The 72,089-nt window shown below is 39.0% G+C and overlaps 2 pseudogenes; one reads left to right on the top strand and one right to left on the bottom strand.

The window, feature by feature from the left end:
* Positions 1-2,154: 2,154 nt before the first annotated feature.
* Positions 2,155-25,763, top strand: LOC131422963 (acyl-coenzyme A synthetase ACSM3, mitochondrial-like; annotated as a pseudogene).
* Positions 25,764-26,715: 952 nt separating this feature from the next.
* LOC131422017 (ERI1 exoribonuclease 2-like) lies at positions 26,716-39,340 on the bottom strand (annotated as a pseudogene).
* Between the last annotated feature and the right edge of the window lie 32,749 nt (positions 39,341-72,089).

Consider the following 72,089-nt stretch of genomic DNA (forward strand, 5'->3'; position numbering starts at 1 on the left):
CATTCAAATAGGAATACAAAGTCAGGAGTTCTAGTCCTGACTCTGATACAACACGTTGAAGCAAGTTGCTTCCCCTCTCTGGGGCTCCATTTTCTTTGCAGGTGAAAAGTGGGGAATTGACCTCAGAGGGCTCAATCTCACTGACTGGTCAGGTCCTCACACAACAGCTGGGAGAGTCAGAAGAAGTATCCACGCCTTTCTATGTGTTGGGTGGTACAACACGATGTCCAAACACCAGGTCCATTTAGGGTAAAACTTGTGGCTGACATCCATTATTAATTATTGTTTGGCAATTGATCAATACAGAAATGCTTCCACATAGCCACACTGCCTTACACACCACACAGCTAGAATTGCAGTTAAAAATGGTGATTTAATGATTGTGAGGGTAGTGTTTTATTGTAGGAAATTGGGAAGATTATGGAAAGTCTAAAGAAGAGAACCCTATAATGCCTAGAACTGTGTTTCTAACAGCCTCCTTTATGAGACCTCAGCCAAGTCAATGACGTTGTGATCAAAGATTTCCCACAGGAGCAGGGAGGGCTGAGTGGCCCAGAGGGGCCTCCCCACAAAACTCCTCGAGGTTAAAGCCCTATTATTACATCTCCGGTAAATGCAGCTCCAGGCCTGGACTCCAAGATAGCATGGGCTCCTCTGGGGAGCGTGGGAACTGCAACCTATAAGCTGGAGGATCCCTGACAGCGCTTTCATGCCCGATTGGTACCGGGTTCCTCTCAATTTCTTCATCTATGAATTATCCACCATGGAAAATTCTCCTAAACATTCCTGCACTACTTTTGAAATCTGCAGGTGAAAGCTATTAAATAAAAAGGCTTAGCCCTTTGCTTTCACTGAGAGTAACTAGTGACAGCTTTTCTTTAGAAATGCATATGGGAGGCAACAGCACGTAGTAGTCAGGAGAAGAGGCTGGGACCAGACAGTTCTGGGTTCAAATTCAACCAGTGCCTCTGTTACAGACTGGATGTTTGGGTCCCCCCGAATTCATATGTTGAAGCCCTAACCCCCCAAATGTGATGGTATTTGGAGGCGGGGTCTTTGGGAGGTAATTAGGTTTAGATGAGGCCATGATGGTGAGGCCCCCATGATGGGACTAGTATCCTTATAAGAAGAGGAAGAGAGACCGGAGCTCTCTCTTTCTCTCTACCATGTGAGGACACAGAGAGAAGGCGACTATCTGCAAGCCAGGGACAGGCCCTCACCAGGGGACCTGAATCAGCCAGCACCTTGATCGTGGACTTCTCAGCCTCCAGAACTGTAAGAAACAAATACCTGTGTTTAAGCACCAGGTCAAGGGTATTTTTGTCATGGCAGCCAGAGCTGACTACGACAGCCTCTTACTAGTTGTATTCTCCACCTATAAACAGAGATGATAATAGTATCCACTTCACAGGGTTACTCTGAAGATTTAATGATAAATTGTATATAAGTAAACCACCGAGCACAGTGTTTGGAACATAGTGAGTGCTCAGAAAATGGTACTGATACCGAGCAATGGGCTCTCTCTGCTTGCCACATTCTGAGCCAATTAATCACAGTGAGTTAGGGATCTAGAAAGGAAGTTTTAATTCCCAGCATAACTAGGAAGATGGCAGACTAATGTCTCAAAAAAAACAATCTTCAAGAATTACAGAATCTTGAGGTAGTTATACAGGGAAAATGGGCAGTAAGGAGGGGATTTAGAAATGTCAGGCTTCAGGCATGATGGACTCCTGGATCTTTCATTGTTCCTTTCTTCTGTCAATGATGTTGAATAGCAAGTAGGTGTGTTTTCCGCCTGTGGTCAGCCTGTTCCTGGAGAGAAACTCCTAGAACAAAGTTTTAATTTGTCAAGCTGTAGGGCAGTACACACATAAGCAGAAGCTATAAATCAGGAGAGCATGTGAATTTTTTTAGAGTATGTGCAGAGTAGCAAGTAGTCACATAGAGGAGGGGCTGGGACCATTTAGTAGAACAAGATGGCCTCACTTATGTTCTCTTACAGTACTATTATGCTGATTAATAATAAAACTTAGCTGCTTTGGGGTATGGCTACCTTTAGGACAGAAACAAATTCTTGTCCTTGTGCTTGTCTTTTAGATGGATTGGTCTCTGTGGAAATCCTGAGTGCTAAAACATCCAACAAGACTGATTCTGGTTCTCGTCACCATGGAGATATTACTTCTTGCCAAGCATTTTCAGCGCCTACAATTCCTGGTTCTGTGAGACCATTGCCTAAAGATTACAGACTAGTGACCCCTCAGAATTTCTCCAACTATGAATCCATAAAACAGGACTTCAAACTGGAGATTCCTGAGTATTTCAACTTTGCTAAAGACGTCCTGGACCAATGGACCAATACGGAAAACGTATGGAGCAAGGGCCGCTCAGACTACAGTTTCTCAAGTGGGAGTGACTTTGCCCCCAGGGGACATTTGCAATGTCTGGAGACAACTTTGAGCCATGACTTGGGGGAGAGTGGGTGCTAATGGGTAGAGGCCAGAGATGCTGCTAAGTATCCTATAATGCACAGCACAGTCCCCCACAGCAAAGAATTATGTGACTCAACATGTTAACAGTTCCCTAGTTAAGAAAGCCTGGGTTACCAAAATGTACGATTACAGCTTAATTTTTTTAAAAACAAAAAGGGGTAGAGTGAAAAGTGATTCCAAGAGTCAGAAATGGTAGGAAATGAGGTTTAGATACAGCATTAAGAGAAATATCAAGGGATGCAAGAATTCTAGCCTTTTTGGAAAGAAAAATGATCAGGGTCAATGAGAAATGACATGTGTCAGAAGAAATGACATAGCTCTCAACATCTAGAAATAAGGACCTAGAGTTATTTCCAAATATTCTATGTATGTCCTAATGACCTGTGAATTTTCTTCAGAGGAAATATTTCATTAAGTCACTTGAAATAGAATTTAGCTGCATAACCACCTTTAAATCCATGACTGGTTCGTCTTTCCTCAGGCTGGAAAAGCTTTCTGGTGGATAAGTGGAAATGGAAAAGAATTGAGATGGAGTTTTGAGGAACTGGGATCTTTGTCCAGGAAATTCGCCAACATATTTACAGAAGCCTCTGCTCTGCAAAGGGGAGAACAAGTAATTGTAATTCTGCCCAGCATCCCAGAATGGTGGCTCTCAAATGTAGCCTGTCTGCGAACAGGTTAGTTTGCAATCTGATTCTATTTAAACTAGGATGGGTGGGAGATTTTCCAAAACACCTAAGTAATCGGGAAACATTTATTTGGGTAAATTATTTGAGGAACTGTACACAATATAGTATTATTCTCAGGAACCTTATAAATGTGTTGGAAACATGCCGTATCTTTGGACCTAAACTAGGCGTTGTGTTTCTCAAAATGAAATGGCATTAAGTGAATGCCGATCAACAGTTGCATATCCTCATATCTACTGCTCTTCTCCTCCTATAGGACCCATGGTCATCTGAAACTCAAAGCAGCCACAAACTCAAAGAACCCATCCCAGTTCTTGTTTCATGCCTTCATTCCTCTCATGGTTAATTACCATTTGTCTGGTGCCCTAAGCAAGACTTCTGGACTCCTCCATCCTAATCATCTTGTAAATTTGACCTCCTACATGCCTCCAGAGTCCCTCTTCTCCAATTCCATTGCCATTGCCTGACTTTACCATCTACATCTTTACCTTCTGCATCTTTACATTTCCCCAAAAGTATGTTTAATTCAGGTCTTGCGTATGCCCACACCCCACTCCAATCCACTTCATCCTCCATAGCCAATGTTCTTTCTAGAACACACATTTTATCCTGTCATTTTGCTACCTCACATTATTTAATAACTCCCCGTTGCCTACCAGATAAAGTCTGAGCTTACTTATGTGTGTCATGGAAGGCTCTAGCTATCTTCCCTTCATTGTTCTCATTTCCCCACCCTCTTACTCTGTGCTCCAGCCATATCCAATGGTTTCTTATAAGATTTGTGATCTCTCTCATCTCCTGCCTTTTGTGCACACAGTTTCCTATGCTTGGAAAGTCTTTCCTTCACACCAACCACCTGGACAACTCCTATTAGACTTTCAAGTCTCAGCTCTAACGTCACTTCTCAGGCAACCCCACCCTGATGTCCCAATCCAGGTGCTTTCTATTTGGGCTCCCCAAAGAAACATGTATGTATTTCTGTTTTAACCTGTACTATATTGTCTGGGTGTACTGTTTGCTCATACATCTGTCATTCCCATATGACTATGTAAGCTCCTAAATGGCAATGACAGGTCATTTCTGCACCTCCAATGACTGGCATGTAGTAAATGCTCAGTGAAATATTTGTTGAATAAATTGGTATCCCTGTTGTCATAATAAATCATTATATTAAGTAACATTCTTAATTTATTATAATCATTACTTTCATTTGAGGAGAGTTATATGCTCCAATCTCATGTGTACATATAAATTATATACTAGAGTTGCACAGTCAACTTTTATACAGTTTTTTTTTTTTTAACAAAATGATTGCTTTCTTGAATGCTACTTAAGCTCACTGTCTTAGTAAGAGACTGATTGATTGCCAGGACCAGAAATCCATTCATATTAGTTCAATAAGGAAGGAGAATTATTGAACATCTACTGGAGAATCTCAGAGGAAAAAAAAAAGTACAGAAAGAACAACAGGCCTCTGCAGGGGCACAGGGTCTTCAGCAGGCAGCTTCTATCTTTATTTCTTTTGCTCTGAGGCCACAAGGAACAGGTATATCAGGGTACAGTTTAATCTTGCTACTCTGTGAGTCCTTGTGTCTGGTTATACTGACTTTGCATATCTCTGTTCTGATCTATTTTATGTTGACTTTATAGTTTAGCTCTTGGAAGGCAATCTATTACCCTTATTTCCAAGCTCTCAGAGGGATCTTCCCTCTAGCCCCCAGTGCCAACAACAAACTCTTATATCACATTTTCATTTTCAAACTCTTTTGTGTGTATTATTGGCCAAATCCTATTACAACAGAAATCTCAGTATATAATTATTAAAAAATATTAATTTCCAATGAGTTGGTCCCTTACTTTAAGTAATATCTACCACAAAACACTAGTATAACATCCAATCTCAGTCCACATGTCTTTAGGAAGTTTCTAGGTGGATGTAGTCCCTTTAGTACTATAATAAACATTTGCACATTTTGTCTTTGCAACAGCCTTATGATTATGAAGGGAAAGCCTTGTTTTATAAACAGGGAAGCCAAAACTTTCATAGATAAGGGAAAAAGGAACATTGACTCACCTGCCCAAAGTCACTCAGCAAGTCAGTACTAGAGCCCAATGCACTCGCCAGCATTTCCTAGAATTTTCATAAGATTTCAGAATAGAAACAGTTCTTAAAATCATCTAGTTCATTCTTCTCGTATGAATCACTTGGGGATCTTGGTAAATGCAGATTCTGATCCAATAAGCCTGGGTGGGACCTGAGGGCCTGCATTTCTAACAAGCTCCAGGTGACGTCGATGCTGCTGGCCCATGAGCCACCCTTTGAGTGACAGGGAACTAGTCCTTCCATAAATTTACAGGTGAGGAAAGCAAGGTCCAAACCCAGCAACTTGGCCAAGGTCACACCTTGATTAGAGGAACAGGGAAAACAAGGACCTTGGATCCCAGATGTCCAGCCCAGAGCTCTTTCTAATACTGCACGGGGCTTTCTTTACACGTTTCCCTATCCAGTGTCAGTAGCGTGGATCAATCCCTATGCCCTTATGCAAAACAACAACTGTGAAGCAGAAATGGACATTTTATTTCTGGAAGTTTTTATCTTTTTTTTTTTTATGAAACAAATTTAAATAGAAATCTTCCTCAGAGAGGTCAACCCTGGCCACCCTATCTGAAACAGTGCCCCCCCCCGCCAAAAGTGGTCATTTTCTATCCTTTTAAATAGCACTTATCATCACCTGATATTGTATACGTGCTTAATGTCTGTCTAGAACGTAAGATCCATGAAGGCAGCGACCTCTGTCCATCGCATTCTCTGCAGTATCCTTAGCACTTAGAAGAGTGTCTGCCACATGGTAGGCTCTCAATATATATTTTTAAATGAATGAGTGAATAAACAAATCCATTGTGTTTTTTATATTCAACTAGGACATCAGTCCAGAGCAATACTGGAAGATTTTATTTTTGTATTTAAAGTAACAGTTTTCTCCCTGGCAAGAAACTATGTAATGCTTCCCAGAATGATTAATCTCGACAGGAAATAGTTTTAATAGGTAAGAGTGATCACTGTTAATAGATTATTTTAAAGATATGACATGAATTATCTATTGGCAGAAATTAATTTTCTAAGGGTAATGTCTTTAAATAAAGTGCTTCTTCTGGGCATGAAATACTGGCAGTGGGCTTATTGCTAGAGAGTGCCTTTAAATTATGGAAAAGTGTTACGCCATGGTAGGTTAATTACTTATCCCTTGGTGGAACAATAAGGAGTATCCATGGAGTTAAAGTCTCATACAAATTGCTACATTGCCCTGTTTAGAAAAGGAAGATATTCCAAAGAATTGTATTTTCTCCCTGGTTTTCTGTTTCCTGAAGAACTCCACTGAAGGGGCTTGACCTTTCCAAAATAAAGATGAGTCAGTGCCAAGAGTCTAGGAATGACCAGGCAGAACCTGAGACTCACGGAGGTGAAGTGACTTGTCCAAGGCCAAGCTGTAAGAGTATCTGGCTCCAGGACACACTCTTAACCATTCTACTACACCCTACGGTGGGAATTTACAGCAGGTCGGAGTAGCAGCACAGAAAAGATGAATGCCTCAATCCTTCCCTTTGGAGAGAAACCATAAGACAGTCATGGCCATTATAAGAGACACTGGATGGAAGTGGTTAAGTGTGCAGTTCTAGAGTCAGGTTGCAGGGTTCAGTCCCTACACTGCCACTTCCTGGTGGTGATCTTGGGCAAGTTATTCATACCTTTTGTGTTTGGGGCTTTTGGGTGGGGGTTAAATGAGTTAAAATATGCAGAACACTTAGAATAGGGCCTGGCACTCAAGTACTCAATAAACATTGGTAATATTACTTTTCAATCAAAACCCTCTTCAAGCTGAACACCACGAATGGTCTTCAGATAGAAGGTAATCATCCAGCATTTAACACCCTTTCATGTTAGGTCAAAAGGGTCGTAAATTTGAGATCCCAAGAAAGGCAAACGCAGAATAATGGGAGGAAGACAAGTAGATCCCTTGCCTGGTACATTGACTAACTCATTCTGAGAAATGCAGAATGTACATGAGCTATCTACACTACCCTAACTAACATGATGAAAGAAATCCTTCCTTCTAAACATTGTTTCTTTTCTGCTCCTTTAGGGACAGTTTTAATTCCAGGAACAACTCAGCTGACCCAGAAAGACATCCTCTACAGACTACAATCTTCAAAAGCAAAGTGCATTATTACCAATGAAGTTTTAGCCCCGGCAGTAGATGCTGTTGCATCTAAATGTGAAAATCTGCACTCCAGGCTAATTGTGTCTCAGAACCCCAGAGAAGAGTGGGGGAACCTCAAGGAGATGACGAAGTGAGTAGCCATAGTTGTTGTAGAAGAGCTTCCTCAAAACAATGCAAGTTGAAAAGTCATTCAACCCACAAGTGATCAGAAAAATGAAAATTAAAACAATAGGCAAAGGGAACAATTGATGATTATTGCTGCACTAACAGTGCAAAGCTCTGAGGCATGAAGGAGCTTGGAGTGTTTTCGTAGGTTGGGATTTCCAGGAAGCAGTTGCTGAGAGAGATTAGCTGTGCAAGAAGTGTGTTAAGGAGTTCTCTTGGGATCAACACCTGTGAAGGAGGGGGAAAGATGTGGAATTGGGAAGAAGAAGAAATTTATCTGCCATGTACTCCCCCCAAAACCCTCAGCCAACCCACTGGGACCTGTGGAGTTTGGATAGCCCCTCAAAGTTGTTCCCAGCTAAAGTAAGAGGTCCTGGCGTTTATATGCCCATACTGACCAGTAATTGTTGTGGGCTGTCCCTAGAAGCAGGTGTGACCTTGAACAAGGCAGCTCTCTCCAGCCAAGGCAATCTTTAAAGAGGGCTCTCAGGGGCCGGCCCCATGGCTTAGCGGTTAACTGCGTGTGCTCCGCTACTGGCGGCCTGGGTTCGCATCCCGGGCGCGCACCGACGCACCGCTTCTCCAGCCATGCTGAGGCCGTGTCCCACATACAGCAACTAGCAGTATGTGCAACTATGACATACAACTATCTACTGGGGCTTTGGGAAAAAAAAAATGAGGAGGATTGGCAACAGATGTTAGCTCAGAGCCGGTCTCCCTCAGTAAAAAAAAATGAGGAGGATTAGCACGGATGTTAGCTCAGGGCTGATCTTCCTCACAAAAAAAATAAATTAAAAAAAAAATAAAAAAAGAGAGAGCTCTCAGCACTTGTGGGGATAAGTCCTTCATTCCTGCAGCGGGATCTAGGGGGTGCCTCACAGCATCAACCACAAAGCTGTTATCATTTCCCAGGGAAATTGACTGCTATCAATCCTTCTGTGTAGGCTATATAATTCCCTTGCTGGCAGCAACACTTCTATCAGGTTAAACTAAGAGGAACACTTAATGTTAATGGATGCAAGTACAGAACTGATGTGTACTGATGTTCACACTCTGCTATGGGGTGCTTCCAGGGTCACTTGGAACTCTTGCCAGGCATTGGTTATATCTTAGCTTAAGGTTGACAGCAAATTCGCTCTCTAGAATGAGCATGCTTTGCTCAAGGATTTAGGAGCATGCTTGGAACTCTGAACTTATTCCCACCTTCTCTGAAATAGCTGACATTTATCAAGTTCTTATCAAAGGCCAGGTACTGTTCTAATACAAGCAATGCTATAATTGCAAGAGGAGCTAACATTTACATGGCACTGGTTGTGTGCCAAAAACTGTTCCAAGCACTTCAGATATATTAACTCATTTAAATCTTAGGTATTATAATTATACAGATGAATAAGGTCAAATGCTAGGATCTGGCAGTGTTGGGTTCCAAACCCAGGCAGTCTGGCTTCTGAGCTCGCACTCCTACCTGCTATGTTACTGCTTCCAGTAGTGAAATGTTAGTATAATAACCCTGTCTTAGGTTTCCAAAGCAACCATACCTATGATAGAAGTCATAGGTACAGAGCTATAGGTACTGACTATTTTTAAGGAAGATAATTGAGGAATCATAGACTAAACACTTGGTCTAGCTTTGTTAGTCTTTGAAAACAGCTTTTCTATATTTCTCATGGCCTGGATGTTTCTGATTCATCCAGTCTCAGCCCAGTACTTCCAGATAAACTCTGTGTGCCTCTTAGACACTGGATGTGCAGAGTTGACGCCCTCTCAGCTGTCCTAATGTATGACTGATACAGCAGCCCAGTTATCCTTTGGATCTAAACGTTCTCTTTCTCTTTCACTGCGGCCCTTCCTTCCCTGATGGATGCTGAGATCCTCTTCAGTCTTACTGTTCACTGTATTCAGAACCACGTAGACTCTCTTGTGGGAAATAGAAAAACCATCCTTTCAGGAGTCAGGAAACATTTTCTATAAAAGGGGTCCATAGCAAGTATTTTAGGCTTTGCAGTCTCTGTCACAACTACTCACCACTGCTGTTGTAGCATGAAAACAGCCATAGACAGTATGCAAATGAGTGGGCATGGCTGTGTTCCTTTATTTAGGAAAACAGGAGGCAGGCCAGATTTGGCCCGTGGACTGTAGTTTGCCGACTCCTGCTTTATACCATTACCCAGGACTTCGGTTAACAGACCCATTTAAAAAAAATCACATTTTACGGCATCTACAGTGAAGGGGAAGGGCAGTTCTTCACATATCCATGATTACAAGATCAGAGAATCCTCATTCTGCTGGCAGTATGATAAAATTCTTGAGTTTTTAAAATGCTTCAACCCTTCTTTATCATACAGTAAAAAGCTATGAAACAGCTGTTATAAATGGGCTGTTGATGGCACAGTTTAGTTTGATTCCAGAAAGCACCTAAAAAGATGGAGAGAGAGATGGCTTTTTCCTTGGAATTCAACCTGAGTCACTGGGGCCTGATCCATGAGATGAAGAGGTCCGAGTAGATGGTTTCTCGAATACTTTTCTGTGGTAACGGTCTATGATGCTGTGTTTAACGTGCAGAATCATTGTAGTTTTCCTTCGTAGACATGCCAGTGATAACTACACCTGTGTGAAGACAACACATGATGAGATGATGGCCATTTACTTCACCAGTGGAACAAGTGGACCTCCTAAAATGACCGGACACACCCATAGCAGGTTTGGCTTAGGATTATCTGTAAACGGAAGGTACTTTCACAGAACAGCAGCTTGAAGTGTCAAAACTGCCAAGGTGATGATCCATTTATGGGTCTTTTAAATTTGTTTTCCTGTATATTTCAGGGCTATTCTTTGTTTCCCCAGGTTCTGGCTGGATTTGACACATTCAGATGTGATGTGGAATATCTCAGACACAGGTTGCGCAAAGTCTGCATGGAGTAGTGTTTTTTTCTCCATGGATCCAGGGAGCATGTGTATTTGCACATTATCTGCTGGGTTTTGAGCCAACTTCCATCTTGGAAGTAAGGCAGAGCACAAGAGATCAACATTTAGAAATGCATTAGCAGTGTCACTGACAGGACTGGTGAATAAAGTAACTTGCACAAGTCAGCATAGACAACATGATTTAAGATATGTCACATCCAGAAAGTCAATTATCCTGAAAAGATACACAGAGGAAAGGTGTGAGTGCATTTATGTTAGAATAAACAGGGTTGAAGTGATGTTGTGCCTACCATAGACGTTTAGGTACTTGTTAAAGTTGTCATAAGACTGAGAGTTTACCTCTAAATTGCAGACACTTTCTAAGTTTCCCATCACAGTCTTCTGTTCATCGCCAACTGCATACCCAATGCTTGTACAGAGTGATATGAACAGGTAAGAAAGCTTGGTAAATAGGCACCTAGTGGGGGAGGGGAGAGGAAGAGGAAGCTATAAAGTAAAAGGTCTTTCTGCCTAAAACATAGCTCCAAACTGGTAGGTATGGGATTAAACAATCTCTCCTCCTCTTTCTCCTTCTTGCTTACATTCTGTAAATGATAACCACTACATCCAGGGCAGGCTCCCCCAAGCAAAGAGAGGAAAGGGAGGGTTCAGCCCTGTGTATACCTCTGAGCCCAGTGGTTTTGGGTAAGAAAGTGTTTAATCTTTTGGATGATGACTATTACCTGAGCTGAGAAAGTAGAGAAATTGCCCCTATTTGGAACCTATCCCAGCAACTAGGAAAAAGGATGAATGTCTTTTGTTCTATTACTGGTTCCATTTGAAAGGGTGGATTGGTAAATATTTTTAAATTGATTTTTTAAAATTTTTGAATAGGAAGTAGTTCATATGATATAAATTTCAATAGCTATATAAGAATATATAGTGAAAAGTCTTCCTCCAAACCTTTCCTCAGTCTCTATTCTCCCTCTCCCTGAAATCTACGCACACAAAAGCCAATATGCTTATATTCTCCCCTGCTCTCTTATAAACATAAATGGAAATACTATATGCTGTGTTTCCTTCATCCACAGATGAAGAACTGTGTGTTCTTCATCTTCCTTTTTTTGCCTAAATATACACCCTGGAACTGTGCTGTCCCATATGGTAATAACTAGCCACATGCAGTTATTTAAATTTAAGTTTTAATTAAAGTTAAAATTCAGTTCCTCAGTGGCAGTAGCCATGTTTCAAGTGCTCAATAGCCACACAGGACTATAAGATATTGTAGTGGATAGTGCAGATTATAGAACACTTCTGTTGTTGCAGAAAGTTCTGTTGGACAGCAGGGTCCAGGAGCTTCCTCATTCTTTTTTATAGCTGTATAGTATTCCACTGCATGAATATTCCATAGTTTATCCAGACAATTGGTAAACTTTTAATTGCTGATTTAAAATGTTATTATGTGATAACTTCCCTAAGGATGGCATGGCTGTTTTTTGCAACAAGTCATGCTCCCCACCCCTCCAAGAAAACTAAAGTCAGAAAAGAAAAAGAAAAACTGGTGTTTGGGGAGTCATTTTATGATGTTAGAATGATTCATTTGGGCCGGCCCTGTGGCTTAGTGGTTAGGTGCACGCGCTCCGCTGCTGGCGGCCTGGGTTCGGATCCTGGGTGCGCACCGACGCACCGCTTCTCCGGCCGTGCTGAGGCCGCGTCCCACGTACAGCAACTAGAAGGATGTGCAGCTATGACCTACAACTATCTACTGGAGCTTTGGGGGGGAAAAATAAATAAAATAAAATCTAAAAAAAAAAAAAAGAATGATTCATTTATTTTGTGTTGGAGAGGGGAGTAAGGAAGAAACTACAACACATTTTATATTGAAATTTCATTAGCAATCATCCTAACTTCCATTTCTCTCCATTTTTCCTCCTAAATTTAACTTGTTATCTGTTTCTGAGACGCTATAAGTTCATAAGCTTAAAGCACTGTGTGAGTGGCGGGGAACCAATCAACTCTAAGTGACTGAACAATGGAGAAACAGGACAGGTCTGGATATCTACGAAGGATATGGACAGACTGAAACGGTACATGGACCTCACTGAACAGACAGGGCTGGCCTTGATTTAGTTGGATGAATAAAACCAAAGTGTTTATTATGACCTTATGATTGTTTGAGGGATAGGGAGGAAGTGGAGTGGTTAGAAGAATAATTTAAAAAAAAAGATGGAGGGAAGCTGATTACAAAAAAGCTCTGTAACAGTTGTTTAAAGTTGTTTAAATACCCATTCATTGAGGAAAACCACTATATAACTGATTGGGATGAGGGCACTAAAATATATTTTAAGTGAAAACATGCTAGATCTACAGAAAGAGTGATTTCCCCTTCTGTAATAGGGAACTTTCTTAGTCAGGGCTGCCTCAAAAATGGAAAATGTTGAATTCTTTGTTACTTGAAATATTATGAATTTGCTGGACAACTCTTTGGTAAGCATACTCTTAAAAGAGTTATTTAAAGAGCTCATAGAAATGAGAAGAATTTCTAGAGGTAATGAATGAAATAATAACAAAAGTGGTTATTTTGTAAGGAAAGAGAGGGGTGAGATGGAGCAGATAAGGGAAAAATGAAAGAAATTTTTCGCGGTGTGTCTTTTTGTAATGCTTCAATTTATAAACCATGAGAATGTAGCACCTGGTCAAAAATTAAAATATGAAAAATAAAATAAAACCAAAAATTGACATACGTATTAAGTAGAAATTGCATATCATGCCAATATGAATAAAAATGTTTTCATAAATATGGTATTTTAGTAATTATAAATTTACTAAGTATTATAAGTTTATTATATATATTTGCTTAGTGTCTATCTCTACACTCCATGAGAGCAGAGAATTTGTTTTACTTTGAGCCTGGTTCATAGTAAGTTCTCAGTAAATATTTGTTGAATGAATGCAGAGTGATGAATGAATGAATTTTAAGTTACTTGTAATGTTACTCCACTCTTTCTTCTTCTTAACTAGGTGCTAATCTGTGGAAATTTTAAGGGAATGAAAATGAAGCCTGGTTCAATGGGAAAGCCTTCTCCTGCTTTTGATGTTAAGCTTTGCACATTCCCTTCCAGGAGAATATTTAACAACCCAATCTGTTTACCTACCCCACTTCTACCCTCCCCATACTCTTAGTTTTGGTGATGATTTCATGTTACTTCCATGGTATCTTAACTTCCATGTAAAGATGGAAATATGTTAGAAACGTTAGTTTATTGGTCTCCATTTTTTTGCAAAGCAGTTGCTTGTGCAAAGCAGTTCTAGGCATTTTGCAAATATTAATCCATTTAATTCCCAGATGGAACCTATGAGATACATAGTAATATAAGAACCATTTCACAGATGAGGCACAGAGAGGTAAGGACTTCACCAGAGGTCACACAGCTAGTAGCTTCTAGCATTAGGATTCAATTCCAAGCAATCTGGTTCCAGTATCCCCACTCTTAACCACAACACCACCCTGCCACTTCTGTTGAGGGAGGTCAAGACCTCCTGAAGTGGTCAAGTAGGCCAAAAGAGGCTAAACGTGCAGTGGCTGCAGCATTCTCCCTCTCTTTCCTCAGCCTCACCTGGCCATTTCCTGGCTCTCCATAACCACTGCCATTACCACCACCTGATCCCTAGGGGGCATCCTATCATCCCATCCGCAAGCTTTGTACAGGGTTAGAATTGTTCTCAGATCAACCCAGCCAGAGCTAGGTATAAACAAAGGAACTTGCACTAACAGTGAGAGAAAACCATAGCAACAAAAACACAAAATGGATGAGTTTACGGAATGAAGAGCTCAGAACCAAACTTAAATGCGAATTAGTTGTAGATTAGATCAATGTTTCCCAAGCTTATCTGATCATAAAAATCACATGGCCTCTTGTTAAAAATACTGACTCGCAGCCCGTTCTCTAGAGAGTCTGATTCAACAGATTTGGGGTGGGACCCTGAAATCTATGTTTTAGACAAGCACTTTAGGTAATTCTTATGATTAGATAAGTTTGAGAAAGTTTAGATGAGAATGACTGCTGATGTCACTGTTTATTGAATAAACCAGATCTGGGCTCTTGTCCTAACTTTAACTTTGCTATGAGAACCTGTCTAAAGAGAGGATTGCCGAGTGGTTCAGGCCTGGCTCTGCTCTTCACTAGCTGAGTGTCTTTGGGTAAGTTGTTGAAGCCTCAGTTTCCTGATTTGTAAAATGGGGGCTAGGGTGACCAACTTTCCCCAGTTTGCCTGGGACTTACCTGGTTTTAGCACTGAAAGTCACACATCCCAGAGGCACTCTCCTGCCTCAGTCCTGGACAAACTGAGAAGGTTGGTAATCCTAACAACAGAACTGATTTTATAGGTTTCTTGTGAGGATTAAATGAGGTAACATCTCTAAAGAGCATAGCAAAGTGCTTGGTGTACAATAAAAGTCTGAAAGATAGGTGCCGTTATTATTATTCACCTCTCCCTCTCACTCCCTGCCTTTGAAAACCTCTTCTAAGAAGAGATGGTAGGGAAGCCCTGGTTACAGTCTGTTAATAGACTTAACAATAGTTCACTGGTTTACAGGCTGCCTTAGGTTGGAGACAGATATATTGATAATTAAGCATTATCATGTCTGCATTACAAGCAATCAAGTTGGCCTTTCACACAGCTGTGTTCCTTTCTTCCCTCTTAGTGACAGCTCCCAACATGCATTGCTGTGACGGTCTCACAGGTGCAGCTGTACTCACAGTGATCCCAACCGCGATGTACCACCGGTTCCCTGCTAATTCGAGCCCAGTGGTTTTCCAGAGCAATTATAATTCAATGCGAAGGGGTGTGGCCAAGAGGAAAACAGTGCTCTGCCATACATCCCCAATCAGCATCACTACCTTCATTTCTTTTCCCAATTTTTTTATTGTGGTAAAATACACATAACATAAAATTTACCATCTTGACCACTTTCTTTTTGCCGAGGAAGATTTGCCCTGAGCTAACATCTGTTGCCAATCTTCCTCTTTTTTGCTTGAGGAAGATTCGCCCTGAGCTAAGATCTGTGTCAATCTTCCTCTATTTTGTATTTTGTGGGTCACCACCACAGCATGGCTGCCAATGAGTGTTGTAGGTTCTGCGTCTGGGAACCAAACCCTGGCCACTGAAGTGGAGCACGCTGAACTTAACCACTAGGCCGTGGGGCCGGCCCCCCATCTTGACCATTTTTAAGTGCACAAATAAGTGGTATTAAATACATTCATAATGTTGTGCAACCATCTCCAGTATCTATATCCATAACTCTTATCATTTTGAAAAATTGAAACTCTGTATCCCTTAAACAATAACTCCCAATTCCCCAATCCTCCCAGCCCTGGCAACCACCATTCTACTTTCTGTCTCTGTGATTTTGACTGTTCTAAATACCTACTATAAGTGGAATCATACAGTATTTGTCTTTTTGTGACTGGCTTATTACACTTAGCATAACGTCCTCATGGTTCATCCATGTTGTTGCATGTGTCAGAATTTCTCTCCTTTTTAAGGCTGAATAATATTCCATTGTATGGATATAACACATTTTGCTTATCCACTCATCTGTTGATGGAGGCTTGGGTTTCTTCCACAGTTTAGCTATTGTGAATGATGCTGTGATGAACTTGGGTGTACAAATATCTCTTGGAGACCATACTTTTAATTCTTTGGGGTATATACCCAAAAGTGGAATTGCTGGATCATATGGTAATTCTATTTTTAATCTTCTGAGGAACTGCCAAACTGTTTTCCACAGTGGCTAGACCATTTTACATTCCCACCAACAGTGCACAAGGGTTCCAGTTTCTTCACGTCCCCGCCAATACTTATTTTCTATTTTTTTCATGGTAGCCATCCTCATGGGTGTGAGGTGGTATCTCACTGTAGTTTTGATTTGCATTTCCCTAATGCAGCTACCTTCATTTTTAACTCTTCCCCAAGGGCTCTTGTTACTGGGCCTCTTGTTACCTGGCTAACAGCATCTGCAATGATATTCTGGCATCTGGGAATGTGCTCCTACCAGCTCGATTTCAGATTTTGCAACTTCAAAGCCCAAAGCTCATAATTTTCATGTTTAAACGTTTTAAGATCCCTTGAACAATGAGGAACATGATTCTCTCCAAAGATAGGACATTTTATCTTTTTCCCATCTATTGAAGAATAGTCTGTGATAAGTATTTGGAGCTCTTAAAATAGCTCCTTTCCATCAATAATTCCTTGATACTGGAGCCACATATTTCTTTAGATGACTGGGCAGGTATTTATATTTTTTATTTGCAAGAATTGAAAATTAAGGTTTTACATTTAGAATTCCTTTGCCTTTCAAGTTTATCATTAAGGACATAAGCCCTTTTACCTCTGGAAAGTGGCCGATAAGTATTATACCCTTATTTTCCACAGAAGTCACGTCTCAGGTTTGAAGGTTCTTGGTGGATGTATATAAAAGCAGAGTAGAGTGTTCATATTTAGAAAGAGCTAAGAGTTATTTAGAGTAAAATATGGTATGTAACATAAACAATCAACCTGAGAAATGTAATTTGGATTTTTAAAAATTGAATTGAACTCCTGGAGAGATTCCAGAGAGAAGTGTAATGATGAAAAGTATAGGATCTGGAGTATGACTGCTGAGACTTGAATTCCTGCTCAATCATGTACTGTCTCACTTAAACTCTCTGCACCTCAGTTTCCTCATATGGAAAATGAGCCTAATAATAGTTCTAACCAGATAGCACTGTTGTAAGGACTAAAGAAGGTGTGAAGTACTTAGAGCTGTAGCATTTATTACTTGGAATGCAGTAAGTGTCTAATAAATGCTAGCTACTATTAGGCACTTCAGGGAACCATGAGGATTGGGAGAGGGTGAGAGAGCAAGGCTTTGGCTTACCCACCACTGTCTCAGCAAGAGAACATTCCCCTTTTCCTGCTGACTTCTGTTTGGCTTCCCAAGTGAGGTTTTGTTTGTTCCACAGTAAAAGTTAGAAAAATACTAATGAAATATTGATTTGAGAGGAAAAGACAATCAAGATATATTGCTAAATGATAAAAGCAGGATGTAAAACAGTATGTTATAAAGTGATCCCATTTTTTCCTATTGTCTCAAAAGATGTCACCAAAATGTGATTATTGCTAAATGGTAGAATTACAGAAAATTTTTATTTTCTTTCACATTTTGCTAACCTGCATTTTATATTTTACAGTAAGAATTTAAATAAATACATTTGTCTTAGGAATTTAAAGTATACTAAAAATTTTTTGACGTCTGCATTCCTGAAGGGCAACAGAACAAAATAAAACATGCAAAGTAAAGATTTAAGATTTGGCATTACATAAAAATTCTCTTAAATAAATTGTTCTGTTTTATCCTAGATTTTAGATGTAAATGGCAATGTTCTACCTCCTGGACAAGAAGGAGATATTGGCATTCAATTCTACCTACCCGACCATTTGGCCTTTTTACTCATTATGTAGTAAGAGACTTATGAAACAACCTCTTACCTTCTATTTCTCTCTCAAAAGTGCTTGGTAACTATCCCTACTTGCCACAAAACACACCTGGGTACTTGGCCTTTTCTGAGAGATTCATTGTCCTGCCTAGTAATCCCTCAGACAGGGAATTGAAGAAACCCCCAAATGCTTACTAGAGAAGGGCACGCTGGTCCCCGAGGCTAGATCACAGCTCCAGGCCCAAGAAGGCAAGAGGAAAGGAGCCCTAGAAAGAAGACAGCCCTCTTAATATCCATTGATCCTCTCCACTATAAAACAGGATCCAATCATTTTCCTGAAATCTGATTAGGAGTCTCCCTTCTTGGGAGGAGTGAGAGGGAGAGAGAATGGGGCAGTGAGATGAAGTACATTTCTTTCTCTAGAGGCCTTCCAAGCTCTTTACTGTTTGCAAACATATTTTCATCTCTAACCATAGCATAGAAATCAGAGCAAATTTTACATCAATATAATCAATAGTCCAGGTTTTACTTGCCAGCGAATTTTACATAATGTAACAATGCTTCATTTTTCTCCCTGCCAAAGTGACAGGACCAATTCTCTGTATTTGTGTAAAACAAAGCAAAATACAAAAAGAAAAAAAGCTATTCATTGAATGATTAAGTGTTGGTGCTTTCTTTTGACTCTGAGTATTGACTTCTCTCTTTTCCTACCAGTGTTAGATATTGACCAATTAGCAAAAGACTTATTTAGCCTACTCCTCTGAGCTGTGAGCTCCAGCAATATTTATTTTGTGATCCATCTAAGAAAATCCTCAGGATGGAAGCATGCCTAGTCTTTGGAACTGTAGTTTACCTTTCTTATATTGGGCTGGCTCAGTGCTGGAATTTCATCCTCATTTCACACACTGGCTCCCCTTCAGTCTACGGCTTCTCAAAGGAACCAAACTTTTCTTTTTCCTTGAACATTTAAAAATCCAACAGAAGAGTCACATTCACAGTAATCTTAACAAAATGCTATTTGTTTCACAGGATAATCCTACAAAAACAGCTTCAACTCTACGAGGCAATTTCTATATCACTGGGGACAGGGGCTATATGGATGAAGATGGGTATTTCTGGTTTGTGGCAAGATCGGATGATATCATATTATCCTCTGGGTAATTTTCTTTTTCGTCTGTGCATATGTCTATGTTAACTGATCATCATTTTCCTGGAGTGAACCTGCTGCTCCTGTTTATAAATTCCTGCCATATGTTTCATTTCCCAGCTACCGAATTGGACCATTTGAAGTAGAAAGTGCCCTGGCTGAGCATCCTGCGGTAGCAGAGTCAGCTGTTGTCAGCAGCCCAGACCCCATCAGAGGAGAGGTAAAAAGAATGGATTCACCTCCGCTTTATAACTTGTTGGCATTCTAACACACACTTCTAAGCAATAGTTCATTGAAACAGAATTACCCAAATGATTCATTCACTAACTATGCAAGTCAGATAGAGAGTTATTAATAAATATGCAAGTCAGATAGAAATATGCTAGTCAGAAAGAAGTGCTATAGAATAAGTCTAAAAAATGTAGCTATAAAGAATTTGAGGGGCCAGCCCTGTGGCCTAGTAGTTAAGTTCCGCGTGCTCTGCTTCGGCAGCCTGGGTTCAGTTCCTGGGTGCAGACCTACACCACTTGTCGGCAGCCATGCTGTGGCGCCGACCCACATACAAAATAGAGGAAGGTTGGCACAGATGTTAGCTCTAGGAGAATGTTCCTCAGCGAAAAATAAGGAAACTAAAGAATGAATGAATTTGCATCCTTTCCGTGGAGAGCTGGGGGAAAGATGGTGTGAATGCCAACAACCCAGGCTCACACCAGGAGAGGGTGCCAGAGATTAGCTAGATAGGATCAAGTTCTTACCCAGAAAGTCTGGAAACCCACATGGTCCTGGTGTAGCTGAGGAGGATAGGCTGGCATCAGAAAACAGGGGTGTGAGCCCGGGCAGAGACAGGAACTGAGGCAACCAGAAGCAGGATGGGTGGGTAGATAAGTAGAGGATTAAGGAAATAAAATTAGCCATGAATAAGACAGGAGTCCTGAAATCTCCTCCTGTTGTGGCTGCTCACATGGTAGTTTGGGTTTAAAGTTTCCATGCCACTGTTTAGGCCCCCTTTGCCAGGCAGGGCCTCCAATATTCCAGGTAGACGAGAGCAGGGAACAGATTCAGTGATTATTGAAGTTTGTCCCTTCACTCTGAACTCCACTAGTAGGGTTTCATGAGTCTCAGCTCCTCCTGCACCTCTCCCCTAGCATCAGGCATCCTTAGATTTATCCACCTAGACAGGTGCTTACTTGCTGGCTGAGCTTTTATGACCAGGGTTGGCTTGGCAGTCACCTGATACCCAGAGTATAATACATAATGGGTTATGGTCCCCCAACAGCTCTGGGGTCTTGGTGTAGGGCTTGGATTAGCCAAGTGAGGCGAAAAGTTTGACCAGTTCAGTTCCCCAACTTTAGTGAGCTGCAACATTTCCTGGCAGATGTGGGTGGGTGTCCCCAGTGAGGTATCCATGCACAAAGTGGCCATGTGCTCCACACCACAGGCAGCTCCTCTCTTTCTGGGAGCAGGCCTATCCCAGCTGGGTTGGGTCTTTCTTCAGGCTAGGTCCTGCCAGGCCTATGATTGAGCAGCAAGTTCCAGGAGAATTGATCAAAAACAGATAAAATGAAGACTTTAGGACAATATCCAAAACAGGGGTCATTTTTATCTACTTACCATTGTTTTGCAACTTATTTCATGCATTTTCACACTATTGCCTGTTTTGCAATGTTTTAGCTTTAAAACTTCCTAACACTATTAGCTAATCATAACTACTTTGAGATTTTTCATGAATATTTATTTTTTTTCTCAGGTAAACTGTTCAAAACTAAGGGGTTTAAAATGAGTATTTCCCTAATTCAATTTCTGTATTGATCATTTTTGTGTCCCCTCACTTGGTTTTTACATTTTAATATTTTTTAGGAATTTCACATAGCTACTTTCCTTTAAAAACTTATTTTCAGCCAATGACTAAATATACCTAGTTAGCTATATTTTCACAATTTTTAAAAATATGTGCTTGCTACAAGCCTTCTTTAAAAGACAAAACTTCCAATAAGGATAAAGGAATGGATGACTTTTGTTGTTGTTGTTGTTACTTCTGACAAGAACATTTAGATTTTAAATACTATTTTAACACTGGAATGTGAAATAAAGGGCTGAGAATATTTGTCTAGGTCACTGGGTTCCTAAATTTTTTGGATCACACAGTTCTTTGGAATTTGAAGGCCATCAGGCACTACTGGACTTATGCAATGATGGAAATGTTCTGTATTTGCGTTGTCCAATACAGCAGCCACAGTGTCTATCAAGCGCTTGAGATGTGGCTAGTGCAACTGAGGAAATCTTATTTTATTTCATTTTAGTTCATTTAAATTTAAATAGCCACATGTGACTTGTGACTACTATATTGACTAGCACAACCATAGACTCTTCTCATAAAAATGCAAAATTTTGCATAGAATTTCAGAGAAACTTTGAAGCCCACTTGGGGATTTTAGGTTAAAAAAATCTTGTGCTTACACTACTACTACAATAATACCTAAAGTTTTTGATGGCTTAGTATGTTCCAGGTGTTGGTGTAAGCTCTATGCCTCCCTTAACTTATTTCATCCCTACAACCTCTTTTTACAGAGAAGGAAACTGAGGCACAGAGAGGTGTCCTAATTTACTCAAGATTATACAATGAAGTGTGACTCGAACCCAGGTTGTCTGACTTCAGAGTTCATGCTCTTAATCATGTTCGCTTATTCCTTGTTAATTTATCACTTTCTGTAATGGTTTATAAAGACCTTCATAACAATAAAGTAGACTTTATCCAAGGTGTAGAAATCATACCTCAATATGCAAACCAGTAATTACAAACATTAGTTCTTAAAATAATTCGCCTTTGAATGATTCATTATATCAAGGATAAAATTTTTAAAAATTCACAAAAATGTTGATAAAACAGTAGAGCAGGTGAAAATGCAAATAAATTTTATAAAATGTCAAAAAATGGATAGGATTAAATCTGTATATGCATATAAATACACACACACACACACACACACACACCAGGTTGCACAACTGCCCTATGGTACATGTAAATTAGAAAGGTTCAAGGGGATTGGTAAAGACAAAAATTAACAATTGCTCATAAAATGTTATAAAACTGCTCACTGGCAAACAATGATCAATATGTGAAAAATTTATCACTGTAAGTCTTCATTTCTCACTGACTGGTTGTTCTGAGTGATTTATTGTTTCAAACAATTCATTTTCAATCAAATATTTATTCCCAGACCAAGGTGGATAAGTAATGTCGCCAGCTTATCTTCATGCTGAATACATGAATCCATGAATTCAATAAGATCTCAGCCTCTTAAGTGCAGAGTATTTCATCATAAAAGTTGCAGGAGATGTCCCGGAACTGCCTACAAGGAAGCATCATTCCATGGCAAACCCTGGGCTCGTAATCTGGATTTGGTGGTGAATACTAGTTGACTCACCTAGAGTGCTGCCTCTAGAAGAGGCAATGAATGGCAGTGTTGGCAGTGCCCCAGGAGAGAACATTCATAATTCCAATATACTCCTGAAGGGGGCGACACGTGAGGGATGTCCTTCTGTTTTCTCCATTAAAGGTCCAAAAACTCTAGCAGGATTTTCCAAAACATTTCAAGGAAGGGTAAACTTGGGGGAAGAGGATTTGTGAGCATAAAGTGATAAAGTGATGGCTGTCTCCTGCCAGTTAGAGAGCAAGAGCTGCCACCACCTCTGCTCTTGTTCCTCAGAGCCAGGTAAGTGGGTCAGAGCAATAGCAAAGTGGCTGTTGGAATCTTCACAGCCTTGCATCAACAGAAGTGTCTCTGGAATAGAGCACAGAGCCTCAATGAACGGTTCTCATCAACAAGGATATGGCAAACCCAGTATAAATACTGTTTATAAGGGCCACACTGACAGTAGGACCTACAAGCTAGGCTGGATCAGCCTGGGTTGTTACACAAGAGACTGTGCTTAGTGTACTGCCAAGTTTCCAAAAGGACACTTTTTTGAAGGAGATAAAAGATGAGGCAAGAAGTCAAGAACAGAGATATTCAGACATAGGTCAGAAAGTAGAGCTCAAGATGTAGTTAGATGAGAAGGTTCAAGTGTAGATCATAAACGAAGCAGTGGTCAGAAGCTCTCTTGTATTAGACACAGAACAGGAGGTATGTGAGTTAACTGGCTGGTTCAAGAGCACAGAGGCGGGATCAAACCCTATTAAACCTTCTGGCCCACCTACCAGGCACTTAGATTCCCAGTTAAAGAAATCAAACAAGACACGGTAAAACATAAAAATACACAACTCATCTTTCTGGTGTTTCAAATATTTATTTTAGATAGTAAAGGCTTTTATTGTTCTGAACGCCGACTACAAGTCACGCGATCAAGAACAACTGCAAAAAGAGATTCAGGAGCATGTAAAAAAAAACTACAGCACCCTACAAATATCCCCGAAAGGTAGGTATTCTAATTCTGCTGAACATTTGCTTAGTGTTCTGAAAATTCCAGCTGGTTATTTTTTCCATTTTAATGAACATTCTTCTCAAACATGCTACACCAAATGTTCCAAACTGAACTAAGCACATGGATAAGAATCAGAATCTTTGGGGCCGGCCCTGTGGCATAGCGGTTAAGTGCGTGCGCTCCGCTGCTGGTGGCCCGGGTTCGGATCCCAGGCGTGAACCGACGCACCACTTGTCAGGCCATGCTGTGGCGGCGTCCCACATAAAGAGGAGAAAGATCGGCGGGATGTTAGCTCAGGGCTAGTCTTCCTCAGCAAAAAGAGGAGGATTAGCATGGATGTTAGCTCAGAGCTGATCTTCCTCAAAAAAACAAAAAAAAAAGGATTCAGAATTTTTGAGATTAAAATGAAACTCTTAATCTGTCGGGTCATTGGCTCACCAGGCTTGTCGTAAATACTAAATATCAAGAAAAGTCTCCTCAACAATACCCCTCTGCCTTTTTGGTTGTTACTAAAAACCCATTCCAATGGGTGTCCTCATCTTTCATCTAGAGTTCATAATGGAACTGCTATATAATTGACTTTATCGACCCCGAATAGCTAAAGGAATCCTGAGAAAAAAAGAACAAAGCTGGAGGTATCACACTCCCTGATTTCAAAATATACTACAAAGCTATAGTAACCAAAACAGCATGGTACTGGCACAAAAACAGACACACAGATCAATGGAATAGAATCGAAAGCCCAGAAATAAACCCACACATCTATGGACAGCTAATCTTTGACAAAGGAGCCAACATACAATGAGGAAAAGAAAGTCTCTTCAACAAATGGTGTTGGGAAAACTGGATAGCCACATGCAAAAAAATGAAAGTAGACCCTTACCTTACACCATGCACAAAAATTAACTCCAAATGGATTAAAGACTTGAATGTAAGACCTGAAACTATGAAACTTCTAGAAGAAAACATAGGCAGTTCGCTCTTCGACATCGGTCTTAGCAACATCTTTTCAAACACCATGTCTGACCGGGCAAGAGAAACAATAGAAAAAATAAACAAATGGGACTACATGAAACTAAAAAGCTTCTGCACAGCAAAGGAAACCGTCAACAAAACGAAAAGACAACCTAACAATTGGGAGAAGATATTTGCAAACCATACATCTGATAAGGGCTTAATCTCCAAAATATATAAAGAACTCATGCATCTCAACAACAAAAAAACTACCAACCCAATTAAAAAATGGGCAAAAGACCTGAACAGACATTTCTCCAAAGAAGATATACAGATGGCCAACAGACACATGAAAAGATGTTCAAAATCACTAACTATCAGGGAAATGCAAATCAAAACTACAATGAGATATCACCTCACGCCCGTCAGAATGGCTATAATTAACAAGACAGGAAACAATATGTGTTGGAGAGGATGTGGAGAAAAGGGAACTCTCATACACTGCTGGTGGGAGTGCAAACTGGTGCAGCCACTATGGAAAACAGTATGGAGACTCCTCAAAAAATCAAGGATAGGTCTACCATATGATCCAGCTATTCCACTGCTGGGTATTTATCCAAAGAACTTGAAAACACCAATTTGCAAAGGTACATGCACCCCTGTGTTCATTGCAGCATTATTCACAATAGCCAAGACTTGGAAGCAACCTAAGTGCCCATCACGGGACGAATGGATAAAGAAGCTGTGGTATATATACACAATGGAATACTACTCAGCCATAAGAAACGATGAAATCCAGCCATTTGTGACAACATGGATGGACATTGAGGGTATAATGCAAAGTGAAATAAGTCAGAGGGAGAAGGTCAAATACCGTATGATTTCCTTCATTAAGTAGTAGATAATAACAACAATAAACAAACACATAGAGACAGAGATTGGATTGGTGGTTACCAGAGGGGAAGGGGGGAGGGAGGAGGGTGAAAGGGATAATTCGACACATGTGTGTGGTGATGGGTTGTAATTAGTATTTTGGTGGTGAACATGATGTAGTCCATGCAGAAATAGAAGTACAATGATGTACACCTGAAATTTTTACAATGTTATAAACCAATGTTACTGCAATAAACAAAAAATTAAAAAAAAAATAATTGACTTTATCTAAAGATAAAAACTTCTGGGCTAATTTTCTTCCCTTGATCCCAACAGGTAGAATTTATTCAATTCTGCCAAAGACTATCAGTGGGAAGATAAAAAGAAATGAACTGAGAAAGCAAGAATGGGAAACAATTTAAATCCATTCCATTAATTATCACATCTATAAAACAAACTCTGTAGAAACCACAAGATAATGGAATTGTGATAAAAAATGTGATAGTATGCTTATAAACTATTGATTTAAAATATCTTCTGGTTATAATGTCAGAGGCTGAATTTTGAAAGAAAATATTTAATCAGTTCCTCTGCTTTAGCGTCAATTTTCCTATAATTTGGTAATATAAAAAGAATATCATCAACTGCTGAGGAATTTTTAAACATATAGTATAGAAGCAATTTATGAACCAAATCTATTGGTTTTCAAATCTTAGTTGAATAATTCTTCTGATATGTTGGTATAGAAATCAGAACCAATCTTCAAGCATTGAAATAAAACTAAACAAGTGATAAAATATTTTAGAAAAATAAAAGATGTCAGAAGATTATCCTAATTCTCAAATTACAAGTATCTACTTGAAAATAGGCTAGGGATTTTTGTTAATCACATTTCTATTCAAATAACTTAAAAATAGTTTAAAATTTGTTTCAAAGTCTAATTGTAAAAGAAGCGTATCATATACTATTGTTGGTTATTATATTTAATCTAATATAGTTTACAGAATATTTCATTTATGGTTCTTCAAAAAAGTACAATAAATTTGGCAAATGGTAATATATGAAATATAAATAAAATAGTCTCAGACATGATCAGAATACTCATAATGTTTGGGAATTCAAGGAACAATCAGGAATCAGACATGAACAGAAGACAAATGTTAGATAACTGGTGAATGAAATTGGAAGCCTGTGAAATTTGTTTTTTCTCTGTTTTCAGTGAGTGTGTGTGTGTGTGTATGTGTTTAATAGCCTCAGTGTCATCTACAGACTATGCTAAATCCTCATAACTTGTAGCCCTATACGCTTTTTTCTCTTTACTGCACTGAAAGTCACATTAAAGTAAAAATATAGTTTAGATGTAAAGAAAATTTTTCAGTTCCTCATTGAAGGTCTGAGTCTCAACGAATTTTCCGTACAAAAATTTACATTTCTGTCACAAATAGGGCTTGTTTCTGGAAAACCAAAACTGAGTCCCTCTGGGGAATGAGAGAGAACTATGCTATTGGCTCTTTCCTTTTGAAGTGTTTGCCCTCATTTGGAATAACCAGAGCATTTTCTGTTTTCTTGATATTTCCCACTAGGGCAACAGGAGAAGACTTTTCCGTGTTTTGGTCCATTATTAGAAACAACAAGTCTCTTAGATCTTCGGCCACATTTGCATAAAGGAGGTGTCATTCTCCCACTCTTCCAAGGCCTTTGCAGGTTAACTGTAGAAGTTAAGATAGAGTGGAGAACCTTCTGGGAAGAACTTCTCCCTGGGGAGTCAGCAGATGATGTAGGCTTTTCTTCACGAGTAGTGAAGGTCTGTTTTTTTTGCTGGTGGGAAAGCTAGGGGAATAGATGGACTCCTTTTAGTACCACGTGAAAGAAGAGGATGTTTCCCGAAAACTGAAGGATGAAACATATTGGCATTAACACTGCTGAAGTTGCTTGATTTGCATTCAGGTACTTTAAAGTCAAAAAAATCTGAACCCGGATCTTTGGCTTCTTTTACATTATAAATAGTAGTATGTGGACTCATACACAATAGACTCAGAGGTCTCAGAATTTTGAGGAGTTTCTTCTGTGCTTCCAAAGTTTTCATGACTTAGCATTTCAGATTCTTTTAAAACCATTATTCTTTCTCCAGAATTAAATGAAGTATCTAAGTTTGAGTCACTGATGGCAGATATGAAATCTATATTTTGCTCAGGCTGAGATGCTGGCAGTAAAGCTACATCCTCCCAATCGGCCAAAATAGGTAAACAGTCAAGAGCAGAACTCATTTCTGTATCAGAAACACAATTAACAGATGAAATGGTAGTTGAAACAATTGTTGAATACTTAGATTTGGTATTAAATGCAAGATGTTGCTTTTTATTTGCTTCTGCATAGGTGTATTCAAGCTGGGAGACTGCAACTGCCCCAGAGAAGTGGCGGACTTAGTATTAAAAAGAGGTAAACCCCTTTTGACACTGTGAAGACCCACTTTTGTACTGCTCTTTAGCTGTAACTGATCTTGCTGTACCTTTTTAGGAGAATTCACACCAATTGACGTCATTTTAACTTTTTCGTGAGAAGTTTTTGTATTTTTACGACCACTATCAAATATGCTGGAACGCTGAATGCTACTGTTGCAGGCCGATGTTTCTTCAACTTATTTGTATTCAAATTTCTGGCCAAAATGTTGGGATTCTTCTTAGTGGGAACCTATGATTCCACAGACAAATCCAACAGCTTTAGAAACTGTGCATTCATAATTTCTTTAATGTACATTATATGATATGAAAAGAAAGAAAAATATCATCATTGATTTATAAATCATTGCACACGTGCTATCTAAAATTCGATGAACCTATGATTAAATCTGGAGTTTGAGATGACAGAATAAAGAGGCAAGACACCACTAACCTTGTTCAAGGACCTTTTAATTTTCATTAAGCAACCATTCCTGATCATTTTCCAAGCAAGAAGGGCAGTACTGAGAATCATCCAACCCTAAGGAAATAGATATCAAACACTGAATTTAGTGGTACCAGTGTAAAGAAATATAGCAAACAAACAAACAAACAAAAAAACACACCACTACTTAAATAGAAATTGGAAAATACTGTTAGTTTTATGATCATCTACTAATTTTCATCATGATAAATTGGTCTCATGGAAAGCTGTGGCAACCGGACCAAAGAAAGACAAGATCTCCCCAATTCACAGAGGAGGAAGTGAAAATTTGTTAGATAGTTCACAAAAATGTAGGGAACATTCTGTAGGGACCATGTTTCATGAGTAATCTAATAGTCTTGTTAGTTTTTTCACTAGTCCACTGTATTATTTGAGTATTTGTTTAATCTTCATTTGATTTAGCTAATACTTTTCATTCTTTTTAGCAACTGGAAAGCCACTAGATGGCAGTCTTTACAATACTTTATGAAAGTTATAATTTGAAAGTCTTAGAAACAATTTGAATTGTGTAGATCAGGAGCTTTTTTTTTTTAATTTTTTGTTTATTGCAGTAACATTGGTTTATAACATTGTATAAATTTCAAGTGTACATCATTATACTTCTATTTCTGCATAGATGACATCATGTTCACCACCAAAATACTAAATACAACCCATCACCACACACATGTGCTGAATTATCCCTTTCGCCCTCCTCCCTCCCCCCTTCCCCTCTGGTAACCACCAATCCAATCTCTGTCTCTATGTGTTTGTTTATTGTTGTTATTATCTACTACTTAATGAAGGAAATCATATGGTATTTGACCTTCTCCCTCTGACTTATTTCACTTTGCATAATACCCTCAATGTCCATCCATGTTGTCACAAATGGCTGGATTTCATCGTTTCTTATGGCTGAGTAGTATTCCACTGTGTATATATACCACAGCTTCTTTAGCCATTCGTCCCTTGATGGGCACTTAGGTTGCTTCCAAGTCTTGGCTATTGTGAATAATGCTGCAATGAACACAGGGGTGCATGTATCTTTAGGCATTGGTGTTTCCAAGTTCTTTGGATAAATACCCAGCAGTGGAATAGCTGGATCATATGGTAGACCTATCCTTGATTTTTTGAGAAATCTCCATACTGTTTTCCATAGTGGCTGCACCAGTTTGCACTCCCACCAGCAGTATATGAGAGTTCCCTTCTCTCCACATCCTCTCCAACATATGTTGTTTCCTGTCTTGTTAATTCTAGCCATTCTGACGGGTGTGAGGTGATATCTCATTGTAGTTTTGATTTGCATTTCTCTGATAGTTAATGATTTTGAACATCTTTTCATGTGCCTGTTGGCCATCTGTATATCTTCTTTGGAGAAATGTCTGTTCAGGTCTTTTGCCCATTTTTTAATTGGGTTGGTAGTTTTTTTGTTGTTGAGATGCATGAGTTCTTTATATATTTTGGAGATTAAGCCCTTATCAGATGTATGGTTTGCAAATATCTTCTCCCAATTGTTAGGTTGTCTTTTCGTTTTGTTGATGGTTTCCTTTGCTGTGCAGAAGCTTTTTAGTTTCATGTAGTCCCATTTGTTTATTTTTTCTATTGTTTCTCTTGCCCGGTCAGACATGGTGTTTGAAAAGATGTTGCTAAGACCGATGTCGAAGAGCGTACTGCCTATGTTTTCTTCTAGAAGTTTCATAGTTTCAGGTCTTACATTCAAGTCTTTAATCCATTTGGAGTTAATTTTTGTGTATGGTGTAAGGTAAGGGTCTACTTTCATTTTTTTGCATGTGGCTATCCAGTTTTCCCAACACCATTTGTTGAAGAGACTTTCTTTTCCTCATTGTATGTTCTTGGCTCCTTTGTCAAAGATTAGCTGTCCATAGATGTGTGGGTTAATTTCTGGGCTTTCGATTCTATTCCATTGATCTGTGTGTCTGTTTTTGTGCCAGTACCATGCTGTTTTGGTTACTATAGCTTTGTAGTATATTTTGAAATCAGGGAGTGTGATACCTCCAGCTTTGTTCTTTTTTCTCAGGATTCTTTTAGCTATTCGGGGTCTTTTGTTGTTCCATATAAATTTTAGGATTCTTTGCTCTATTTCTGTGAAAAATGTTGTTGGAACTTTGATATGGATGCATTGAATCTATAGATTGCTTTAGGAAGTATGGACATCTTAACTATGTTAATTCTTCCAATCCAAGAGCACGGAATATCTTTCCATTTCTTTGTGTCTTCTTCAATTTCTTTCAGAAATGTTTTATAGTTTTCCGTGTACAGCTCTTTCACCTCTTTGGTTGAGTTTATTCCTAGGTATTTTATTCTTTTTGTTGCAATTGTAAATGGGATGGTATTCTTAATTTCTCTTTCTGCTACTTCGTTGTTAGCGTATAGAAATGAAACTGATTTTTGTATGCTGATTTTGTATCCTGCAACTTTACCATATTCGTTTATTACTTCTAAAAGTTTTCTGGTGGATTCTTTAGGGTTTTCTATATATAAAATCATGTCATCTGCAAATAGTGACAGTTTCACTTCTTCCTTTCCAATTTGGATCCTTTTTATTTCTTTCCCTTTCCTGATTGCTCTGGCTAGGACTTCCAGTACTATGTTAAGTAGGAGTGGTGAGAGTGGGCATCCTTGTCTGATTCCTGTTCTTAGAGGGATAGCTATCAGTTTTTCACCATTGAAGATGATATTAGCTGGGGGTTTCTCATATATGGGCCTTATTATGTTGAGGTACTTTCCTTCTATCCCCATTTTATTCAGAGTTTTTATCATAAATGGATGCTGTATCTTGTCAAATGCTTTCTCTGCATCTATTGAGATGATCATGTGATTTTTATTCTTCATTTTATTAATGTGGTGTATCACGTTGATTGATTTGCGAATGTTGAACCATCCCTGCATACCTGGAATAAATCCCACTTGATCATGGTGTATAATCTTTTTAACGTATTGTATGCGATTTGCTAGTATTTTGTTGAGGATTTTTGCATCGATGTTCCTCAGTGATATTGGCCTGTAATTTTCTTTTTTTTGTGTTGTCCTTGTCTGGTTTTGGTATCAGGGTAATGTCAGCTTTGTAGAATGAGTTAGGGAGCTTCCCCCGCTCCTCAATTTTCTGGAAGATTTTGAGAAGGATAGGTATTAAGTCTTCTTTGAATGTTTGGTAGAATTCACCAGGGAAACCGTCCAGTCCTGAACTTTTATTTTTGGGGAGTTTTTTTTTTTTAATTTTTTGTTTATTGCAATAACATTGGTTTATAACATTGTAAAAATTTCAGGTGTACATCATTATACTTCTATTTCTGCATAGATTACATCATATTCACCACCAAAATACTAATTACAACCCATCACCACACACATGTACCGAATTATCCCTTTCACCCTCCTCCCTCCCCCCTTCCCCCCTGGTAACCACCAATCCAATCTGTCTCTATGTGTTTGTTTATTGTTGTTATTATCTACTACTTAATGAAGGAAATCATGTGGTATTTGACCTTCTCCCTCTGACTTATTTCACTTTGCATTATACCCTCAATGTTGGGGAGGTTTTTGATTACTGTTTCGATCTCCTTACTGGTGATTGGTCTATTCAAATTCTCTACTTCTTCTTGATCCAGTTTTGGAAGGTTGTATGAGTCTAAGAATTTATCCATTTCTTCCAGATTGTCGAATTGGTTGGCATATAGCTTTTCATAGTATTCTCTTATAATCTTTTATATTTCTGAGGTGTCTGTTGTAATTTCTCCTCTTTCATTTCTGATTTTACTTATTTGTGCCTTTTCTCTTTTTTTCTTGGTGAGTCTAGCTAAAGGTTTGTCAATTTTGTTTATCTTTTCAAAGAACCAGCTCTTGGTTTTATTAATTTTTTCTATTTTTTTTTGGTCTCTATTTCATTATTTCTGCTCTGATTTTTATTATTTCCCTTCTTCTACTGATTTTGTGCTTTGTTTGTTCTTCTTTTTCCAGTTCCTTTAGGTGCATTGTTAGATTGTTTATTTGAGATTTTTCTTGTTTGTTGATATAGGCCTGTATTGCTGTAAACTTCCCACTTAGAACCGCTTTTGCTGTATCCCATAAATTCTGGCATGTCGTATTTTCATTTTCATTTCTCTCCAGGTATTTTTTGATTTCTTCTTTGGTTTCTTCATTGACCCAGTCGTTGTTCAGTAGCATTTTGTTTAATCTCCATGTATTTGTGGCTTTTCTGATTTTCTTCCTATAATTGATTTCTAGTTTCATACCGTTGTGGTCAGAAAAGATGCTTGGTATTATTTCAATCTTCTTAAGTTTATGGAGACTTGTTTTGTGGCCTAATATGTGATCAATCCTGGAGAATGTTCCATGTGCATTTGAAAAGAACGTGTATTCTTCCGTTTTTGGATGGAATGCTCTGTATATATCTACTAGGTCCATCTGTTCTAGTGTGTCATTTAAGGCCAATGTTTCCTTATTGATCTTCTGTTTGGATGATCTATCCGTTGGTGTAAGTGGAGTGTTAAAGTCCCCTACTATTATTGTGTTACTGTCTATTTCTGTTTTTATGTCTGTTAATAATTGCTTTATATATTTAGGTGCACCTACATTGGGTGCGTAGATATTTACAAGTGTTATATCCTCTTGTTGGATTGTTCCCTTGATCATTATGTAATGCCCTTCTTTGTCTCTTTTTACAGTTTTCGTTTTAAAGTCTATTTTGTCTGATATGAGTACTGCTACCCCAGCTTTCTTTTCATTGCCATTTGCGTGGAGTATCTTTTTCCATCCCTTCACTTTCAGTTTGTGAGTGTCTTTAGGTCTGAAGTGTGTCTCTTGTATGCAGCATATATATGGGTCTTGTTTTTTTATCCAGTCAGCCACCCTATGCCTTTTAATTGGAGCATTTAGTCCATTGACGTTTAAAGTAGCTATTGATAAGTACGTACTTACTGCCATTTTTTAACTTTTTTTTTCTCAGTGTTTTAGTAGTCCTTCTCTGTTCCTTTCTTCTTCTATACAGAATTGATGGTCTCTTTAGTTTGACCTCTGTCTGAAAGCTCTACTCTTTAACTCCCCTCCTCCCTCCTTTTATGTTTTTGATATCATATCTAACCTCTTTTTTGTGCATTTGTATCCATTACCCTCTTTTCATGGAAATAGATAATTTTTCCTATTTGTGGTCTTCTCTTTTCCCCTTAAATCAGTCCCTTTAACATTTCTTGTAGCACTGGTTTCTTGGTGACAAACTCCTTTAATTTTTGCTTGTCTGGAAAATTTTTGATCTCTCCTTCCATTTTGAATGATAACCTTGCTGGGTAGAGTATTCTTGGCTGTAAGTTTTTTCCTTTTAGCACTTTAAATATATTGTGCCACTCTCTTCTAGCCTGTAAGGTTTCTGCTGAGAAGTCAGCTGATAGCCTTATGGGGTTTCCTTTGTATGTAACTTGATTTTCTCTTACGGCTTTTATGATTCTCTCTTTATCTTTAATTCTGGACATTTTGATGATGATGTGTCTTGGTGTGGGCCTTTTTGGGTTTATCTTGTTTGGGGCTCTGTGTGCTTCCTGTACCTGGATGTCTGTTTCCTTCCTTAGGTTAGGGACGTTTTCATCTATTATTTCTTGAAATAGATTCTCTGCCCCTTTGTCTCGCTCTTCTCCTTCTGGGACACCTATAACACGGATGTTAGTGCACTTGATGTTGTCCCAGAGGTCCCTTAGACTGTCCTCACTCTTTTTAATTCTTTTCTCTTTTACCTGTTCAGCTTGGGTAATTTCTTCTAGCTTTTGTCCAGCTCCCAGATCCATTCTTCTGTATCCTCTACTCTGCTTTTGCGTCCCTCTAGTGAATTTTTCATTTCCAGTATTGTATTCTTCATTTCTGATTGGTTCTTTTTTATATCTTCCATTTCTTTGTTGATGTTCTCACTGAGTTCATCTATTCTTCTCCCCAGATCAGTGAGCATCCTTCACACTCTTTGTTTGAACTCTCTGTCGGGTAGGTTGCTCATTTCTGTTTCACTTAGCTCCTTTTCTGGGGTTTTGTCCTGTTCCCTTACTTGGAATGTATTCCTTTGCCTCCTCATTTTGCCTCTTTCCCTGTGCTTGTGTCTACGTATTATGTAGGTCAGCTACGTCTCCTGCTCTTGGATAGGTGACCTTATATAAGTGATGCCTTAGGAGGCCTGTTGTGTCCTTCTCTCAGTTCTCAATGTTCCAGGGGTGACCCCTATGTGGGCTACGTGTGTCCTTCTGTTGTGGCCTGTTTGCTCTCCCTGTAGGCGCCCAGGGAGGCCGAGTTATGCTCCTGGCCAGCTGTTGTAATGCTCAGCTGCTTGTAGTTGTTGTGGGCCCTTCAGTCTCTTTATCAGGTGTGGGGATCCCCAGCACAGTTGGCTGCAGGTTCTAATAGCACATTTGTGTTGCAGTATTTCTTTTAAGTGAGTAGGCCCACAGCGTGGCAGGTTGTTAGGCTCAGGGCCTTACAATTGCTATAAGCCTCCAGCCTTTAGGTCTCTTGTCAGCTCTCTGAGGATTGCAGCTGGGTGGGGCTGGCCTCAGGCATAGGAGCACCCAATTATTTCAGGCTTTGGAAGGTGAGGCAAACCCCCTATGTGAGTCTTTGAGAAGCACAAGTCTTCTGCAGCTGACAAGCCCTGCTGCCCACAGGTCCACACACACAGTCAACACAGTCCGATCAGGAGCTTTTTTTAGGCTGAAGTATATTCCTTATTAATGACATCACAAAAAAGGGAGATTCAAATGAAAGACTTTATAAAAGTAAAATAACTTACATAATAAAATGATTTTCAATTTATACTAAGCAGAATGTTCTCATCCCAAGAATTCTGTTCCCACTTCCTGCTGGGGACCTCTTAGTCCTCTCGGTTGTCTCTTATAGAAAATCAAATCAAATCAAAGAAGACATATATAAAAAAAGGATTACTATTTGAAAGGCTTTGTATTAACCACTTACTTTTCATAATTTTTCGTTCTATTCGATTTGGATAGTGCATATTATTGTTGTGTTGTTTTTACATACTTTAACAAATGTATTTATGGGAACATTTCAAAAGAAAGTATTTTATTTGTAGAAACCCATGCCCACATGTGGGATAAAGTTTAATCATTTTTCAAGAGAAGGAAAGTGAACATGCCCCCATCTTTGACCTTTGCCTTGTAAGTTACTCTGAGATCAATACAAGAATTTAAGACCATAGGTTTTAACAGCTGTTTTCTTTTAAACTCATACTCCAGGAAAGCCCCCAAGTCCCAGTCTGCATGAAGTATATTAAAATAGAATAAAGTCAACAATACCAGCAGTTTTTACTTATGCTATCATCATTTATAAATAAATTGCTAAAAGACGATATAAAACAGAATAGTAAGATATAAAATAATATAATATGTACTAGTAAACTATAATGCTATACTATACTATATACTATATATATAATAATATAATAAATCATATAAAATAAAATAGATTTAATGGCTCTGGTAATATCTAACAATTATTCACTTTATATAACTTTCTATTAAGAAATTAGGTTGGGGGCCAGCCCGGTGGTGTAGTGGTTGAATTCATGTGCTCCACTTTGGTGGCCTGAGCTTCACAGATTTGGATCCCGGGTGTGGACCCATACCACTCATCAAGCCATGCTGTGGCAGCGACCCACATACAAAATAGAGGAGGATTGGCATGGACATTAGCTCAGGGACAATATTCCTGAAGGAAAAAGAGGAAGATTGGCAACAGATGTTAGCTCAGGGCCAATCTTCCTCACTGAAAAAGAAAAGAAAGAAATTAGGTTGGGCTAGCCCCAGGAGCCTAGTGGTTAAGTTCAGCACACTCTGCTTTGGTGCCCAGGCATGGACCTACATTGCTCTGTAATGTTTTTAAGTTCAGTGTGCTCTGCTTCAGCAGCCCAGGTTCAGTTAACAGGCATGGACTACGCCACTCTATTAGTGGCCATGCTGTCCTGGCAGCTCACATACTAAAAAATAAAGGAAGACTGGCACAGACGTTAGCTCAGGGAGAATCTTCCTCAGGAAAGGAAGGAAGGAAGGAAGGAAGGAAGGAAGGAAGGAAGGAAGGAAGGAAGGGGGAAAGGAAGGAAGGAAGAAGGAAAGAAATAAATTAGGTTGGTAACTGACTTTCAAAGTTTCTTAAAGACCCTATAAAACACACTGAATATTTCAGAAAGAAGAGTAAGGTGTTAAATTACAAAGGCTATATGAAGAAGGTTATATGCTTTCCACATTCTAGGAAAATATTAATGTAATTGAGAAACCAATCATCTTATAGCAACCTGAAACCAAATATGCCTATCAGTGCTATGCTATTGTCGATGCAAAAAATCCATAACCAATCTATAAATCAAAATTGGGGTGAGTTTATTATGAGCCAAATTTCAGGACCATGTAGCCCGGGAGAGTCCTTTCACAAAGGAATGGAGCACGCCAAAGAAGTGGGAGTGTACAGAGTGGTTATACACTGTCAAAGAGCATGTATCACATGATTGCAATGTCCCTTTTACAATAGTCATGAGATTGCCCTGTCAGCACAGTGATTGATGGACACAGTGGGTATCAGGTCTGCTGTCTCGAGTTGAGTGGTCACAGGATGAGTGCAGCAATTAAGTCCTACCCTAGGGAGAAATGCTTATCCGTAAGGAAATGCCAATGTGGGGGAAGTTGCGTCCTTATCTTAAGGGCATTTGTTCTTGTCTTTGGGACATGGTAAATGCTTAAAGCAGATATACAATGCATGTTCAAAGGCCACAGCCCCTTTTGGGGAAAAAAGGTCAGGCTGAATTAGTTTTACACCAAATGGCTTCCTCATATGCTCCAATATATCCTATTGCTTGCCAGTTATTTATCACTATCAATGGCACAGCATCGCTATCAATGATATTAATGACAATGCTATATCATTGGCATACGAAAGACCTTAAATGGCCCATTTTTTTTCCTTGATGTCTACCTTAGTAAGTATGAAAGTATAAAAGCAAAGGATGTGAGTTGAATGAGAACTATTTTTATTCAAGGTTGTAGAAAATAGCATGAGAAGACCTGTCACTAAATCATTGTTACCTGGATTCAGAAGAACAGAGAGGAACAATCCAGAAAGATTCTTCAAGTTAAGGCTTAAAATTTTAAGGTATCCCAGAATGATAATTTAAAAAATATGACTAAATTTACTATTCTTGTTTAACATCTGCTAGGCATTTGGATTTCTTTTCCTGGCCCAGGAGGTTAAGTATAATCCTTACTAGAGATATAGAATTATATAATGGTAATGCATTGATAATTGATAGATATAAATTATTTTTTCACCTGACCAAGTAACAACTGCACATAATTTTACTTCAGAACTAGGAAGATCTACAACCCCAGTAGCAAAAATAATTTTATTCTATTGCTGAGTCTTCTGAATCCATTTACAGAAGTGAGATAAGCAAATCTTCAGAGGGACTCCTTCATCAGCTTGAGACTAAACAGTCACAAAATATGAATTCAACAATTGAATTCTATAATTATTGAGCACATCATTAGGCACTGTGGGGGGATATAACAAAGAAGAAGAGGTTCTGACAAAGAGTTTACCTAGTGAAAAGATGTGAAAACACATGAGAAAGAGATAATATAATGATCAGAACTCTGCAAGATAAAAATTAGGTTGAGCAATCTAAAATCACACAAATATAATAAATCCAGACTGACAGAAATTTGGTGTCATTTAATTTCCTCAAAATAAATTTGATATTTATTTTTACAGCACTATTATTCCTTATTTTTAAAGATTCCAATGGCCTTCTGGAGGGGACATTATTTCTCTTAACACTGAATAAATCAAATTCCAACTGGTATGTACATAGCTTTTACTTTATTTTTGAAACTGATTTCTGAATTTTAGTATTTCCATCATACTTCCTTGTTTTTTGGTTGGGGGCAGGTGAGAAGAGAGGTGGTGAAAAGAGAAGGGCATACCTACTTTATGGCTGTCAGTTCCATGCAAAATTCAGAAAAAACTGGATGTTCCTGAGGCTGAACATAAGCTTGGAACTCAGATTCAATCTCTCCAGTTGACGTGTTCAGCAATACTGCTGGACATTCAACTACATGAAAGAATCAATTGACACTTGAATATAGAATTGTGAAATCAATGCTGTAATCACTCTAAATTAAACCTAGATTACCATCATCTAGCATTATTAAACAATCCCTGTTTCAGTAAAGGCATATTAAAATTACCAAAGCAGTCTGATGTAACGATTATAATAAAGTTATGCCAAAGAATAACTCAAAATATTAAGTTATAAGTATATCTACTTAAAAGTCTTGAATATATTTCCACAATTAAATATGAAGACCATAAGGAAGTTGAAATGTACTCGCTTTTGCAGAGGTGTTTTTTTTTCACTTCTATGCAATTGAGATTTTGTATGTAATCCTAAAATGATTATTTTGTATGATGACACATATAGGTATTCAGGTTTTTCTTCTTTTTTTGTGTCAAATCAGGTTTTATAGAACTACCAATTCATAGACTATTTTGTTTTCTTAAACTAACTGTTGAATGATTTCTGTCTAGAAACCTTCAAGTTACTCATCTAGCGCTAGTCTTGGCCATTGGCAGTCCAGACTTACTTATTTTCTGGCTCTGGTGGCGTTTCCCATCGTTCCAGCATGTCGACTCAAAATCCATGGCAATTAAGTAGTCAAACAACTGCTTTGCAAAAGATCTGGGTGTCCTTAGGCTTTACCAGTGTTAAAGGTGCAAAGCTACAAAATGTAAAGAAACTAAGCACACTGCTTACTGGATTTGCTTCTTCCTAGATTTCCATTTGCTGGTGCAATTGACTTTCTCCTAATTAATCCAAGCTGCCTAAAAGTGTAAAACAACCCCATATGTTCAACAAACTCATTCACACTCCTGTTTAAATAGGCTAACAAACTAAGGATATAACCCTCATTATTAATGTATTAATGTATTGTGATTGAGAGGAGACTGAACTAGACTTGGAGGGCAAAAGACCTTGATTTTTGTACTAACTGCCACCCTGTCTTTTGATTTGAGTAGTCATTTTACCTGCATGGGCCTCAAAGCACATATTGCAAGCTTAGACTAAGTCTTTCGACTCCCTCCCCCTTAGTTTTCAGTGATAGCACAGAAGTGATCATAGAAGTAAAGATGCATTGAAAAGCTTAAGTTACTCTTCCCTTTGCAGTTTTCAAGCCCTTGCTATGTGTACAGCACAGTTCTGAGGAGACAGGGCAGGTCCAGTCTTCTAGGAGCTTAAAATATCTGAGAAAAAAACTAGACATCCATGCTAAGCTACTATAAGGTAATATATGATAAAGGATATCCAATGACACTGAGTCCACAGAGAAGGAAGAGCTGACTGAGACAGCGAGACAAACTACTTGGATGAGTAGGTAGAGTTTAACCAGGCAGACGCCTCCTGTTCTAGTTTTTTTGTTTATGGGGTGTGATGGGGTATTGAGAATGAGAGTTAACGTCTATTGATTGCTTACTACATAGCAGGCACTGAACTAAGATGGTGACCTCATTTAATCCTCAACCACTGTACAAGGTGGTCACTTTTGCTACCTTGTATGAGTAACGAATGAGAAAACGAATTCGCTAATTTGCCAAAAAACACATATTTGGTACGTGAACTCTCATACCAAATGCATTCTTTATTACACCAATTCTAGAAATCACAAATGTGCACAGCGTGTCCAGGAAGCAGGGAGAAGGCCACAACCATTCACATTGTGCATTAAATGGATCCCTAGGACGTAGTAGGATGAACAGCTTCATGGGTGCGGTGCGGGCTGCCTGAGACCTCCGAACGCTGTCACGTCCAATCGTTTCCCCGAGGCCTAGAGTGGGCCGACACCGGCTCTAGGCCACACAGTCAAGGACCCTGGTCCTTCCAACCACGCGAACAGGGCGTCCTGAGGCTGCAGGCTGAGGCCTTTCAGCCCGGGCCACAGAGCGCAGGTGGGAGACCCGCGGCTGCCCCTGCCCAGCCTGCGCGGACGGCAGCACCGGACCCGGAGCGAACTCTGCCCGGAACACCCCAGCCTCTTGGCCGCCTTTCCCGACACACCTTTCGCTTCACAGCCCAACCGCCGGAAGTCGGCCGAATCCATTTCCGGTCCGTTTTAACGCCCCACGCGGCTGAGGGGGCTCCGGGCTTCGGGACGTGGGGACTGGTTCTGGTCGAGGGGAGCCGCTTGGCAGCGCCCCCTTTCTTCTTGTCCGAGGGGCAGAGGCGCGTTTGCGCCGTTGGGGAACCGTTTGGAATCCAGCCTCCGGTGCGGACGGTAAAACCGTTTGGTTTGGGGCAGGCGGTCGGCGCCCTGGCTTTTCGGGGCGGGCGGGGAGCGCTGTGTAAAGGGAATTGAGGAGAGGACCTGAGGGAGGTGGGAGCTGTCGACGCCCCTGCCGCTCCCCACTCAGGACGCACGGCCCGGGAAGCTGGGCGTCGGGGTTTCCTCAGCTCCAGCCGATCTTTCTGCACAGCCTCATGGAGCCGGAGAGGGCGAGGACCGGGGGGCTCCCCAAGAAGGGCAGGAAGAGGAGGCGGGCCCCCAACAAGCTGGTCGGGGCGGCCGAGGCGATGAGAGCCGGCTGGGAACTTGAGGAGAGGCGGCCCGGGGCCAAGGTGAGCAGCGCCGGGGTGGGCGGCCGAGGCGGGTTGGGGCTCCCAGAGCCTCGCCCCAGCCGCCGGCAGGGCCCCGTCCGCCCTGGACGCTGGGCAGGCGCCCCCACCGCTGGCCTCTCGGAACCTGCTTCCCCAACTGTAAAATGCGTGTGATGAGGTAACACCACCCACCTCCGGCGAGATGCTGGCGGGTTAAAACCGTGCGGTGCCTGGCGCACAGGAGGATGTTCATTCAACAAACATTTATTGAGGTGTTTCGTGTGCCAGGAACTGTTCTAGGTTCTGGGGATCTCCTGGTGCAAGATAACAGAAAATTTCCTGTCCTCCTGCAATTTACGTTCCAATAGGGGAATCATAAGGCTGCTGATCCTCCCTACCATTTATCGAGAGCTAAATATAGGTCATTCGTCCCTTCAGTCATCAGATTTCTGTTGTCTGCCCTCTGCTGGGCACTGCCCTGAGCCCTTGGGGTCCATCAGGGAATAAAAGACCACTCCTTACGTTCTAGTGGAGAGAGGCAGATCAACAAAAGATGTGATAAGTGTTGTGCAGTATGTTGGAAGGGAATTAGTGCTATGAAAACATTTTTTATTGAAGTGGGATTCCTTTTTTTTGTTGCCTATCAGATTGGCAAAGCAATTTTTTAAAGGTTAATGTGATAAGAAGTGTAAGGAAATTGACAATCTCATCCCTTTTTTATTTTGAAATAATCTCAAACTTACAGAAATGTTGGGAGAACAGTACCCAAAACTCTCACCAGCCAACATATGAAAGTAGTTGCTAATGCAATGCTCTATCACCCCCACCCCAATATTTAGTGCGTATTTCCTACAAACAATCCTACGTAACCACAATGCAACCATCAAAATCAGGAAATAACATGGATGTATTGCTACCGGCTAATCCTCAGATCTCATTCAAGTTTCTCCAGTTGTCCCAGTAATGTCCTTTATAAGCAATAAGATCCAGGCTAGAAGGTGTGTTACATTTAGTTGTCGTGTGTCCATCAGTCCAGACAATTCCTCAGTCTTTTCCTTGACATTCATGATCTTACTACTTTTGAGGGATCCTGGGCCAGTTATTTTTCTTGAATGTCCCTCAAGATAGGTTTCTCTGTTTCCTCATTGATTAGATTCAGGTTACACATCTTTAGCAGGAGTATCACAGAAGTCATATTCTTTTCTCATGTATTTTATCAGATTGTACACAATTTTGATTTGTTCTATTACTGGTGACGTTAGCCTTGATTACTTGATTAGGATAGTGTATGCTAAACTTCTCTAAAGTTACTGTTTTCCCCTGTAATTTTGTAGGGAGATGCTTCTTCAGTAAACTTACCATTTATTCACTTTTTTAAAAATCAGTATAAACTCATTGATACTTATTTTATTCAGTGAGCTATAATCCATTACTATATTTATATTGATGCTGAAAATATCCCAGATTTGGCCATGAAGCTAGCTTCTGTGTCCTTTGGACATGACCCCCATCTTTCTTTGATCCTTTCCTTACTTTCTGACACAAAAACATGTTATTTCAGACTCTTCTGTGGGTTCCCTTTCCCAGCCCTGGTCAGGCATTTTTCCTAGGATATTTGGTTCTTTTTAGTGGAGAATGACATTTAGAAACTCAAGATTTGGGCGCTAGCCGTGCTGATTGCTATCGGCATGTCAGTATTCCCGAGAGAGCTAGGAAATATGTGTGTATGTGGATATACACATATACCAAACACACATACACATGTTTACATTTCAATATTTCTCTATATCCATACATGTTGAAAAGCCATGAATTGATACCAGTATCTCTACTTCTAGTCCAATTCCACAGGGTTCATTCCAGTTTTCTCCCTTTTCGTATTTATAACTTCTTTCTCTAACATTGAGAAACCTGACTCCCATTATCTTCAATATATATGATTAGTCCCCCATTGCTGCCACTGACCCACATCCCCATCCTGCTTGAACTCTGTCACCCTGACCTTGTACTAGGTCACCCTCATGTGTGAATGCCCATATCCATCTCATAAGGACACCCTGACCCTGTTCAGGCTCTGAATTCTGTGAAAGGCTACTATTGTCCCTCAGCATCAACCCCCTCTTTTACCCTAAACAGTTTCTGACATCTGAGGTGAGGCTTCACTGCTCTCTACTTCCCACAGCATGGATGTCCTCCTGGTATCGCTCAGGCTTTGACAACCCACACCGGGCCACACTCCTGGATGTATGTCCTGGGTTCCTACCCCTAGTCCTGGGCTGTCTGCCCTGTAGGATGCCCTCCTCACCCTACTCGGGCTCTGACTTCACATGCTCAGCAACCATGATTACTCGCCACCATATAGACCCCCACCTCACTCAGTCCCACATTATCAGTTTTATACATTTCTGGTTGGTAAAGGTAAATTGGTACATTCTTTCAAGAGTTAGCAATATTTGTAAGAATGTAAAATATACATGTTTATTTTGACCAGGAATTTATCCTGAGAAAATAGACGGGTGTACAAGGATGTCTACACAAGAATGCTCCTCATAATAATGTTTATACTTTAAAAAAAAAAACAAAAGAGCAGTGTCATCAACAAGGAATTTTTTTCAAGTAAATAATAAGTTTTTAGGTAAATTCAGACACTGGAGTGTTATTAAAATTGACGTTTCTTTTTTTTTTTTTTGTAGAGTTAAACCTTTATTTCACATGAATAGTTAGATGAAAAACTTAAAGTTTTTTTTAATAGTGCCTGGTTGAAATTGTTAACATGAGTATCAGTGATTTTTTTTCCTCAGACGTTTAAAAAAATCATTTTTATTATTTTACTCTGCGACCTAGTATCATAAGTCCAAGAATACCATTTTTTAAACTTCTAAATACCATTTATACATATGTTTTATGAGCAAGGTTGAACATCAAACTCCACACTTATGACTCGTGTACTTTAAAGAAAGTCTTCTTAAAATGAAAAATGTTGAGATGTGTTTACCAGAATGCCCATTCTTCTGCATTTTAAAGGAACCAAACTTAATAACATTAGTTCAACCTTGACGTTTCTTATATTTAACTGATATCAAAAAATACAGATTTTTTTTGGTGGGGGGAGTTTGTTACAAAACAGAATGTATACTGTAATCCCTTGGGGGTGGTATACTATAGAGATGAAGAGAGTTTTGGCTTTGGAGCCTATACTCCAGTCTTGGTTCTATCACTTATTAGTTCCTCCGTTTGTTTATTTGTAAAATGGGATAATAGTAGTACTCACTTACAAAGATTTGTAAGAATTAAATGGTTTAATAGATGTAAAGTGCTCAGAACTGTATATAGCTAATAATAAGTGTCAACATTAGCTTAAGAAAGTCACAGGGGAAAAATAGCACTGGTCTTCCCAATAACCTCATGAGGTAGAATTACAATTACTCTGTAGAGGAAGAAACTGAGTCTTAGGTTCAGGCGCTTGTCCCAGATGGTAGAGCTTGGTATTTGAACTCAGGTAGTGTGACTCCAGGGCTTGAGCTCCTAACCCCTATGCTCTGCTACCTCCCAGACCAAAATGACAGTGGTAATTATCTCTGAGTTGTACAGGTACAGGTGACTTTTGTTTTCGTTTATCTGTTGTCTGTCTTTTATCTATTTTGCCTTTCTCTATTATCTGACTCTTTTAACAAGCATGAATTATTTTAATAACCAGTTATAAGTGCAAAGCTATTTTAAGGAGGAAGGAGCTTCAGGGAACTCCCTGTTGCCCCAGGATAAAGTCTGACACCTTAGCTTAGAACCCTCATGTTTGGAGGTTATGTGTTAAAATAATCAGAAACTGGAATATTGTCATAATTTGCCTTGCTTTGTTGCTATTCTTGCTAATGATAATTTGTTATGCCCTGATTTATGTTTGCAGAAAGCCCAGTTATCTACCATTTTATTGGCTGAACACTGTAAAGTAACCCATGACCAGCTGTGTGAATTGCTGAAGTATGCGGTTCTGGGAAAATCCAGTGTCCCTAAACCCAGATATGAAGTGAACTTAAATGGTAGGTAATAGACCTTAGGTTTCAAACTGGTGTCTAGAGGTCCATATCTACCTTAACTGACGTCATTTGTTTGCCATACAGAATGTCCTAAATTTTTTCTTATGATAGTTGCCAACAATTTAATTCGGGAATTCTCTTATAAAAATCTGGACTTTTGACTTCTTCAGAAAGCTCAAAAATCTGGCACCTGTCCCTGTAATTCCCACATGGCAACAATTTTTCAGAGCTAAATAGTGGTCTCCCGCTTTAAATGGGGTATGTACACTTCAATGCCTCATCTGGCCTGCTTCCCTTATTTCCAGTATCTGTCTGTCTACTATAGGGAATTTGTAACCCCCAGTTGAAATAACATGATCATGTGTTTAGAATCCCAGTCAATCTTTTTTGTTTCTTTTATAAATAAATAGCAAAGAGAATTTTACTATTCTGATATCCTCAGTGCCATTATTAAATATCTAATGTAAATTGCATTTGTATATGTACCATTAGAGAGCTTTTCAAATGCACACATCTGTCCAGGGAAGGTTGGGTAGATATCCCAAAATTCCTCTACTGCATTAACAGAAATACTGCTGTTAGTCTGTCAATTTATCCAGAACTGGCTTTTTTTTTTTTTTGCTGAGGAAGATTTGCCCTGAGCTAACATCTGTTGCCAGTCTTCCTCTACTGTGTTTGTGGGTCGCCACCACAGCATGACTGACGAGTGGTGTAGGTCCTCGCCCTAGATCTGAACCCATGAAACCCAGCTGCCAAAGTGGAGCGCACCATACTTAACCGCTACGCCAAGGGGCCGGCCCCCAAAACTGGCTTTTTTGAAGCCGGTTGTATGATTACCAGCTTTAGAAAGGATTGCAGAACAAGTTGGGATCTTGAGGATATGCCTTTGTGAAGAGAGCTTAGTTCCAATTTAAAACAAATCTTAATAGGATTTTGGATATGAGTGCATTTCATTTCACTTGGTGTTCTATTTGATTTGAATGCAGTAAATAATTATCTTAAGAGATTGTTTGAATTCTATGCAGTAAAATAGCTGTTCTCCATTTCTAGTCAGTCAGTGAGTGAGGATAAACTCCATTAGCTGTTGCTCACTGCTTTTTTCCCCCACACTTCCCTTCCATATGCCTGTAACTAACTTGACAGTATCACTTTTAGCTGTGTTGGTTTGATTTTTCAACATTTGGTACCAGCTTTTTCACCAAAACCAACTGAACAACAAACGTGTTGGTGTTTGTACTGCAGAGAATGGGTCAGCCACACTTTTACCGTTTCTTTTTGGAGTTTGGATTTCTCTGAAAGGCATTCAGACATGTAAGTTAAGAAAACTTTGTATTAGGGCCTGAGTCAGGTCCTCTCATGCAGAGACTGGTGCACATGTCTCAAATTGTGCTCCTTGGCAACCTGATTGAATAAGCAGTAGGGGTTGTAGAAAGCAAAAAAGGCTAAGATTCAGAGACCTCGTGTTGCGGTTAGATTTGTCTCTGATTTTCTTTGGTAATCTAGGTGAAACCCTTATTCCCAGATTGCAGTCTGTAGTTCACAGGTTGATATTTTATTTGGGCTATGGTGTTTTCAAAAATTGTAATATTTACATAAAATCAATATTTTTCGGTCTCTCTTGATAACATCACAAGATTGAGCGCCCTTAGTATAGTAGCTGGATCTGAATAGCAGCTGTGGCCTTTAGAAGAGGCGTGTGCTCTCCATTTTCCCATAGCCTCCTCCATTCTTTATTGGACTGTTTCATCCATTTCCCCCGAGGGCATTTGAGTTGCTGAGCCCTAATTTAATCTCCCTGGGTCTCCATTTTCCTTTTTTGCTTTCATTTATTGAACACTAGCTATGTGCTAGGACCTACATTAGTCATGCTGCTTGCATCATCTTTAATTCTCACAAGTGTCCTGTAAGAGGTAGATACATTTTTTATTCCCATTTATATATAAGGCAACTGAGTAACTTGCCCAAGTTAGAGCTGGTAGATGTGGAGCTAAAATTCAAGCCCAGGTGAGCCTGAGGCTGGAGCTCTCAGCCTCTTTGCTGTGTCATCTGTCGTAACTACCTGGCATCCTGTCCACTGAAGTAGTAGATATAGAAGTGCTTTGGAAAATGTAAGAGTCTTTCGTTTTGTAAGTTACACATTTCTGTAATGTTGGCTTTTGGTATTTTTTTTTAACAATGTGTAATCAGAGGAGAAAATAAAATTTCTGGAGTGGGACAAGTGTGGTTTCACTTACTTATTCACTTTTACACATTAAGGAAACAGTCCTCATTTTACAGTGCAGACAGTTAAGGTCTAGACCTTTCATAGCACTGAGCTGACAATAAAAGTCCAGGTCTTTGACAGTATTTTAAATGCGTTCAAGCATTTTTGTAAAAACCTGTTACATATTTTCAGAAATTCCGCTTGCCTCCTCCATCATCTGACTTTCTAGCTGATATCACTGGGCTGCAAAAGAAACAAACAACTGGTGCTCCGTCCCAGACGATGGAAAGTATGGCTGTGACTCTGGTTGATGATTTGCTCATTCTAAAGGTATTATGGGTATGCTGGTAAGTAGGTTGGTTTATCAGTCAAATTTATTGTTTCAAGCAACAAAACTCAATTCTAACTAAGTTAAGCAGAAAAGCAATTTTTTTAAAGGAAAAAATAGGTGTGTACCCAGGGAGACTAGACAGCAGGAACCATAGCTAGGGTTCATGCCTCAGAAACCATCTGATTAGGTTAGAGAGCAAAGGCTGCCCCTAGATACCACTGACATTGGGCTCTTATGAATTACCGTGAATAATTTTTAAACTGTCACTGGGTCTTTGTACCCCAAAGTGTACAAATGGGAAGGAAGATCTTGCCTTTGACTAATGTAAGGGACACACACCAACACTACTGACAGTAAGGGATAGGCAGGAGATTTAGATCCTGGCCAGCTAAAAGAGAAATATCCATGATAGCACTGTTTTTCAAACTGTGGGTTGTGTCCCATTAGTAAGTAATAGCTAACCTTTTGTTTTTGGTGGGGAGGGAAGTGAATGGTGGAGTAGAATAGAACTTGTCAGTTCATTGCACAGAGTAGGGTAACTGTCATTCACTGATGCTCTTCTTGAGTTCAGAAATAATTAAATAATTGAATAGTTGCACTGAGGAGACATGAAAAAGTGATGAGGAGTAACCAGTGATTCCTTCCCATCTCCTCCAGGACTGTGCTTCCTATTGTCCTCTGTCTCAAAGGCATCTAACTTCCCACCTTTCCATTGTTCCCCTCTCCTTCCAACAGATGCCCATATCTGACCTGCAGCTGTGTTTGATTTGACCTGCAGTGTATTGTAAACATCTTTGAGCAAATCCCGGAGTAGTTATTATGAGATTCAAAGCTCATGTAAAAACATTGAGTTGTAAAAGAAAAGATAGAGTCAGGAAAAAGAAATTTCATATGGCTGAAGAAGAATATAGATTGTTGGGGGTGATTGTGGCGGGTAGTGGGGAATAAGAAGAGGTAGTGGTGAGAGACGAAGCTGAGAGGTAGGTTAAAGCTGTGTCCTGCAGGCTGTAAATGCCATGCTAAGGACTTTGGATTTTATTCTGTAGGCATTGAGGAGCCAGAGGGTTATGGCTACTTCTGTCCTCTTAAGGATTTTGCTTCGTTTTCCCATCCTACATATCAAAGTCCCCCGGGCATAGTCCATAGCACTCTGACCTTCCTTCAATTCAGTCTTTCCTTTGGAATATTGATCTATTCTTCCCAATTTTACTCATCATTCTTCTATGGATAACTCCTGTATTTTTATCTCTAGATCTAACATCCCACATTCTAGGCCTGCATATTCAACTGCCTGCTGGATGTTACTGCTTGGATATTCTACTGGCTCCTCAATCATAACATAGCTAAAAGCATTTTTCTCATCCCTGAATAACAGGCTCCCATCTTCAAATCCCCTTTTCTGTTGGTACCATTTTTCTCTAAGATACCAGTTTTGAAGTTTGGCTCCCCGTACCCAATGTGTGTGGCTCATTCCTTTTGTTCCTGTGAATCTCTGTTCACATGACACTTTGTCAGAGAGACCTTCACTGATCATAAAATACATGACAGTAACCCTTTTGCTGCTCCAGCACTCCCTCTACTCCTTTCCTTCCTTTACTTTTTTCCATAGTCTTTTTCCTCATGTATTATATATTTGTTTATTGTCCATCTTCCCAACTAGAATTCAAGTTCCATGGAGAATCCACTGGGGATTCTCTAGTGGCCGGAACAATGCTAGGCATGTGGTAGGTACTCAATAAATATTTTGTTGACGGAATTGAATTATTCTGTCACTGTGCTCTAACAGTTTTTCTTGTGTAATGTTTCTTTCATATATCCCCTTTCCTCCATTCCTTTCACCATCTTAATCCATCTTAATTTTTTTTGTCAGAATTACTGCAAAGTGTTTTTATATTTCTCTCTTTACTCCATTTTCCACATATCTTTGAGGTTGATCTTTCTTAAAATACTGTTTGGTTATGCCACTTCCCTTCCCTTTCTGTTGCTCCCCATTATGTATTGAATGATGGACTCAAGTCCAAACTCTTGAGCCTGGCGTTCACAGTGGTCTGCAATTCACTTTTATCTTCCTCTCTCAACCTTGTTTACTACACTGCTGTCCTACACAGACCTTTTTTTCTCCCCAGCTGGTCTAGTTACTGCTGTAGCAAGTTTGCTTTGTACATTTATGTCTTACCTGGAGTGCCCTCTTTTCTACTTATGATAATTTGGCTCTTTTGGTTGCAAGGACCAGATACTTATTCAGGCCACTTTAAGTGAGAAGGGATATTATTTGGAGGATGCTTTGGACTAGAAAGCCGTCAGAAATCTTAAGTGCCTCTAGTGAAGAGCTGTTCTCCATCCCTTTCATGGCATCTTAACTTCTCTGTTTTCTACTCTCTTCTACCGGTCAATTCTTTATACTTCTAGTTCAATTCTGGAAGCAAGCAATCTGATCAGCTTAGCTAATTACGTTTGTCTCTTTTGAGCGTGTCTTGATAAGGAATATCAAGTCACTGGTCAGTTTATAGATGGGGCCCTCTTATGTCAGGTCCCCACTCTTAATCCAGTCAGTGACCACCCCTGCTTAAAGAACAGGCTGGTGCCTGAGCAAGTGGCTAGGAATTGAGTAGCTTTAGCTAGAATGGGGTGTTAGGAGTGGCAGGCACTGTAACGGACAGGTCTAATACACTAGCTATCTGATTTCTGCCTTTTCTTCAAGACTCAGCTAGTCTTTTCTCTCTTGAACCATCTCCGACCACCCCAGCCAGTATATTCTTCTTCCTTTCCCTTATAGCTTTTATTATTATGACCCAGTTGGGACTTATTTTCTCTTTGTGTTCCTATAACTGTATTAGAGTGCAAGCTCCTTAAAAGTTGGGGCTGGGTCTTATATATCTTTTGATCTTCACCGTGCTTACCGTACACAACATGAAGAGACATGAGGTCTCTTAAACACACATTCCAGCCTACATTCAGTTGTCCTTTTTGTTTCAGGGTCTTTACCTTCTGCCACTTCAAAAGTCAGCATCAACCTGCAGAATGACCCCATCGTTCAAAAGTATGGCTCTAAGAAAGTGGGCTTGACCAGATGCCTTCTCACAAAGGAGGAAATGAAAACATTTCACTTTCCATTACGAGATTGGTTTAGATTAAATTTGATGTTGGTAACAATGTAAGAATATCTAGCAGTTATATTTAAAAATATTACTGTTGAAAGTTCATTTTTTAAAATTATTTTATTGAGGTCATAATAGTTTTAACATTGTGAAATTTCAGTTGTACATTATTATTTGTCAGTCACCACATATATGTGCTCTTTTACCCCTTATGACCACCCCGCAATGCCCTTCCCATCTGGTAACCACTAATCTGTTCTCTTTGTCCATGTGTTTATATTCCACATATGAGTGAAATCATGTGGTGTTTGTCTTTCTCTGTCTGGCTTATTTCACTTAACATCATACTCTCAAGGTCCATTCATGTTGTTGCAAATGGGACGACATTGTCTTTTCTATGGCTGAGTAGTATTCCATTGTATATGTATATATATACACCACAACTTGTTTATCCATTCATAAGTTGGTGGGCACTTGGGTTGCTTCCATGTCTTGGCTATTGTGAATAATGCTGCAGTGAACATAGGCGTGCATAAGTCTCTTTGAATTGTTGATTTCAAGTTCTTTGGATAAATATCCAGTAGTGGGATAGGTGGGTCATGTGGTATTTCTCTTTTTAATTTTTTGAGAAAGCTCCATACTGTTCTCCATAGTGGCTGCACCAGTTTGCATTCCCACCAGCAGTGTATGAGGGTTCCCTTTTCTCCACCTCCTCGCCAACATTCGTTATTTTCTGTCTTGGTAATTTTACCCATTCTAACGGGTGAAAAGTGATATCTCCTAGTTTTGATTTGCATTTCCCTAATGATTAGTGATGTTGAACATCTTTTCATGTGCCTATTGGCCATCTGTATATCTTCTTTGGAAAAATGTTCATTTCCTCTGCACATTTTTTGATCAGGTTATTTGTTTTTTTTGTTGTTGAGTTGTGTGAGTTCTTTATATATTTTGGAGATTAATTGTTGAATATATAATTTGCAAATATTTTCTACCAGTTGGTGGGTTGCGTTTTTGTTTTATTCCTGGTTTCCTTTGCCTTGCAGAAGCTCTTTAGTCTGATAAAGTTCCATTTGTTTATTTTTTCTCTTGTCTCCCTTGCTTGAGTAGACATAGTATTCAAAAAGATGTTTCTAAGACCAATGTCAAAGAGTCTACTGCCTATATTTTCTTCTAGGAGTTTAATGGTTTCACGTCTTATGTTCAAGTCTTTAATCCATTTTGGGTAATTTTTGTGTATGGTGAAAGATGATGGTCTACTTTCATTCTTTTGCATGTGGCTGTCTAGTTTTCCCACCACCATTTATTGAAGAGAATTTCCTTTCTCCATCGTTATGTTCTTCGCTCCTTTGTTGAAGACTAGCTGGCCATAGATATGTGGTTTTACTTCTTGGCTTTCAATTCTGTTCCATTGATCTGTGAGTCTGTTTTTGTACCAGTACTATGCTGTTTTGATGACTATAGCTTTGTAGTATGTTTTGAAGTCACGGATTGTGATGCCTCCAGCTTTGTTCTTTTTTCTCGGAATTTCTCTGGCTATTCAGGGTCTTTTATTGCCCCATATGAGTTTTAGGATTCTTTGTTCTATTTCCATGAAGAATGTTATTGGGATTCTGATTGGGATTGCATTGAGTCTGTAGACTGCTTTAGGTAGTATGGACATTTTAACTATGTTTATTCTTCCAATCCATGTGCATGGAATATCATTCCATTTCTTTATGTTGTCATTGATTTCTTTCAATAATGTCTTATAGTTTTCATTGTATAGGTCTTTCAACTTCTTGGTTAAATGTGTTCATAGATATTTTATTCTTTTTGTTGCGATTGTAAATGGGAATATATTCTTGAGTTCTTTTACTGTTAGTTTGGTATTAGAATATAGAAGTGCAACTGGTTTTTGTAAGTTGATTTTGTACCCTACACCTTTGCTGTAGTTGGTTATTTCTAATAGTTTTCTGATGGATTCTTTAGGGTTTTCTATATATAGAATCATGTCGTCTGCAAACAGCAAGAGTTTCACTTCTTCCTTGCCAATTTGGATACCTTTTGTTTCTTTTCCTTGCCTAATTGCTCTGGCTGAAACCTCCAGTACTGTGTTGAATAAGAATGGTGAGAGTGGGCACCCTTGTCTTGTTCCTGTTCTCAGAGGGATGGCTTTCAGGTTTTCCCCATTGAGTATGATGTTGGCTAGGGATTTGTCATATATGGACTTTATTATGTTGAGGTACTTTCCTTCTATACCCATTATATTGAGAGTTTTTATCACAAATAGATGTTGGATCTTGTCAAATGCTTTCTCTGCATCTATTGAGATGATTGTGTGGTTTTTATTCCTCATTTTGTTAGTGTGGTGTATCATGTTGGTTGATTTGTGGATGTTGAGCCATCTCTGCATCCCTTGTATAAATCCCACTTGATCATGGTGTATGATCCATTTAATATATTGCTGTATTCAGTTTGCCAATATTTTGTTGAGGATTTTTGCATCTTTGTTCATCAGTGGTATTGACGTGTAATTTTCCTTCTTTGTATTGTCCTCATCTGGCTTTGGGATCTGGGTGATGTTGACCTCATAGATTGAATTAGGAAGTATTCCATCTTCCTCAATTTTTTGGAATAGTTTGACAAGAATCGGTATTAAATCTTCTTTGAATTTTTGGTAGAATTTTCCTGAGAAGCCGTGTGGTCCTGGACTTTTATTTTTTGGGAGGTTTTTGATTATTGTTTCAATCTCTTTACTTGTGATTGGTTTATTTAGATTCTCTGTTTCTTCTTGATTCAGTTTTGTGAGGTTGTATGAGTCTAAGAATTTATCTATTCTTCTTGATTGTCCAATTTTTTGGCGTATATTTTTTCATAGCACTCTCTTATAATCCTTTGTATTTCTGTGGTATCCATTGTAATTTCTCCTCCTTCATTTCTAATTTTATTTATTTGAGCCTTGTCTCTTTTTTTCTTAGTGAATCTGGCTACAGGTTTGTCAATTTTGTTTATATTCTCAAAGAACTAGCTCTTAGTTTCATTGATCTTTTCTACTGTTTTTTTTTTTTTGGGTTTCAATTTCATTTATTTCTGCTCTAATTTTTATTATTTCCTGTCTTCTGCTGACTTTGGGCATTGTTCGTTCTTCTTTTTCTAATTCTGTTAGGTGTAGTTTAAGATTGCTTATTTGTGATTTTTCCTGTTTGTTAAGGTAGGCCTGTATTGCTATGCATTTCCCTCTTAGGACCACTTTTGCTGCATCCCATATGAGTTGGTATGGTGTATTTTCACTTTCATCTGTCTCCAGATATTTGTTGATTTCTCCTTTAATTTCTTCCATGATCCATTGGTTGTTCAGTAGCATGTTGTTTAATCTCCACATATTTGTGACTTTCCCAGCTTTTTTATTGTCATTGATTTCTACTGTCTTAGTCTTATGGTCAGAAAAGATGCTTGATGTGATTTCAATCTTCTTAAATTTATTGAGGCTTGCCTTGTTTCCTAACATATCGTCTGTCTTTGAGAATGTTCCATGTGCACTTGAGAGGAATGTGTAATCTGCTGATTTTGGATGGAATGTTCTAAATATATCTATTAAGTCCATCGTCCAGTTTTTCATTTAATTCCACTATTTCCTTGTTGATTTTCTGTCTAGTTAATCTATCCATTGATGTAAGTGGGGCGTTGATGTCCCTTACTATTATTGTGGTGCTGTTAATTTCTCCTTTTAGGTCTGTTAATAGTTGCTTTATGTACTTTGATGTTCCTGTGTTAGGTGCATGTATATTTATAAGTGTTATGTCATCTTGGTAGAGTATCCCTTGTATCATTATATATTGCCCCTCTTTGTCTCTCATTGTCTTTTTTATCTTGAAGTCTACTTGGTCTGATATAAGTATAGCAACCCCTGCTGTCTTTTGTTTGCCATTAGCTTAGGTGTCGTCTTCCGTTTGTTCACTGTGAGCCTGTGTTTGTCTTTAGAGCTGAGATGTGTTTCCTGGAGACATGGTATTGTTGGGTCTTGTTTTTTAGTCCATCCAGCCACTCTGTGTCTTTTGATTGGAGAATTCAGTGCACTTACATTTAGACTGATTTTTGATATAGGAGGGCTTAATACTGCCATTTTATCACTTGTTTTCCCATTATTCTATATGTCCCGTGTTTCTCATCCCATGTATTTCCAACTGCCAGTTCAGTTTGGTGTTTCTCTATGATGGTTTTCTCAGTTTTCTCTTTATTTAGCATTTTTGTCTCTTTTCTGATTTTTTGTTTTGTGGTTACTGTGAGATTTGTATAAAAGATCTCATAGATGAGATAGTCCATTTTCTGCTAGCCTCTTATTTCCTTATTCTAAGCAGGTTCCCTCCCTTTCCTCTTCCCTATCTAAGTTTTTGTTGTCACAACTTATTCCATTTTGTGTGGTGGATTTGTAATTCAAATGAAGTGATTATAGTTATTTTTGATGCTTTCCTTCACTTTATCTTTAATGTTATAATTAAGTGTTTGCTAACCTGTTCTGATAGAGAGCTGCAATTTTCTGATTTTGTCTCTTTATCTCCTTGCTCAAGGCTTTGTGAACCCTTTCTTTTTTTTCAGGTATGAGCGCCTTCTTGATCATTTCTTGTGAGTGTGGTCTTGTGCTGATGAACTCCATCAACCCTTGTTTATTTGGGAGAGTTTTTATTTCTCCATTGCATCTGAAGGATAATCTCTCTGATAGAGTATATTTGGCTTTAAAGTTTTTGTCTTTCAGAATTTTGAATATATCATTCTACGCGCTCCTAGCCTATAAGCTTTCTGCTGAAAGCCTAATAGGGGTTCCTTTGTATGTTATTTTCTTCTGCCTTGCTGCCCTTAATATATTTCTTTGTCATTGACTTCTGCCAGTTTTACGAATATATGACTTGGAGAAAGTCTTTTTACGTTGCTGTAATTAGGTGTTCTATTAGCTTCTTTTACATGTAATTGCAGCTCCTTCTCCAAGTCTGGGAAGTTCTCAGCTATTATTTCTTAGAACAAGCTCTCTGCTTCATTCTCCCCCTCTTCTCCCTCTGGAATACCTGTAATCCCTATGTTGCATTTCCTAATTGAGTCAGATATTTCTCGGAGAATTTCTTCATTTCTTTTTAGTCTTAGTTCTGTCTCCTCCTCCATCTGCAACATTTCTATATTTCTATCCTCTAAATTGTTGATTCTGTCCACCATAATGTCATCTCTGTGTTTTAAGGACTCCAGATTTTTCTTTCCCTCATTCATTGTTTTTCATCTCCAGCATTTCTGAGTTTTTTTATAGTTTCAGTCTCTTTTGTGAAGAATTCTGTCTGTTCATTACTTTTATTCCTGAGATCATTAAGCTGTCTTTCTGAGTTTTCTTGTAACTCCTTGACTTTCTTTATGATAACTGTTTTGAATTCTCTGTCATTTTGACTGTAAATTTCTGTGACTTCAGGATTGATTTCTGGGTACTTGTCATTTCCCTTCTGGTCTGGAGCGTTAATATACTTCTTCATGCTTTTTGATAGGGTGGACTTTTGCCATTGCATTGTGGTTGTATCTAGTTGCAGATTCTACCTGCCACCACTTGAGGGGAGCAGGACCTGTGTTTCTAAGTCTGCTGTGACCCCTGGGAGGTGTGCCTGTCTGTTGGAAGCTGTGCTCACAGGAGCCGTCAGTGTTTGCCTACTGACCACTGCTGCTTTACACGCGTATGTGCAGGTGCTCTGCCGGAGGCCCCCTGCTCTGGCCAGTGGGCCGAGCTGGTGTGCCAGGCAGGAGTGAGGGAGGGGTGCTTTCTTTTGCCTGTGCGATTCCATGTGCTCCTACTCTACACTCAGTGTCTGCCTACATGGGGTGCTTGGCTTGGTGTGGATGCCCCCATGATTGTTTAGTTGCCTTGATGTAGAGTGTTCCCACAGACTGGAAGGCAACTCCGAGAGCACAAGCATTCCCATGGAGGGCTGCCTTCTCCCCCCTTCTCCTCTCAGGGTTGCATGCTGTCTGCCACACAAGGGCCCACGCCCTATATCAATGCTGCTTGGGAGAGGAGATCCCCTTATTTCTTTCCACTGCCTCCCAGGGGGGCCCAGCACCCCCTCCTTCAGACATATGGCTGTGTGCATCTCTCAGATGTCTGTTGTGTTGTGTGTATGTCCTCTGTTGGTTTATGAATATCCTTTTCATTGTATCTTAGCAGGGAGAGACTAAGGGAGGAGCTCACAATGTCACTTCCCTGAAAGTTCATTTTCTTGGCTGCTTTACAAGTGACTTATTCCATCTTCTGTTAATGAGGAAATACTTTAAATGCAGTGTTTCCTGGAGTGTGGGATCTGTACCATGGTTGGTAAAGTGATGAACATGACCTGAAATAGCATTGAAATGCTTAGGAAGTTATTCCTTTTTCAATTTTCTTTCATTCCTTCTTAACATATTAAAAAGAAGTCAATATGTCTTTAATACTGCAGCACTTCTCCAATACTTCTGCTCCTCTTCCCACCCCACCTTCATTTTCTTTAATGAATAGAGTAAGTCTGGGCTCAGAGCCTTGGTCAGTTATGTAGCATAAATTTAATAAAAATGGTTTGATTTCATTTTATTTTCTTTGCTACCTCTTAATCATAGCAATGATGTTAAGTTTCCTTTTTTAAAAAAACAAAACAACTCTTTTCTGATATAATGAACCCACTATACAATTCATTCATTTAAAGTATACAATTAAATAGTTTTTAGTATGATTACAGAGTTTTACAACCATCACTACAATCAATTTTAGGACACTTTCATCACCCCAAAAGAAACCCCATGCTATCGTTTACCCCCAGTGCCCTTAGCCCTAGGCAACCACTAATCTGCTCTCTATCTATAGATTTACCTCTTGTGGATATTTCACATAAATGGTATCGTACAATATGTGGTCTTTTGTAACTGACTTCTGTCACTTAGCATAAAGTTTTTAAGGTTCATCCACGTTGTAGCATATATCAGTACTTCATTTATTTTCATTCTAATGATATTCCATGTATGGATATACAACATTTAATTTATCCATTCATCAGTTGATGGACATTTGGGTTGTTTCCACTTTTTGCCTTTTATGAAGAATGCTGCTATGAACATTCAGGTACAAGTTTTGGTGTGCACGTGTGTTTTCATTTTTCTTGGGTATAGTCCTAGGTGTGGAATTGCTGGGTTATATGGTAGCTCTGTGTTTAACTTTTCGAGGAATTACCACTGTTTTCCAAAGCAGCTGCTCCATTTTACATTCCCTCCAGCAGTGTATAAGGGTTCCGTTTTCTGCACATCCTCGTCAACACTTGTTACTCTCTGTCTTTTTGATTATACCTATCCTAGTGGGTGTAAAGTAGTATCTCATTGTGATTTTGATTTGCGTTTCTCTGATGGCTAATGATGTTGAGCATCTTTTCATATGCTTATTGGCCATTTGTATATCTTTTCACATCCTTTGTCCATTTTTTAATTGGGCTATCTTTTTTATTATTGAGTTATTGGATACATAAATTTCCTTTTAAAATAAATTTACTTAAGTAAAAAAGCTATCTTTAAAATGGAGTTAATAGTTCATATATCATGGGATTGCCATAAGGATTAAATGAGTTAATGTAAAAAAGGTGCTTAGTATGTTGCCTGGCACATAGTGCTTAAGAAAAGTTAGTTATTTTTTTTGTTATTATTGCCACTAATAATATAGACAAAGAGGGCAGCAGGTATAATGTCTCTCAGATTTGGCGATGCCTCTCTTTTCTGGTCTAGACCATCTTTTGATTCTTTAATTGTAATCAGTTGGCAACTTCAGGGTGCTGTGACATAGAAACTGCTCAAAGCTTTTCATAACTCTCCTTCATTTCTTTTCAAACAAGATCTAGGTATTTACCTTTACTGTTTCAGCCTCTGTCTGATGGTAGGAATCTTCAATGATTCTAACACTTTTTGGCCTCTGAGCTGATTGTGCCTGGTTATTGACTTAGAGTACCCAGCCAAAGGGGTACCCTAAACCTGTAGGTGAACTTCTGTAGGGGATTTTTCAGGCTCTGATTCCAGAAAATGCAAGCATGTTTCTGAACAGGGATCTCAGAGAAATCTCAAGGGTAGAGTTGGGTGCAGGGCTGCGCATGATGAATGTTACTTAAACTTTCACCTACAGTGAGATCTTTTTAGATCTCTACTGTGGTGGAATCTCATTCCTGCTTTTTCTTGCTTTATTTAGGAAAGAAAGATGCCACGTGCAGTCATTTGCATACTTTATTCGTCCTTCCTTAGTGCCTACAGGGAAAAGGTCTGGTGACTTTGGATTTAGCCACAATTTAGTTATAATCTCTTTTCTTATAAGGAGGAACAATTTTTACTAGGTAACTGCCAGACTTAGTATATCTCCTAGGACAGCAGCTTACGTTATTCTCCCAGAATATAAAAATGAGTGGATGGAGAAAAAATTGAGGACAGAGATCGTCTCTTATTTGATCTTTTGATGTCTGACATAGAAGGTGCCCAGCAAATGTGGTATTTCAGTTTCTCCTGGATGAATCTAAGAGTGATGTTTAGCATCTCTAGTTCTAATGGCAAATATTTTATTTCTTTTCCTCCTAGGTTTTCCTGACTGTGAGAACTTCATACCTACCAAATGTAATGGTTTTATAAAAGACAACAGTCCTCTCTGGACTTGACTGTGAAATGGTAAGTATTACTTCTGATTTTTCAACTGGAGTGTTGCAAACTAGGGTCTAGTACAAGATAATTTCTTTTTCGTGTGTGTGTGTGAGGAAGATTGGCCCTGAGCTAACATCTGTGCCCACCTTCCTCTATTTTGTATATGGGATGCCCCCACAGCATGGCTTAATGAGTGGTGCGTAGGTCTGCACCCAGGATCCAAACCTGTGAACCCCGGGCCACCGAGGCGGAGTGTGTGAACTCAACCACTACACCATCAGGCCGGCCCCAGAGAAGATGATTTCTTGAGTCTAATGCACCAATGAACCAATGCATTCAGTTCCAATATTCAGTTTAAATAACTGAAAGTAGACTCTCCTACTCACATTTTAAAAAACTTAGATCTATGCTCCAGGATGAAGACTAAATATCATATAAGTTTTCTAACTAGTTGCTATGTTTAATCAAATCTATGTATAATACCAAAAGTTTACTCCTTCTGTCTTTTGAACAGTGTTTTTTGCTATTATTGCCTTGAAGACTGCCTCAATTAACATCATTGTGGCTTAGTTTTACTCATTTAAGATCAGAAGTAGGATTTCCCTGCTTAAGCTCCCCATGTGTTTTACTTTGTTTAATTAGTAAGTCTCCTTTCAAAGACAGTGCATCCCCTCTCACTTAGTACTCAGGTAACAGTTTCTCAATTCTTAACAGAGTGGCTAAGAGCTAACGTTTTGGAGTCTGTCATATCAGGGTGTGTTTCTTAGTCTTGCCTGTGGCCATGTCACCTTAGACAAATTCCCTAACCTCTCTCAGTCTCAGCTTCTCCCTGTGTGAAGTGGGGACAATAATAGAGACAATAATAACCTCATTGGGTTATTATGAGGTGGTATATATAAAATGCTTAGTACTGCAGTAGATGATAATAGAGTGTGCTAATAAAAATTACTTATTAGTGTACTTAGCATAATACTGGGATGTAGTACACACTCAATAAATGGTACAATTATGATTGATGTTATTTCCATTTATCTTCCTTCAGCACATCCTTCCCAGAGAAATTGTACAGTGTTGGTTGCCTTGAGTGTAATGTTCAGCAGCCTGCCCAGCTTTAATTTCCTTCATACTGGATCCTCTAGTCAGCACCAGGCTGTGCCATTGTCACAGAGACCCCGGTAGATTAGGGTAGATGGCAGTTGACATAGTCTGAATAAGGAGAGGAAGCAGGAGCGTCCACAGTTCAGCAGCCTGACTATGTCCTGGTCTTTCAGTGCCTCACATCCAAGGGGAGAGAACTAACACGCATCTCACTGGTTGCTGAAGGAGGCTGCTGTGTTATGGATGAACTCGTTAAACCTGACAACAAGATTCTGGATTACCTCACCAGGTATTTTTCACCTTGCCTTCAGCTCTTTCTCATTCTCATGGAATGAGACCTAAAAGGAATAGCCTGTAGCTTCTGTTTAGTTTGGTATTATCTACTTATATATTATCAGAGAAAAGGCTGGGGCATCCCAGCTGTAAATTTTTATGCTGAAATTGCTCTTACCCTTTGTGCTTTCTAATCTTCCTATGACCTTCGGTTGGCAGAATATTATCTTCCCTGTCGTAGAATCGACCCGACTGTAGTCATTATCTAGTAACTGCCAAATGGCTGGAGCTTTGCTCTCTGATAAGACCTCATCTGAAAAAATCTGCACATCCTCATTTGGCAGGCAAATGATGTTAGAGCTTAATCTGCATTGACCTCAAAAACCAAAACAATACTAAGTTATTCCATAACAGAAATTTGAAACTCAAAAATAATAGTCTATCTTTCCGAAGATTAGCATATAATTTCAGAATATACCCACTACAGTGATTTAGGCAAAGAAAAGCCAATGAAACATTATTCTTTCTGCCCATTTAAGTTGCACCAATAGCTTCATGCTTACTTAGGCACAGAAAGGCCAGAACAGTGATAAAGACTGTCCTATTAATAGACATGATAATTAGACAATATTCTTAAGGGACAGTGATGTGTGCAAAGATGTATATATAAGCATGTTTGTCACAGTACTGCAAAAATACGGGAATATAAATGTCTGAAAGTAGGGGATTAGTTAAAATATATACATACAGTGGGATACTTTGTAACCATTTAAAAGGATGGGCTGAAATAAACTATTGATGTGAAAACTTGTTCACGGTATATGGCAAATGATAAAATCATGTTATTGTTACTGAACCTGAAGTGAGTCCACTCACGTGTCACGCAGCAAGCCAATCTCTGACACCAGGTGTAGTGGAAGAAAGTAGGAAGCTTATTGCAAAGCGCTGAGCAAGGAGAATGGGCAGCTAACACTGTAATCCTGAACTCCTCAAAAAGCTACAAGTAAGGGAGGGGGGTCGTGTGGCTAAAGTTTAGAATCTGTCGTAGCTTCTCAGTGCTCCTGGGAGATGCATCTTCGGGCAGGGGCTATCAGCAAGCTACTCTCTTATCACTGGTCCTCCTACTATTCTGCAAAGTAAGCTCAGAAACTTTGGTTATTTTGTTTTCCATGTTAACCTTTTGGGTACAAGGCATGGTTTCAGCCTAAATCAGGGAAATTTTAACACCTTCATCCTCAGTTTCATTATAAAGTAGCGTATGCATTATGATTACATTTTTATAAAAATGAAATATACACATGAATATATGTGTATCAAAAAATATGAAAGGATATTTACTAAAATGTAAAAAGTGATGATCTCTGGGTGGTGGGATTATGGGTAGTTTTTAATTTCATCTTTGCTTATTTGTATCTTCATCCTTTCTACACTGAGCATATATTAATTTTTTTAAATATTCTTTTGAAATGACTTTCCAGGGAGGAAAACTTAATATCCTGGCCTGTCCATTTCTCCTTTTTTTTTTAATTGATGTTTTAATGGTTTTTAACATGGTGAAATTTTGGGTTGTACATTTTTTTTGTCCATCACCATATATATGACTCCCTTCACCCCTTGTGCCCACCACCCACCCCCACTGCCCCTGGTAATCACAGTACGGTTTTCTCTGTTCATGTGTTGGTTTACATTCCACATATGAGTGAGATCATGCAGTGTTTGTCTTTCTCTTTCTGGCTTATTTCACTTAACAAAATACGCTCCAGGCCCATCCATGTTGTTGCAAATGGGACGATTTTGTCTTTTTTTATGGCTGAGTAGTATTCCATTGTATATATATACCACATTTTCTTAATCCAATCGTCAATCAAGGGACTCTGAGGTTGCTTCCACTTCTTGGCTATGGTGAATAATGCTGCAATGAACATAGGGATGCATAAGTCTCTTTGGATTGTTGATTTCAGGTTCGTTGGATAGATTCCCAGTAATGGGATGGCTGGGTCTTAGGGCATCTCTATTTTTAAGTCTTTGAGGAATCTCCATACCGTTTTCCATGGAGGCTGCACCAGTTTGCATTCCCACCAGCTGTGTATGAGGGTTCCTGTTTCTCCACATCCTCTCCAACACTTGTTTTTTGTCTTGGTGATTATAGCCATTCTAATGGGCGTGAGGTGGTATCTTAGTGTTGTTTTGATTTGCATTTCCCTGATGATTAGTGATGTTGAACATCTTTTCATATGCCTATTGGCCATCTGTATATCTTCTTTGGAGAAGTGTCTGTTCATTTCCTCTGCCCAGTTTTTGATTGGGTTGTTTGTTTTTTTGTTGTTCAGTTGTGTGAGGTCTTTATATATTATGGAGATCAACCCCTTGTCAGATGTATGTTTTGCAAATATTCTCTCCCAGCTGGTGGGTTGTCTGTTCATCTTGATTCTGGTTTCGTTTGTCTTATGGAAGCACTTTAATCTGATAAAGTCCCACTTGTTTAGTTTTTCTTTCGTTTCCCTAGTCTGGGTAGGCATGTCATCCGAAAAGATTCCTTTATAACCAATGTCAAATAGTGTGTTGCCTGTATTTTCTTCTATGAGTTTCATAGTTTCAGGTCTCACCTTCAGGTCTTTGATTGATTTTGAGTTAATTTTTGTGAATGGTGATAGCAGATGGTCCACTTTCATTCTTTTGCATGTGGCTGTCCAGTTTTCCCAACACCATTTATCAATGAGACTTTCCTTTCTCCATTGTATGTTCTTAGCACCTTTGTCGAAAATTAGCTGTCCGTATATGTGTGGTTTTATTTCTGGGCTTTCAATTCTGTTCCATTGATCTGTGTGTCTGTTTTTGTACCAGTACCATGCTGTTTTGATTACTATTGCTTTGTAGTATGTTTTGAAGTCAGGGATTGTGATGCCTCCTGCTTTGTTCTTTTTTCTTAGGAGTTCTTTAACTATTTGGGGTCTTTTCTTGCCCCATATAAATTTTAATATTCTTTTTTCTATTTCTGTGAAGAATGTCATTGGGATTCTGATTGGGATTGCGTTGAATCTGTAGATTGCTTTAGGTAATATAGACACATTAACTATGTTTATTCTTCCAATCCACGTGCATGGGATATCTTTCCATTTCTTTATGTCATCATGGATTTCTTTCAATAATGTCTTGTAGTTCTCATTGTGTAGGTCATTCACCTCCTTGGTAAGTTTATTCCTAGGTATTTTATTCTTTTTGATGCAATTGTAAATGGTATTATCTTTTTGAGCTCTCTTTCTGTTAGTTCATTATTAGCATACAGAAATGCAACTGATTTTAGTAGATTGATATTGTACCCTGCAACTTTGCTGTAGTTGTTGATTGTTTCTAATAGTTTTCCAACAGATTCTTTAGGGTTTTCTATATATACAATCATGTCATCTGCAAATAGTGAGAGTTTCACTTCTTCGTTACCTATTTGGATTCCTTTTATTCCTTTTTCTTGCCTAATTGCTCTGGCCAAAACATCCAGTACTATGTTGAACAGGAGTGGTGAGAGAGGGCAGTCCTGCCTCGTTCCTGTTCTCAGAGGAATGCCTTTCAGTCTTTCCCTGTTGAGTATGATGTTGGCTGTGGGTTTGTCATAAATAGCCTTTATTATGTTGAGATACTTTCCTTCTATTCCCATTTTGTTGAGAGTTTTTATCATAAATGGATGTTGTATCTTGTCAAATGCCTTCTCTGCATCTATTGAGATGATCATGTGGTTTTTATTCTTTGTTTTGTTGATGTGATGTATCACGTTGATTGATTTGTGGTTGTTGAACCATCCCTACGTCCCTGGTATAAATCCCACTTGATCATGGTGTATGACCTTTTTAATGTATTGTTGTATTTGGTTTGCCAATATTTTGTTGAGGATTTTTGCATCTATGTTCATCAGCGATATTGGCCTGTAATTTTCTTTCTTTGTATTGTCTTTGTCTTGCTTTGGTATCAGGGTGATGTTGGCCTCATAGAATGATTTAGGAAGTGTTCCATCTTCCTCTATTTTTTGGAATAGTTTGAGAAGGATAGGTATTAAATCTTCTTTGAATGTTTGGTAAAATTCACCAGAGAAGCCATCTGGTCCTGGACTTTTATTTTTTGGGAGGTTTTTCATTACTATTTCAATCTCTTTACTTGTGATTGGTCTATTCAGATTCTCCATTTCTTCTTGGTTCAGTTTTGGGAGGTTGTATGCGTCTAAGAATTTATTCATTTCTTCTAGATTGTCCAATTTGTTGGCATATAATTTCTCATAGTATTCTCTTATAATCCTCTGTATTTCCGTGGTATCCGTTGTAATTTCTCCTCTTTCATTTCTAATTTTATTTACTTGAGCCTTTTCTCTTTTTTTCTTAATAAGCCTGGCTAAGGGTTTGTCGATTTTGTTTATCTTCTCAAAGAACCAACTCTTTGTTTCGTTAATCCTTTCTACTGTTTTTTTGGTCTCAATTTCATTGAGTTCTGCTCTGATTTTTATTGTTTCTCTCCTTCTGCTGACTTTGGGCTTTGTTCTTCTTTTTCTAGTTCTGTTAGGTGTAATTTAAGGTTTCCTATTTGGGCTTTTTCTTGTTTGTTAAGGTGGGCTTGTATCGCTATGAGTTTCCCTCTCAGGACCGCTTTTGCTGCATCCCATGTGGTTTGATATGGCATATTATCATTTTTGTTTGTTTCCAGATAGTTTTTGATTTCTCCTTTAATTTCATCAATGATCCATTGGTTGTTCAGTAGCATGTTGTTTAATCTCCACATTTTCATCACTTTCCCAGTTGTTTTTTCATGGTTCATTTCCAGTTTCATAGCATTAAGTTCTGAAAAGATGCTTGTTATGATTTCAATCTTCTTAAATTTATTGAGGTTTTCTTTGTTTCCCAACATATGGTCTATCCTAGAGAATGTTCCATGTGCGCTTGAGAAGAATGTGTAGTCAGCTGTTTTTGGATGGAGTGCTCTGTATATGTCTACTAGGTCTATCTCGTCCAGTTTTTCATTTAAGGCTACTATTTCTTTATTGACTTTTTGTCTGGATGATCTATCCATTGATGTAAGTGGGGTATTAAGATCCCCTACTATTATTGTGTTATTGTTAATGTCTCCTTTTAGATTTGTTAATAGTTGCTTTATGTACATTGGTGTTCCTATGTTGGGTGCATATATATTTATAAGTGATATGTCTTCTTGGTGGAGTGTCCCTTTTATCATTATATATTTCCCTTGTTTCTCTTTCTTAACCTGTTTTATCTTGAAGTCTATCTTATCTTGTCTGATATGAGTATGGCAACACCTGCATTCTTTTGTTTGCCATTAGCTTGGAGTATTGTCTTCCATCCTTTCACTCTGAGGCTGTGCTTGTCTTTAGTGCTAAGATGTGTTTCCTGAAGGCAGCATATTGTTGGGTCTTGCTTTTTAATCCATCCTGCCACTCTGTATCTTTTGATTGGAGAGTTCAATCCATTGACATTTAGGGTAATTATTGATATATGAGGGCTTAATGTTGCTGTTTTGTCACTTATTTTCTTGTTCTTTTGCGTTTCCTTTGTTTCTTGTCTCATTTGTTTCGGACTGCCAATTCAGTTTGGTTGTTCTGTCTTATGATTCTTCTAGTTTTCTCTTTGTTTATCATATGTGGTTTTGTTTTGATTATTTGTTTAGTGGTTACCTTGAGGTTTGGCTAAAAAATCTTGTGTATGAGATAGTCCGTTATCTGATGGCCTCCTATTTCCTTATACTAAGTCAATTCAGTCACTTTCCTCTTCCCCTTCTAAATCGTTTTTATTATACCTTATTCTATCTTGTGTTGTGGCTGTGTGTTTACAATGATGAGGTTAAATTTATTTTTGGTGAGTTCCTTCCTTTGATCTTTGATTTTAGTATTTAAGTGGTTGCTAACCTATTCCGGTAAAGATCTACTATCTTTCTGAGTTTATCTACCTATTTTTCTCCTTGCTCCAAGCTTTGTATTGCCTTTCTCTTCTTTTTTTCAGGCCTGAGGGCCTTCTTGAGTATTTCTTGTAGTGGGGGTCTCGTGGCCATGAACTCCCTTAGCTTTTGTTTATCTGGGAGAGTTACTATTTTTCCATCATATTTGAAGGATATTTTTGCTGGATAGAGTATTCTTGGCTGAAAGTTTTTGTCTTTCAGTATTTTGAATATATCATTCCAGTCTCTCCTAGCCTGTAAATTTTCTGTTGAGAAATCCGCTGAGAGCCTAATGGGAGTTCCTTTGTACGTTATCTTTTGTTTTTGTTGAGCTGCCCTTAGTATTGTTTCTTTGTCATTGACTCTGACTAGCCTTACCACTAGGTGTCGTGGAGAGGGCCTTTGTCTGTTAATATATTTAGGTGACCTGTTGGCTTCGCTTAGTGGTATTTCCTGCTCCTTCCCCAGGTTTGGGAACTTCTCAGCTATTATTTCCTTGAATAGGCTCTCTGTTCCTCTTTCCCTCTCTTCTCCCTCAGGAACACCTATAATTCTTATGTTACATTTCCTAATAGCTTCAGATATTTCTCGGAGTCTTTCTTCATTTCTTTTTAGTCTTAGTTCTCTCTCCTCTTCCATCTGGAGCATATCTGTATTCCTATCCTCTAAAATGCTAATTCTTTCTTCCATATTTTCAGCTCTGTTCTTTAAAGATTCCAAATTCTCCTTTATCTCCTCCATTGTGTTCTTCCTCTCCATCAGCACTGATTGGTTTTTCTTTATGATTTCAATCTCTTTTGTGAAGAAACTCCTAATCTCATTGAATTGTTTGTGTTGTCTCGTATTTCATTGAGTGTTTTTATGATAGCTATTTTGAAATCTCTGTCATTTAGTTTACGGATTTCTCTGTCTTCGGGGTTGGTTTCTGGGTGCTTGTCATTTTGCTTCTGGTCTGGTGATTTCATATATCTTTGCATTGTGGTTCCTGTGTTGGTTTTGTTTTTCCTCATCCTGGAATTCTCTGGTTGCAATTTCCACCCGCCGCCACTGTGTAGTCTAAGCCCCCTGAGCTCTGCCGAGGTTTTTCTGCTGCGATCTGTTTTTTTTTTTTTTTTTTTTTCCTGCTGTGATCCGCAGGGCGGGTGGCTTGATCTGGTCTGCCGCGGATCACTTGGTCTGGTCTGGTCGGTTGAGCTGCAGGGTCCAGTTTGCGGGGAGGGGGCCTCTCTCTTTTGCCCTCTGGGTCCCTGGAGTGGGGGGCTTCTCTTTTGCCCCTCCTTATCCACTCTCTGGAGTGCTCGGATGTTGATGGTACCCCTGTGGCTCTTCTGAGTCCTCTGCGTGGGAATTTCCCACTGGCTGAGAGAGCCCAAAGAGCCACGGTTTCCCCGCGAGGGCCGCCCCTCCCCCCTCTCTGGGAGCCGCAGGGACCGGAATCACTGATCTGATGGGGAGGGAGAGGAGTTCTCCTTACCTCTCCCCACTTCCTCTTCTTCCGGGGGCCCAGCACGTTCCACTCTCAGATGTGCGGCAGTGTGGATCTTTCAGATCTAGCTTTTCACTGTCTGGGATTCCGTTGTTGGTCTGTGACTGTTCCTTTTGTTGTATCTTATCAGGGGAAGAGTTCACGGGAAAGCTCACTCCGCCATGACGCTGACATCACCTCCATTTCTCTTTTTTATTGAAAGCTTCTCAGAAATCACAAAGAAAATTCTCAGTGATGACCAAACTCAAAGATGTACAGAGACAGTTAGAACTGCTTCCTCCTGACCTATGTTTATGGGCCACTCAGACTTGGATCTCACAGCTCTGAAAGTGAATATCTAATTGAAGACTTAGTTTTCTAGTATATATGCCTGTTCCATTTATCTCAAATCTAAAGCCTTGGGCTCTTCTATCGTCCAGCCCACTTGTTTTTGTTTTTTTCTATAGCATAGGATGCTGCTCATTCTACTCTCTTTCCTCCTCAGATGATACATCATACGTTACTGATAAATTGTTGCCTTATGTCAGAGAGCAGGGCAGAATATTTAAGCTAAAGTTCTCAGCCAAAGCTATTTTGGGGTAGTTTTGTTTGTGTATTATAATATTGTCCTGACAAATTGCACAGAAGTTAGCATATAGTATCTTATTTAATGCATATTGTAAAATTGAAGGTCTCTGTTCTCCTTCTTAGTTGTAAGCATTATTCCTTTCATTTCTTGTGTATCCTGGGATCCTAACTCCAGAGAGAAATATGATTCAGAAATGACGAAATTGTGGGAATAGAAAAAAAAGGGGTTTACATTCACAGCTGAGGGTTGATGGATAGAACTGGACAGGGAGGGGCAGAAAAGTTAACCCGAGTTTCAAAACATAACATTCCTATATTGAATGTATCCTATTATGTACAAACACGTTCATTATAGAATGGCTTAAAATATCCCAAAAAACTGAAAATATTCTACAAGACTGATTAAATAAATTATGGTTATCTGTATTATCGAATACTTTGTTATCGTTTTTCAAAAGAATGTCATAGATCTGTGTGTGCTTATTAGGACATCTCTTTAAGATACTACAGGGAATAAAATGGAGATGCAGAACAAGATCTGTATATGCCTAGATTATCAATATGATACAGATTAGATTTAGATATATCTATAGACATAAACTTATTATATATTTTTAATGTTTTTAAAAAAAACAAGAAAGAATTTAAGTAATATAGAAACTTGTATATAAATAGAAAATTTCTGAAAGGTAACTTTAAAGAATGACTACATCTAAGAAAATGAGATAGGGAGTTGGCTGGGGAGTGGGCCAGAGACTTTTTATTGGGTACTCTTTTGTCCAGATGATATACATGCTGTAGACAAAGCCATTCCTCATTGTTCCACATCCTCAGTAGCTGTCTCAGGTCCTGGCACTTAGGAATAATATTGTGATGCAAATATGATAATCAGAATACTGAAATTTTACTTATAGCAGAATATTTGAGGTGGTTGAAGGAACATAACACTAAAACTGCTCCCAGGTATGTCAATTTTATCTTGACTTTCCAAGAAGGATATACAGTGTCCAGATAGGCTTGGTCATGATGCCACAGAAGATGCTAGAACAACCCTTGAATTGACTCAGTGTTTCTTTAACTATGGGCCAAAGAAGGTTAGTGTCTTTGACCTGTGTGTTTGCTTTTCTTACAATTATGGGACTCACACAAATAATTACAGATTGCCATCTCCTGTTGTTAGCTTTCTTTACAAAAATATAATTCAAGCTGAGCATATATTCAGAATTAAGACTTATATCACTTGTATAATGTAGTGGTTAAGTACATAGTCTTAGAAGTTGGACTGTTTTTAAGTAAAGACTCTACTATGTTTAGCTATATGATCTAGAGCAATTTCTCTGAACAACTTCGTTTTCTAGGTCTGTGAAATGGGAACATACTTCTCTGGGAAATTGGTGAAGGTAAATGAGATACTGTGTATGAAGCTTCTTAACACAGTGCCTTGAATATGTTAAGCACCATAATGTGCTGTTTATTATTGTAGCTGATGCTAATACTTGTAGTAATTATAAAAAATCTACGTAGATTTTTGCTCTCTTGGGGTAGGGGGAGCAAACCATTGTTCCAACAGCAGTTCAGTGGGTCTAGATTAGAACAGCACAATAAGGGATACATTGAAGAGGACGTAGTTTCTGACAGACCTTGTTTTTGTTTTTTTTAAAGATTTTATTTATTTATTTTTTCCCCCCAAAGCCCCAGTAGACAGTTGTATGTCATAGCTGCACATCCTTCCAGTTGCTGTATGTGAGACGCGGCCCCAGCATGGCCGGAGAAGCAGTGCGTGCCCGGGATCCGAACCCGGGCCGCCAGCAGCGGAGCGCACGCACTTAACCGCTAAGCCACAGGGCCGGCCCTGATAGACCTTGTTATAATGCATTCTAACCTATTAGATTGTCCCATTGCATGATATCTTCTGTTATGACTCCATTAGAAATAAATCATCGTCCATGTAGAATAATGAACAGCCAGAGTAGTGTTTTGTGTCATGGTGATAGAAGGACATTCTAAAATATCTTATTGGGCATGTAAATAATAATACCCACCATTCACTGAGATCTTACTTAAGTGTACTGTTCTAAAATGTTTTATATACGTTATCTTATCCTTATAGCAACACTGTAAGTTAACCATTATTATCATCTCAATTTTATGTATGATTATATTGAAGTTTTGAAAGGTTAGATAACTTATCTAGGGTTCCACAGCTAGTCAGAGGTGGAATCAGGATTCAAACCCACATTTGTCAGATTCCAAAGCCTGTCTTTGCTCTACATTAGGAGTTAGCACACTTTTTCTGTAAAGGCCACATAGTAACTATTTTAGGCTTTACAGGCCATATTGTCTCTATCACAACTACCCAACTTGCTGTTGGTAGTGCAAAAGCAGCCATAACAGTATGTCGATGAATGGGCATAGCCATGTACCAATAAAACTTTATTTACAAAAACAGGCATTGGGCTGGACTTGAGGCAATGACTGGAATATGCCAGCCCCTGCTCTAAACCACTACATCAGAGATTCTAAAAACTTTTTGTTCTCAGGACCCATTTACCCTCCAAGAGCTTTTGTTTATGTGGGTCATATCTATCAACATTTACCATATTAGAAATTAAACATGAAAAAAATAATCTTAATATTTATTAACTTGTTAAAAATATGCCCCAAACCCATTGCATGTTAACACACAAAATATATTTTTTATGGAAAAAAAGCATTTTCAGAAAAAATTAGTGGGAAGTGTCTTATTGTTTTACATATTTTGCAAATATCTTTAATATCTAGCTTAATAGAAGACAAGTGACTTTCTCATATCTGCTTTTACATTCAATCTGTTGTGTTATGTAGTTGGAGAAGGGAAGACTTCATGTAAGGGTCTCTGGAACCCCCAGGAGTTCTTGAACCACACTTTGAGAACCGCTGCATTCTATTTTCATGCCACTTGATTTCCAGTGAAGATTTTATGTCACTTGGGTAAAAACTAAGGAAATCTGAATTAAGCATGGAGTTCAGTTAATAATAACATATCAGTAGTGGTTCATTTATGTATCAAATGCATCATACCAATCAATTAATAATAGTTGAAAATGGGAGTAGGGTATATGGGAACTCTGTACTATCTTCATAATTTTTCTGTAAATCTAAAAGGATTCTAAATAAAAAGTTTATATCTCACTCTTTACATCACAACTCCCAAGTGGTCTCCCATTTTGTGGAAGAAGAATAAACTAGAATACACTGTTCGTGATTTTGTATTAAACCAGAAAGAAAGCTTTTTTTGATAATGCCATAAAAGCCATTCTTTTCTCATTTCCAAAAGTTGTATGTTTGCAGAGAAGTAAATTTTAAGCGACTGACTATGGAGTGAATGATGAGCCAAAATTGCCATCCCTCTTCACTTAGCCCTCTTTGGCCCTTTCCTGTATTCATGTAACAACATCACCAGCTGGTGACAGATTGCCATTCTTGGCTGAGCAGCCAGAAACCATCTGGTAACTATCGAAGCCAGCCTGGGACTATGGCAAT

This window comes from Diceros bicornis, chromosome 26 (assembly GCF_020826845.1).
Source record: "Diceros bicornis minor isolate mBicDic1 chromosome 26, mDicBic1.mat.cur, whole genome shotgun sequence".
Classification (NCBI taxonomy): Eukaryota; Metazoa; Chordata; class Mammalia; order Perissodactyla; family Rhinocerotidae; genus Diceros; species Diceros bicornis.